Here is a 72089-nt window from a genome sequence, read left to right on the forward strand (position 1 = left end):
TGCTCCAGAGTGCTTTGACTATGTGGTGAGTTATCCATAAATCTGTCTTACTGTTCCACGCTGACCCTCTACACCCACAACTCCTTTTGGCACAGGTACACAGTTTCTCTAGGAAGAGATGGATCAAAGTAGAAGTAAAACCAGTTAGAACTCAAATTAATATACGTAATGTAAAATGGAGAACTGAAAATGTTCTACTGATCTTTTTTATTTATTTAATATATTTACACCTAATATTAAAATTATAATTACACCTACTTTATGCTGAATTTATTCAAGTTAGTTTTTATCTAATATTTGGGCTCCTTAGGTTAATTAAATACTGTTATTTTATTTTCTCTGATGCTTTTTGGTCCTCAAATGAAAGTAAGGAAGACTGTATTCTCAACCTAAATAATGATGTTGGTATTGATGTAATGGACTTGTATTAAGTTTCTGAAACAGATTACTGTAATTTAATAATCTATTTTATCATTATTCTACAGTGATAGGAGAACAGCAATTATTATTTGACTTTCATGCAATCAGATTAATATTCATATACTGGGTATCATCGAGATTTTTATCTCTCCAAATAAACTATTGAATTTATTAGCTTTAAAAAAAAAACTATTCTTTAGATATTATCTCCTATGGTTAAATCATAATTTATTATGGCATAATAAAATAAATAGGACAGTAATACATCTTAAAATACTTTGAAAATGCCCTGCTTATAGGTTGAGTTTTTTTGCAAGAAGTGGAGATGTTCACCTAATGAAATTGTCAGTTTGTGAATATTAATAGCAACCTTCACCTTCTTAAAATCACATGCTGGATAAGCATTTGATTAATAATGCAGTGATACAAATCACAGTGCAAATTAAATTCAGGAAATAAGATAACAGATGGTAAACTATTCTTCTCCTTGGCAGACTGGAATTCTATACTTGCAGGATGTCATAGTTCACATCTCTATCAATATATTTAACTCTCTATATTTACAGTGAGTTTTAATAACATAAATATAGTTGCCTGGTATAGAAAACAGCAGATGCATGAATTTTCTATGGTTTTACTGGCTTACTTTTATATGATGAATAAATGAATATTCAAAAGATTAAAAATATTTTTTCTTTAGAGTTACTGACGTGGCATGAACAGCGTTTGTTGGAATGATTAGAGATGTTACATACATCATTGTGAACAGACTCAGAATATATCCAGAACTGTCAATCTCCCACTTTCATGTAATTCATCAATTAAAGAACATTAAAAAAAATACTTGAATTTTTCATCTCTTCCCAAATTTATAAACCTGTGTGTTACAGTTTTGTAAAATCGCATAAAGCTGGAAAGTATCTCTTCCAGAAATGTCAAATACTGTTATTAGTAGGTGTGAATTCAAAGCTTAGCAGCTCTTCAGAATATTGTCCATAATAAAAATCTGCAATATTTTATTTAGGTAGTTATTATTAGGAAAAGAAACAGAATCAGTAGCCTTAATTCAGGGTGAAGAGAAAAGAATAGTTTACTTTTCTTCAAATTGCTATAAGCATTATATGTGAGATGACCATTCTTCTAAATGATAAATACAACACTGACAACAGATTCGGAGAAGTAGCTATTTTGCTCACGTATTGTAGATGCCCTTGGATAATCTGAAACAGTCTTTCCTCACTAGACATTTTCCCTGTCTTCGAAAGGGATGCAACTGTCTTTTACAGCTTGCTGCTTTACCACACGCTCATGTTCTTAAGGGACTTCTGCTGCAAACAAGTAAGTGCTCTTATCCATTAGAAAACACTCAGCTTCAGACGCATGTTTACTTATTTCTTACAAGAGGTTAGGGTTCAAAGTTTAGGAATATGTATTACCTGTATGGACATGCATAGAAACACTTTCTTGTTCTAAAAATCTTGGAGAATTTTGGTGTGTGCTGTCAGAATAAGACCTGCTCGATACTTTTACTTTTTTAAGCTAATAGCAATTGATATGTTTTCTTCCTTTGCCATTTAAGTCCAAAGCTTCAGCTAATTGTAGAATCACAGAATATCCTGAGTCGGATGGGACCCATGAGAGTCATCTAGTCCAGCTTCTGGTTCTCCACAGCACCACCCAACATTCAAACCCTATGTCTGAGAGAGATGTCCAAATGCTTCTTCAGCTCCTGTAGCTCAGGGCCATGCCCACCGCCCTGGGCAGCCTGTTCCATAGCACAGAACCTGACACAGCTCCACCCCTCAGGCCCTGTTGCAGTTGTAGAGATCAGAGCTCAGCACTGCCCTCTGCTCCCTGTGAAGAGCTGCAGCTGCCATGAGGCAGCTCCTCTGCCCTGGGCTAAGCAAACTCAGGGACCTCAGCTGCTCCTCATACATCTTGCCCTCAGATCTTTTACCGTCTTTGTAGTACTCTTTTGGACACTCCATAATGTTCGTTATGTCACTTTTGTATTGTGGTGCCCCAGACTGCACCCAGTGCTCCTGGTAGAGACCATATCACTGTATGTATATTGGGGCATTCACTCCCTCACCCAGCTTGCAACCCTGCACTTGACTCACTCTGGGGTGCAGTTGACCTTACTGGCTTCCTGGGCAAACTACCGACTTGTGTTTAATTTGCTGTTGATCATGACATGCAAATCCCTTTCAGCAGAGCTGTTCTTTAGCATTTCATCCCCTAGTCTTAATGTATAGCTAGGGTTGTCACTTCCCAGGTGTGGAATCTTACACTTACTCTGGTAAAACTTTATGCAGTTGGTAATTGTTCAGTTCCCTAATTTGTCTAGACTTCTCTCCACCCTCAATGAAGTCAATAGCTCCTCTTAATTTAGTATTGTCAGTGATTTGTGGCATGTGTTGATGAGCATTTTAGTTCCACCTTGAAAAATCTCTTCTCCAGCTATTCTACTACTGTCCTTTTTCTTTCCTAAGAATGAGATGTTTTATTAGGAATGTAAATATTCCTGTAACTAACCAGAATCATCATTTCCTAGCTTACACTGTGCTCAGTTCTGTCTCCTTTGGAATTCTGGAACTGTCAAAGAGGATCAGGGTATAGCTAAACATCAACTGTATTAGGAAGAGGAAGAAACTTTTCAGTAGGCATCGGATTTTACGTATTACAAGAGAATTTAGCTGGAAATCTCTGTGGGGGGACTCATATGCTTCATTAAATTCCTAGTATATCTAAACTCTGGAGACCGATATCCAGGCTATTTTTGAGATTTGATCTAGTTAAGATTTTGACCTCATATTTATACATGGTAATGAATTTCAGAGGTTAGCATTGGAGAATGCTTTCCCTGGTTACTAGTCAATTGGCCCCTTGCCTGTGCTGTCATATGGAGTGATGACATCCCAGGTGTGGGACTTTTCATTTGCTACTCTTAAACTTCATGAAATCTCTGTCAGGCTTCAGCCTATTTAGTTACCCTTGAACAAGAACTCTTGCCTCCAGCTTACTGACAGCTCCTTCAAACTTAGTAATGTCTACAAACTTGCTGAGTACAGGTATTTTAACTAAAGTTGTGTTAACGGGAGTGAGATTAGACCAGGCCTGGAATCAGACTGAGGCTGAGCTAATGGTGTAGATGCAACCACTTCCAAATGTATCTTCATTAAGGTGCTGTGGTAAATGTCCTGAGCTCTCATCTATCCCTTTTCCTTGTTCACTCAGCTAAAGGCAAAAGTTTACTTTATGGCTGGCAAATTAATCGCCAGCAACTCTATCATTTTAGATTGGCTTTGATACAGTTCGTTTAAGACGGTTTCTTATGGTTTAACTGTTTCTTATTTATTAAAGTTTTCCTTTCTTTCAGACACATTAAATACAACACTGTTTGAATTCAAGACTCAACACTATTTCCAATGTTTTCTTCAGAAGGATGCTATGGAAAGACTGAGGAGCTGACACCTGTATTTTCAACTGAGAAAAAACGAAGAGGGAAAAAAGAAAACAAGCAGCACTTTGGATTGTCACCTTTCATGCCAGAACAAGTAGCTCATAACAAATTTTATTTTAATAGATATTACTTTAATAATATTCGTGTTATATTAATATACATAACATATTTTATATTAATATATTATTAGCTACATTTGGAAACTCATGCCATTTAGAAATCTTGTAGGTAACTTGTCCTGTATTGCAGTACAGAGGACAAAATGTTTCATGCAGTCCAGAGGTTCAGCAAATTTTTATTGTCTCTTCTGAACCCTCCTTGGAATAAAGACCTTGTGAATGAAATTCTCATTTGGGTTTTAATTCCATTATAGACTTTAAATTCCTTATGAAGGATATTTATTGCTGTTCAATCATTAAAGTGGATTTTTTGTTAACAGTTTTGTCAGGTCACTGGTTTTGCATCAGAAGCTCTTTTTCTGCAACGTCAATGCTACACGTTTCATAAGAATAAAGCATTCAGAACAGGGTGAGTTTTTGAATCCATGATGAAAGCTAGGCACCTGTAGAGTTGAATGACAGCTTTCTATTTTTCGAACTACCAGAAAAACTGCAGCATCCTTTTTATGCTCTGAATTTTCAAAGTATTTCAATATGACTTTATGTATCTACACTGCATAGTTCAGCTGAAGGCAGAGGGGAGAGATATATTAATACATTATTATCCAGCGCCAGTAGGAAAAGGATTCAAAACTCTCTGATTTACAGTAAGCACTGTTTATAATCAGTGGAGAGAAATGTGCTTTAAAACTCTTCATCTGATGTACTTTAGCTGAAATAGAATGAACTGTTCTTTGGAAGAATTTGTTTGTAAAGGAAGTATTAAGCAACTAATGAAGGTGTATGTAGAATACATATTTTATCAAATGAACCCCACGTTTAAGTACTGTTATGTAATAATTAATTGCCTTTTCATTTGTATAGAACTCAGTGGATTTTGGCTATGAAAACCTCAATTTTGTGAAAATTTAGCTGTCTTTTCAAATGTGAATTGTCTTACATAACTGTTACCTGAATATTTCCTTTCTTGGAGTATTTCAGTTTCATAAATTCAGATGCTCCAGAACATGTTGTTACTTAAGACTATATTAGATGGGTAATTGACACTCAGTTTGCTACTTTTTTTTTTTTTTTTTTCCATCAAACTTCTCATTTTCAGGGAGCTAATTAATATCAAGATATAGAAAGTACTTATACTTCCATGTTCTTCTCTTCTTTTTCTTCACCCTTTTCTCAAAGTAGAAAGTATTTTAGAATGATCTGTGCCTGGAAAAATAGAAATGAAATGTTTCAATTACTAGAAAGTCTCAATTTTCAACGCCATGGCCATCTACAGAGAAGCACAAGCTAAGCAGAAACTTCAAGAACAATAGGGCAATAGGAGAAACCAAGTGGAAAAGTTGATAGGTCAGGAAGCTAAGCCTGCCTATTCATCCTGACTTTTACAAAAATTAAGTGTGTTATTTCTGTCCCTCAATTTGCTTGTAAATGCACTAGGAGGAAAATAAAAACAAAATGTTTACAACATCATTAGCAGGTAGGGTTGAACTCCAGTTCAACCAGGTTGAACTCTAGTTCTGCATCAGAGAATAATTAAATTGAGGTTCTGGCATGATGAGTTAGGGCAAGTAATGTTGACTGAACCAAACAGTCAGAGTTTGGTGAAGCGGATACCTCTGTTTGGCCACTCCCAGAAGAACCTGCTCCTTATCTGAGTCAGTTAGACATGCATTTAACTTTCAGTATTCAAACATTATTGTTGGAGCTGATGATTGGTTATTAGCCAGTTAAGACAGTTAAAATATTTCAGAGAAATTGTGCTTCCAAACAAACAGAAGGATGGCTACTGAAGGCTGGATTTATTGGCAGATCTTGGATTCAGTTGCTCTAGGTTTGTAGTGTAGTCAGTAAAGAGAGGGGGATGTCTGAGTCTTAGATTTCCTGAGGTCCAGATATTTTCCTTTCTTATGTTTTCTATTATTTTGAGTATAAAGAGAGATCATGGTGACATGGCTTTTAGCTCAGAGAACTCATTCAAATGCCAAAAGCTAGATGGGACGAACCTTGGGCTATATAATTTATATGGCTTACTACATAAATGTGTATTTTACATTTCATTTAATTTTTGAGGGAAACTGCTCTAAAAATAATTTTTCTTAATAATACAAGGAGCAGTGTAATGAATGAAGCATAATACTGAAGTAATGAATAGAACATATTCATTTTTCTTCTGGCAGCAGCCTGTGGGCCTTGGTGATTGCTTGCAGGACTTCCTTATTACTGTTCAATGGAAAAAAATGCTAGCAGGCAAGACTGCTCATGCCAGTAAGACAGATACCTATAACTGAAAACTGCCTTCAGAAACATCTGACTTGTATGCATACATGTGTGTCGTTAAGTCTATAAATAATCATGACACCAGTAGTATTTCTATATTGAGTTTTTAAAGGATTGTATTTGCTGACTGTAGATGCAGAACTCCCGTTTCCCATGCTGTCACTTGTAGGCATAGCACAATATGCTTTGGATAGTGATTTTGAAAAAAAAAAAATAAAAAAAATAAAAAAAATGGTATATTGTTGGATATAAGATATCAAAATATGAAGATATTATATAATATATATATAATTATAATTATATATACCATATATTTTATATATTATATATTATATATATTATATATACACACACACATATATACACACACACACACACACATATATTTATATATATTACATATATTTACTACGAGAGTGGTGAGGTATTGGAACAGGCTGCCCAGGGAGGTTGTGGATGCCCCATCCTTGGAGGTGTTCAAGGCCAGGTTGGATGGGACCCTGAGCAACCTGATCTAGTAAATCTGGAAGTTTGGTGGTCCTGCCAGGCAGGTGGGTTGGAACTTCATGATCCTTGAGGTCCTTCCAACCTGGGTCATTCTGTGATTCTGTGATAATATCTAAAGCTGTCTTTTTGCTCAGTGTTAGTTTCTAAATGGATATAGCCTGGTTTTCTGGCATAATCTCCCCTGCATCACTACATGGATTTTTTTGTTTTGTTTTGTTGATTTTTCTGGAGTCCTATCCTACTTTAATTATTCTAGTTGGGAAGATACATATCTCATCTGGCATGAATTACTGTGCCATAAGGTTTTCACAGATGTATCATGATATCAGAATAAATCTTTCTGTATGAATAATTGCACCACTTTTTTTTTTTTTTTTTTTTTTTTTTTTTTTTTTTTTTTTTTTACCACTTTTCACCTGCATTGGCCTCTCTGTTAATCTTTGCATCTTTTGTTGCTCTGGTATCATTATGACAGATAGTTCTCTTAAAATGCTTATATATAATCAGGTGCAACTCCTCACAACTGCAACTGTTGGCAAGTTCAAATAAAAGGAGTCCTGTGCATCTTAGAGATGTCCTTCCTTACTGTTTCTGTGACTCTCTTGGTCTATGGGGGGAGGTGTGTGTTTGGAACTGTTGGACAGATGACCATAATTCTATTTGTAAATTTCAGACTGAAAATATTGCAGAATTGCAAATTTAATAACTTAAAGAATACTCAGTTGGAGTTAATCAAAATATTTTGACAAAAACGCTCTGATTTTTGGCAATTAAAACATTTTATAGCAATCCATACAAATAAATTTTGAAATCATTACATATAGAAAATAACAAAATATTTTGACATTGTCTAAACATCTTCCCTTTTACCTTCAAAATGAAGTTTCAGCAGAATATAAAGGATTTCATGACTTAACACAATTACATTTCTTGGTGGGAAATCTTTTCAAATTTTTTTTTCAGCTGCAGAATCAATCTGTGAAAAGCCAAGTTCTATTAGGAAAAGACGTGAAAAACAAACTCATTACATAACTTGTAAGTAATCAAATACATCTGAAGAGGCTTTGTATTCTGGGCTACATCAAGGGAGAAGAAAAGTTGCCTTACAATTTGGGCAGAAATCCAACTTGAAACTGCTGAAGAAGACTTCTGCCCTTGTCCATATTACACACTTTGGTACGTGAATGCTGATGTACTGATCAAGTATTTTCATGGTGATTATGAGGATCTGGGTAGTCTTTCCCTCCCTTCACTATAGAGGGAGCTACAGAATATTCATAGAATCATAGACTTGTTTGAGATGAAAGGGATCCTTAAAGGTTACCTAGTCCAACTACCCTGCAATGAACAGAGACATCCACAGCTAAATCAGCTTCCTCAGAACCCTGTCCAGACTGATATATCCTGCTGAAGAGTCTGTCTTCTTCTTTCTTATAGCCCCTCTTTTGATACTGAAAGGCTCCTATCAGGTCTTCCCAGAACCTTCTCTTCTCCAGGTTGGACAGCCCCAGCTCTCTCAGCCTTTCCTCTTCGGAGAGATGTTCCATCCCTTGGATCATTTTAGTGACCCTCCCGTAGACATGCTCCAAGTCTATGCACAGAGGTCTCCACATTTACACACAGTACTTGAGGTGGGGTCTCACCAGCACAGAGTAGAGGGGAAGGTTCACCTCCCTTGCCCTGCTGGCCATATTTCTTTTGAAGCAGCTCAGGATGTGTTTGTCTTTCTGGCCTGCAAGAGCACATTGCTGGCTCATATCCAGCTTGCTGTCCACCAGTACTCCCAAGTCCTTTTCTGCAACCTTGCACTTGGTTTTGTTGGATCTTGTGATGTTCTCTTCTGCCCACTGTTTGAGCCTGTCTGGGTCTCTCTTGATGGCATCCTGTGGATGGCATTCAGATGTTACTTGGAAACAATGCCTCAGTTTCTTATTCTACATATGTTTACCTGTTTCAGACTTGCAACACCTTCCCTGACCATGAATACAGCCAAATTTCATTGCAAAGTTGTTTCAATTGAAAGGAACTGTACAGAGAGATCTTCTGGGAAGGCAGCCACAGCTACCATTTTCCCTTTTCCAGAGCTATTTTGTCAATAGTGAAACAAGCTGGGAAGATCAAGGGTTACAGTGGAGGAGTCCCAAGAAGATTTCCAAGTGCTCTTTCTTCAGTATTGTACCACAAATAAAAGTCACACCAATGCTGCTTTTAGTGAGATCCCACTTTCAGTTTGTTGTGGCTTTGAAATTACCACACAGACATTGTGTATATTGTTTCATGCCTTCTTGGAATTACATTCTATAAGAATAGAATGCAAAAAGCATGTCTTAACGTGACATTTTTCATTGCCAAGGGTTTAATTTTTCTGCAGGTTCTTGGTGATCAGTTGTGCTCAGAACAGCTAAGAATGGTTTATGTAACTGACCCTTTCTTTGTGGGGTCACGTTTTCAGCTTGTCTGTGCTTGGTTACATCTGTTGTCTAACAAGAACTAACATTCTTTGCAGGTTTCTCGCTCTGAGACTGGAGAAAACCATGAACAAATAATTAATCTTTTACTCGAAGTCATACCTCTGGCTATTCTTACCTGAAGGACAGCTGGAAATGACTGTCCTTCATGCACTCTGATATTCTCTGTGTTTCGTGTACACCCACACCAGTTTATTGTGGAGTCTCAGTGCTTTTATATTATTATGTTTATATTATTCTAAGTCTTCTTGTATGAAAAAGAAATGATAGAACTGTAAGGCCAACACCCTTTTCCGCAATTAGAATGAATTTAAGATGAATAAAAGGGAGATATGAAGACTAAGTTAACTTCTCTATCATCTTCTTTATAGAACTAGTGGATGTGAGATATTCATGTATGTTTATGTGTTCATTTTGTATTTTGAATAATTACATTTTCAAAGGAAGAGTTTAAGAGATGCAGGTTGGTATGTTGAGGGACTCTTCTTTTGCTGCAATCAAAATAGAAACAAATTGTCTCTTAAGTCATGGATAATTCAAGGACATTTCATGATGACAGCACTTCAGAAACTATGGGAATGAATATGCATCTCACTAAGTGTTCATTTATGGTTGCATTACATCTGTGCCTATGCTCCAATTCATTCTAGGAATTCAAGGGCTTTATAAGATACGTGCATCAGTAAACCACTTCTGAGTTTTCACTTCTCCAAGCTAAACAATCCTAGCTACTTCAGCCTCTCCACCTATATCATGTGCTGTATTGTATCTTAATCATCCTCATGACCTTTGTTGTATTTGTTCCAGTATGTCCATGTCTTTCTTTTACTTGAAAGACCAGAACTGGACCCAGCACTACAGGTGTCTCATCAGTTCTTGGTAGAGGAGGATTATGTCCCTAGACATGCTGGCAACACAGCCTGTGATACTATAGACTATTTTGCTGCAAAAGCACGTTGCCTGCTTAACAGTTGATTTACTGTTCATGGGACTCCCAGATCCTTTTCAGTCAATCTGCTTTCCAGCCAGTTGGCCTCGGTATGTACTTCCCTTGCAGAACTTCTTGAGGTTCTTGTTGGCCTACTTTCAGTCTTCTGAGGTCCCTCTGAATGGCAGCATGAGTATCTGGTATATCAACTACTTCTCCCAGTTTTGTTTATTTTGTAAATTCTTCAAGTGTATGCTCTGTCACCCAGATCATTAATGAAGATGTTAAACAGTATTTGTATTGACCTGTACCAGCCCCTGGCTAGAACTAGTAACTTGTTTTCACTTGGAATTTGTGCTGTAGTTCACAGCCTGGTGAACCCAGCAACTGAGACCTTTTTTGTTCATCTCCTTGTCAATATATCTAATCTGTATTTCATAAGTTGGCTGATATTAGGAAGGAAAAAATTTAAGGTCTCTTAAGAAAGAGGCGAGAATTAGCAGAATAATTGCAGATTCAGGTTTTCACAAAGAATGTCAGATGAGCTAATACCTATTACTCTGTAATTGTTCTGTCATTTCAAGAGAAAACTGGGCTCGCATTCAGGGGGAAGTAGGTGACCTTGACAAGTGAAGGAACTGAAACAGTAAAACACTCTGTAGTGCAAAATAGGATTTTATGAAGAAAACCTAAGTTCCTAAAGATGAAGAAACTGATTTGTTTGTAACAGTTATTTGTGATTTTGCCTACAGTAGCTCATAACAATATTGAGTTCTGGTGTAGGACTCCTAAACAAGCCTTGTTCAATTGACACAGGCACATGCATAAACAAGGTAAGTTGCTATTTATGCATGAGAGGCTTACACATGTGCTTTAGGTAGGGATTCACCTCTATATGTCAATGTAACACTCTGTGCATTTGCATGGTAGTGGCAGTGGAGGAACATCAATATTAACTGCCTTTGTATGGTAAATACCAAGTGTTTAGCCCGGTCTGCTATTTGGTTGAGATACGATTGTCCATGGACCAGACTCTAAAGGGAAGCAAGATGGAAAAATTATGCTTTACTGTTACTGTCTCTAGTGATATCCTTTAATACTTGATATCTCTGCTAGGTAGAGTTGTTTACTTCAGTTCTGACTCTGGACACAGCACAAGTGTTTCTGGGCTCAAAGGGCCATATCCATATTTTTGTACCTTTACTTTCCCTAGGAGTGGAAGTAAATAACAGGGAAGGAGGTCGAGATATGTTGTGTCCCACTATAAATGCTTCTCCAGTGTTTCTCCAGGAAGATGCATAGATGGCTTTCCAGTACATGGCATATACACAAGTGTCCCTTAGCAGAGGTCAGAGGCTTTTTATATTTTGACTGTAGAAGCTTATCACTTGATTTGAAGAAGCACTTCTGGGTGTTAAAAATATGTAGTTTTGCATCCAGGTGTGGGGTTTCTACAGCACAAAAAAAGCCAGCATAGCTTGCAGTTCCCCACTGCAGTTCCTCTTTTTGGTCGTGGCCTCACTGGGGTTCTGTAGAGCTAGTCAGAGGACTACCTCTTCACATCATATTCTGACATGCTTCTGTCACCACACTTCATCTAGCTCTGCCTATACTGCCTATGATCTCATATCTACCACTCCAAACATTGACTCTTATGGAATAAATACCATTTTCTTCTTCATTAGACCAAGTATCAATTAAAATCATGGCTATGCCACAGAAAACTGTACATTTCTTTCATTGTTCAGTTCTCAGACCAAAGATTAAAATCTTCCCCCCCCCCTGTAATTTTACATTAGACACGGGCAGAGAACTCTTGTCCAGTCATACTTTAATCACCTTTCTCCCAGAGAAGTATTTGGGAGTGAATGTAAAATTAACATTAGTTTCTATTTTGCTGTCCAGTTCTTTTATCTTCAGTCTTCTTGAGATTACAAACACCAAATGAAAACAACACTAAATTAATGTGCTATTCACCAATACTTTTTCCACAGTCAGTTTCTCACATGGCATAGAAAAGAGAGTGAGTTTTTAAGTTTAGCTGAACAAGAGTTTATACAATATATATGGTCGATATCTTCATACATACACATGGATACTTTTCACATAACTTTAAAAGCTGAAAACTTGAATTCAGTTTTAGCCTTTGTATCATGCCTACTCACTTTATCTATAGATAAACTTCTTCAGCTGCATGCTGCAACAATGCTTGTTGAAAATAGGATCACAGAATCATTAAGGTTGGAGAAGACCTCTAAGATCATCCAGTCCATCTGTCCAGCTACCACCAATATTGCCTACTAAACCATGTCCCTATGTACTACATTCACTCTTTCCTTAAACACCTCCAGAGATGGTGAATCCACTCTGGGCAGCTTGTTCCAAGGCCTAACCTCTCCTTCTGAGAAGAAGTTCTTCCCAATATCCAATCTGAAATGCTGATGCCCTCTTATTCCTTGTCCTCCAGGAGAACAGCTCTGTGCACACTTGGGCTGCCTTCATGAGAGAGTTGTTGGCAAGATCCCTACAGAATCTGTGGATTCTCTGCCGAAAAAATCACTCTCTCCACTGTGTTCTGTGTGCACTTTACAACCTGAAATCAGTTACCCCAGTTACCTATTCTGGCTTCTTCCCACACCCATGTAGGAACAATTAATGCGTCTTTAATAAATAGGAAGAGGTTTATTGCTTTGCATGCATTGTGAAATCCCTCTTATTCATTTCTTTGCTTTTTCTGGAAGCTGAGTATTTTCTCCCTTTTCTGTAGTGTCAAGAATCACCCAGATATTTTCCATTATTCCTAACATGAAATAAAATCATCACAAATACGTAACTGATGAGGAAATCTTTGAGAGCACTGTGCTTTGTGATATAAATGCCACTGACAGAGAGGGAGCTTAGGATGTGCTGGGATAACAGTTCATGTTTTAGATGTTACAAAATCTCCCTTAATTTATAGACAATAGCCCTTCTTCAAAGAACTGAGGAAAGATGTTCCCACTTCACTAAACACTAACCTTTGTACAAAGGTTGTTCCCCTTCACTGAACCCTAACCCTCCAAGCCCTAAAACAAAACAAAAAAACAACAAACATAAAACTGGATTTAAGATAGGGTAGCAGGCACTGGTATATCACACGGGTACTTTTCAGAACTTCATACAGCTTTCTTCCTATATACAGATTCCTGGATGAATCTGATCAACCACCAAAGTCAAATACAGTATACAGTTTCCTCTTACTGTATAGATTAAAAAGTTGCTATAGATTAGCCTCTGAGGTGGATTTTTTATAGAATTTAAGTATGTTATCTGAAAGCATGAATGCTCTTAAATCAAAATTTCCTGGACTCTTGCTTTCTGAAGCATCAAATAATGAAATATTACAGCAGAAAAAGATAGGTAGTAAAACAACTGCTGTCTCAAAATTTATGTCAGGGTCCTACGCTAATTTTGTACTCACCAACCTATTTTTGAAAGGAAAACTTTCACAAGACTGAACAGAGAAGAGTGATTAAATAGCACACCTGGCTCTGAAACATTACTTCATTATGCTATAACTTGAAAAAGGACAACTACAAATAGCAATTATGATATAGTTACTGTGAAATAAATTCTGCTCATGACAGCTCTCAGTGGGAAGAGAAGAGACTGAGTGGAGCCTTCAGTTCATTTATACAGCCTGGTTGTACATGAATGCCAAACCCAGTTCTCATTCTGCTTTATATTTTCCTCTCCATACAGCTTCCAGTGAAGTGTCCCTGTGTTCCTGAGAGAAAAAAAAGGAGAATTTGATTCTGTAGCAGAGTCAAGCATGGGTTCAATTACAAAAGCAATATAAACTCTGCCTTTAGTCTAATTAGTTATTGTTCCCTTCAGCAGCACTAACTATGGCCCATTCATGCCATGTGTAGTAGAGCATGAACAAGCTTCAGGGGAGATCTTCCTGGAGCATAATGTTCTGGCTCAAGTTTTCGAGGAATCCTGTTTCTGGGCTTTCTTAATGGCACTGCTCTCTGCTAGCTCAGGCTCTTCCTCTTGGCCAATTAGTGTAATGTGGAAAAGAAGCCTAAACCCTCCAAACTTGAAATATGTAGTGTCCTCAGTAATTCATTTCCAGCAACATGATTTTCTAGAATGGAGATATGTAAGCTTAACTAGTGATCATTTTACACAAGTTTCTGTATGCTAAACTTGTTACTTCTGACCAGGCTGTTCATACCACAGCAGACACAAGTTTAGATTCATCACTGCTCTGCGAAAGCATTTCACATTTTGTGTGATTTACTGTGTTAATCACAATCAGTAACATCAGATAAGCGGAGAAGAATACACGGGACAGTCTCTCTGGTAAATTTCTTCCTGTATATCTTTTTTGAGTAAGCCTTTGGATAAAGGCAGAGAGCTCTAAAGGAAGCCCCTTCCCCCATGAAGAAGAAAACAAATGTTTGGATCTTTTGTGCACCTCAAAAAACTGCCTTAGGATAACCTTGCTGAGTGATGAGGTGAAATGTACAGCAACAGCAGTTGTGAGGTAGTGAATTCACCAGACTGCATGAGTTAGAGGGCCAATTGGAAATCATCTACAATTTCCATCCTGCCTCAGAGGAGCACTAGGAGTCCTCCAAAAAAGCTTTCTTTCTCAGCCAGAAATGCTGAGAGCAGTAGTGAGTTTGGCAAGAGAGTGCATCAATTGCTTAAGTTACAGCATGTATCTTGGCCACAGTAGAAGTGGACAGTACTGTGAACTTAGCGATGGAGGACTCTTCTTGTGGCTAGTAGTAAACAAAAATAAAAATATCATGACACTATGTAGGAAAGTTGTCAAATAATAGGTATTAATAGTAAAGTACTCAACGTACATGCAGACATTATTTTATGCAATTCCTACAGAAGTTCAATCAGTAACAAGTGGATTATATTTTGTAATTTCAAGTTACAGAATTTAAGTTCTAGCATGGACACCCCTAAAAATGAACTTAAACAATATAGTCATAAGCACAGTTTCATATGGTCGTCAAATCAATTAATAAATATAATGAATAAAATAATAAATGCAGTATAATCATCACTGGAGACAAGTAAGATGTTGCTCAGCCCCAGGGAGGCTTGGGGTATTACCTATGAAAATATACTGCCTTAGAAATTCTTAAAAATCCAGCCTTTACTTGTCCTAATCTAGTCATTACTTATTTAGTAAGGTAATATTAACAGTGGAGAACAAGCAATGTTAGATAGGACCATCCAGTTATTTAATTGAGCGTGTCATGATAATTCTCTTCTGAAATAAGCTGACAATGAGTACTAATATGTCACAACATACCAGAGATTGATTTCTGTTCAGCCAACTGCAGACATAATGATTAGTGCAGATGATAGCTAATGCTACAATTTACATACCATGGATTAATGCTAAACTTGGATAATCACTGCAAGTACGCTGTACATTTTTTTCTTACTATCCTTCAACTGCAGATGTTTGGGCACAACTTTAAACTGGCCCCCAGTGTGCAATACACAGCAGTATGAAATGGAATGTTAAATCCAAAAGCAAAGAATCAGCAATAGCTTTAAGAATTTGTCATTTAATTCAAATAATTTGAGTTACCAAAGTCTAAATTGAAAACACACTCTAATTGTTTATATTTCTATGTGAAAGTTGCTGATCTTATAAAACAGCTAGTTACATTGACTACTAATGAATATAAGCTATTTGAAAACCACAGCCTGACTGTGTGGTTTTATAGTAATTAATCTTAGTAGCAAAAAGATGAGTTGCATCATCCTTGAGTTTATTGTAGACTTATGAAATTTTGGATTTAATTCTTATATTTATCTTGTGAAAGAGCTGTGAAAATATTTATGCCAAGAAAACAAGAGCAGTTTACAAGGTAGCATTAGTGGTACAGAAAATGTAATGAACTTGTTGAAAGGACAGTAGCTAAGGTAAATAATCCATACATTTGACTGAAAAAAGCATTTTGATCATTTTATTTTCTTCTTTCAATGGTAGTTGGTAAATACATGCTCATTTTGTAGTTGTAATCAGTCACTGCAGTCTAAATGCCTTTTGTTTTGTCATATCTATCTTTGTTCCAAGCTACGTGCAGTAATTTATGCAGCATGAAACTTACAAGGCCAGGTGTATGGATGTCAATATTCAAACATTCTAAAGCCCTTTCTGTGCTATTTCTGTGTTTCAAGTCTCTGCATCTTTTACATATGTCCATCCCACTGTTGAAACTAAAAATTAGTGCTTGAAATATTACTTTCAGAATGCAGCAAATGCTGTATTTTTAAAGATATTGTATCTTTGACAAAGTTATTGTTCAGATGACACCATTTCTTCCTGTAATATTTTACTCTGGGGCAAAGTCTCACAAGAAATACTGTTCTTTTGCATTCAGCTAACCTTGGATCACAATATATAAACAATTTCAGTGATAACAGTTCACACCAGTGTTCTTTTAAGTGATGAAAGATGATGTCACTTCTTGTGATTTTTATTGTGATGACAGAGGTGAGAAAGGTGGGCCCATGCTAACCTCATGAAGTTCAACAAGGTCAAGTATAAGATCCTTAAGAGATTGGTGCAATCCCAAGCACATATACAAATTGGGTGGAGAATGGCTTGAGAGCAGCCCTGAGGAAAAGGAATTAGGGGTGTCAGTTGATAAAAGATTCAACATGAGCTGGCAATGTGTGTTTGCAGCTCAGAAGGCCAACCATATCCTGGGTTGCATTAAGAGAAGTGTGACCAGCAGGACGAGGGAGGAGGTTCTGCCCCTCTACTCTGCTCTTGTGAGACCCCTTATGGAGTACTAAAGCCAGTTCTGGAGCCCTCAATTCAAGAGATACGTGGAGTTGTTGGAGAAGGTCTAGCAGAGGACTATGAAGATGATAAGAAGGCTGGAGTACCTCCTCTATGAGGGCAGGCTGAAAGCTTCCCATGATAAAAGTGAGGGGTTTTGTTTGTTTATTTTTAATGCATAATAGCAAACATAACTGTAGATTGTTCCAGTGCAGCAGAAATGCTGATTCACGGCCTGAAACAGTGATTGAGCACCTGGTGGGAAGGCAGGGCCAACCCAGAGGAGCATGAGTACACCTGAGTGACCAGAAGAGGTGGATTCTGGCTCCTCTTCTTCCCAGACCTCATCTACGAGTTGGCAGTGGGTGTGAGGGTATCTTGCTGGAGATCCCTGTCTACCTGAGACCTTTCAAAAGTAAGTTAATTTCTTTGTTTCTTTTTCAATACAGCTGCTGTATTGGGCTTGTCCTCTGTTGCTGTAGCTGGAGACTTTGTCATCCTGCTGTTATTGCTTTACTTTTCATCACATTGTAGTGTTATGTTCCAGAAAAATATAGCCCTTTGCTACAGAACAGGAGAAATATTTAATGAAATGCGACTCTTATAGCTAAGTGACACAGTAAACAGCTAGTAAGATTATCATCTTTGTAACAGTGAAGTAGTGGTTTGAAAAACCAAGGCATTTAAATGTTATTTTACAGTACTGCCAAGAAATCCTTGAAATCCTATGGTTTTATCTCTAAGTAGCTCCTGCCTTTGTTATAGCTTGTGGAATTTCCCAAGCAGTAGAAAAAAATCATATAGAATTGGCTTCAACTGGTAACTGCAGCACAGATCCTTTCTACACTGGCCACGTGGCACTGAAGATTAAGCTGATGTTTCTACTTCTGTTTTAGGGATTGAAGTTGTATGTCAAATTTTAATTATAGCCAAGGTTTCATCTCTTTGGAAAATGTGTATGTAAGACATGGGACATAAAGGCTGCCTTATCTGTTCCTATCTCAGACTCATTAGCATATGGCAGAGAATATTTTATATTCCCCTTTACTAATTTTCCTGTAATAAAACATAGGGAAACAATCCCAGCAATGAAAGTGCTCATCTCTTGCTGGCCACAACTGACACTAAGCTTCTGCTTAACTTGGAATTATGACACTTTCTGTCCCTGGATTAGCAAATCCTGGTTCTGTCCCTAATTTTAACTTTTCTTTGAGTTCTAGCTAAGTGAATCCATCTCCTTTGGAAAAGTGAGCAGTGAAAATAGCCCTTGTCATCTTGACATCACTTAGAGATATTCAGCCCAGAAAGGGAAGGAACTCTTCAGTATTTAGATTTAAATATCCAATTCTTAAATAACTCTTTCATCTTCCCTGAATCACAGGGATTCATTGTGCTGTAGTAAAGAAGAAGAAATACTTTGAACTCTGAAAAGACATTCAATCAAAACCTTCAAATGTTATTCCCTAAATGCTACCTTTAACAAGCTTGATCATAGCTAGAGGACACATTTCTCCCAAGAAAGTAAGTATCATCCAGAAGGGGCCTTAGTATTTTCCAAAATCTCTTAGAGTCTTTCATATAAGAAGAAAAATATTGAAGATATATTTAGATTTGCTTAAATTAATTGTAACTGTCATATTCAGTATAACAAAAACCAACCAACCAAAAAAAAAAAACAAACACCAAAAAACCAACCACAACACCACCAACAAAAACCCAACCAACAGAAAACTGCCTAGCCAAATATCCAAATGAAAAGGAGGTTATTTACTGACCACTCCAACCTTGTCCTCACTGGTGTAGGTTGCAAAACCTTCAGCCTTAAACTGTGATCTCTCTCCAGACACCAAAATCCTGACTGCCACCTTTGCTTTCATTCCAGCCAGTTTATCCACCTTCACAACAAAAGAAAACATTAAGAGTTATCACAAGTCCTCAACAAACTATAGATGTTTTAATTTCTCTTTATTTGAGCTGCAGAGCATCAATTGAACTTTTTCTGACTTCTGATCCTTGATTCCTAAAAGTCCAGAGCAAGAGGAACCAGGTTCTATTTTCTCTTATTGAGGACGTTGATATCATAATTTAAGAATCTTCTGATTTTTTTTTTTTTTCTTTATCTGACTCTATAAGTTTATTTTAAAAATATTTTAAAGCCACCCATGTTTTACAGGCATGAAATACATTACTGGGTCATGGCACTTATTGTCTGGGCATTTTAACATGTGTGTTGCACCTGTCTAGTCAAAATATGTATTTTGCACATATGCACTGGTAAAGTGTTTAGCAAAAGTAGCATCTATTGAAAGCTAGTGATGTTTCGATATGCGATATTGTCATGATTACTTATGGAAAATAAGTCTACTTATACTAAGTTGATATGGTGTTCAGTAATAGCTCAATTAATTACTTTTAGATCTTCATTCTTTATTCTGATTTCTCTAATCACTCTGGGTTTTTTGTGACACATCATGTGACTGAAGATGAAAGAGACAGATTGGAAGTCAGAATGTTGAGGAGAAAGTTAGTGCAGATGTAAAGGACTCCTAAAATAAAGGCCAGCAAACACCAGGAAGAAACCTTATTTCTTCAAATATATGTTCTGCTGGCCATGTTGTAGTGTTGAGGGTAAACTGATTGATGTTTTCAAGCACTTTCTATTCCTCTGATGGAAGTTGCTATGGAAATGGAAAGTGTATTTATTAGTTCTTTGACATCACTTTTTGTTAAATCCAACTCTTCTAGGCTCTCTTTGTCTTGGAATGTTACTACACTCTTCAGCATTAGATGTTATTAGAAGTCCCACAAACAGATCTTCTGTGCAGTTCTATGCATTCTTTTTCCACTCGGTATGTTTTAGTTGGATTTCTGATTTTATAACTAGACAAAGCTATAAAATCAGATCCATTTTTACATTGAGAAATCCCTGGTAATCATCCTAGGAATATTCATAACAATATATTAATAGTTCAGAAGTTGAACAGGTCCTCAATTCTTAAATATTTATAATATCTGTTACTCTGTGAATAATATATGTAAATGTAGTTAAAATATTAACCTCTTGCAACAACTGGAATCAGAGATGCTATGTCAAGGCATTTGAAGCCCTAGGGGCATATATATAACAACTTGTTAGCCCCTAAGTAATTTTTGTTGCTGCTACCACTTCAGGTTTGCCTTTCCTTTTCCTGAACTATAACCAGAGCACTCGGCAGAAGAGAAGAAAGTATCTTATTTTATCTCTGACCTTACTTATACACAGGTAGGCATTCTCCTTGGTACAGCTTTATTTGTAAGTTTTATTTATTTTTTCCTCTTCTCTTCTGTACTTGAAATATGAAAACTGTGATTTAATCATTTAGAATGGTGGAAAAAAATATTTGTCTTTTGAAAAAAAAAATAAATAAATAAATATATATATATATATATATATATATATATATATATATACACAATATTTTTAACATGAGGTCATTTAATGTAGGGTTTAGCTTTGCCCTCAGAAACACAAATGTCATCTTGGCATAACTCCATATGTGCATGAAGAACATCACTGGGAAAACACTATCCCAGGTAGCAAATGCCTATGCTAAACAAGCATCAATTCCTGAACTGAAAGGAAGAAATACTGGCAGTGCTACTGTCTGGTATTAGTCGTACTGGAAAAATGTGCATATGCAGTTGTGGCTTTGTAGGGAGCTGAAGCAAAGGCAGCTGGAGGCCTTTTACCCCAGGGATCGAACCTTTTTTTCTCTGTAAGTGCTCTTGACTCTCAGGTTTCAGTTGCCTTCTCTTGGCATAGATCATTGAGGAGATAATAGTGGGTAAGTGAAAACTGTGCTTCACTATCAGTTCCTACATATGTCCTAGGTATGAATTGAGAGCCCCATGAATTTCTTGCCATTACAATCTTACAGTGCAGTGGAGGGAATGCAAGTGTTTTACTACCTCTGTTGTGGGAACTGTCAGTTTCTTAGAAGTAAAAGCAGGGGGAAAAATAAAAAGGAAAGGAGGAACAATATAATAAAACTTGGCTTTCATCTGTATTTCAATTTCTTTAAAGCTTTGAGAAACAAAGGTGAACCTTGTCTGGATGGTCACACACAATTATAGGACTGTGTAAAGAAACTTTCAGGATTTATTTCTTCTTCCAGGTATTGAAATATTTTAATATTTTAAAAAGTGTTCAGGTCTTTCAAGGAACTTGAACTCCACTGCGTTTCTCCATCAAGGCAAAAATAAATTATGTTGGCTTTCTAGATGTTTCTAAGGACTGAACATTCCAAATAATTTCCAAAGCAGAAAAACTGCTATGCTGTAAATATTTTTTTAATAAATGTTCGTATCATGCTAAGAGTAATATAAGAGAGAACAAAGTCATAGATGGGGGAGGGGGGAAGTTCCTATACATTCAATAATAATTAAATCGTGATATATGTAAGTGAATTGTGGGTGCAAGAGAATATTATTCAAATATTTTCAAAATATTTACTTCTAAATGTGGGTAATCTAAATGTGGGATAACTATTTGTAAATGTTATGCAAAATAGTAAGTTTATAAGCTGGTTCTATAATATCTGCTTCAAAACCAACAGGTCAAAGAATCATAGAAACATAAAATGGTTTGGATTGAAAGTGATCATAAAGACCATTCAGGGGAAACCACTTATCACTGGCCTCCACCTGGACATAGAGCCATTGACCACAACATATTGGCTGTGACCATCCAACCAATTCCTTATCCATGGAATAGTCCACCCTTAAAATCCATGTCTCTCCAACCTAGAGATAAAGATGTGTTGTGAGACCATGTGAATTCCAGGTAGATGACACCAGTTACTCTTCCTTTGTCCATCAAAGCCATTATTCCATAATAAAAAGTTACTGCAATGTTCAGGTATAACCTGCACTCTGTACAGGCAGCCTGGCTGTCTTGGACCATCTCCTTAAATTGCATGTGCCTTAACATACCTTCCTGGAGGACTTGCTCCACCAATAGAATTAGGGCAGGTGGCCCAAACTAGCTGAAGGAACATTCCATGCCATGCCATATCGTGCAGATGGAGTTTTGAAGGGAGCGGGAGTTCATCTCTCTCACTTCTGCTGCTCAGGGGGCTGGCTGCGCATCAGCGAGAAATTCCTTGTGCATTGTTATATTCCATGTGCTAGTTATATACATTAGAATATATCTATATATATATGTAGTCATAACCATTTTCCTTTTCTTAGTAAATAGTTTTGTGTCATTCTAGGAGTTCTACAATTTTTGTGTCACCGGTGAATTTACCAAGAATGTATGCTATCCCACTGTCCTGAATGTTAATGTTATGTTGAACAAGTCTGGACCACACCCATTACCCACCCTATTGGTTTCTCTGGTCATTACTAATGTCTATCGACTAGACTTTGTGCCACTGGCCACTACACTGTAAGCCTGTCCTTTCAGTCATGTAACCACATGACCTTGTCATGTGACCACTGAGACCTTGTCAGAAACCAGTTAGATGCATGCATTAATTCATAAAGATGATCCGTTCATTTTCACTTTCCTCAGTATTTGTTTCTTCATGTGGCCTATAGAATTAGATTGAGGTATATTTCATTCCAAGTAGTTTGGAAACATCAAACTATTAAATAAAAAGTTGTGTGACTGTGCAATTAATTAAAGCTGTAGGGGCTGGTTGGTTTGTTTCTGTTATAGTGCTCATGAAGGTCACAGCTAAAATCGGAGCATTCTTTCATCAAGCACTGTACAGATAGTGAGCCACTTATGTCCTAAGCAGATGAGATTTAAGTAACAGAGACCAGGGGAATACCACCTTTTTGGATAAGAGGGAGAAAAATAAGGCCAGAGACTATAAATTATTTGCTCAAAATTCAGATTGGAAGTTAATTATTAAACTAAGATCTCTTGTGAGCCCATCTTGAGCTTGAATCAATAGTCATTTATTCTCTGCTTGTCTTCCTTGTTGCTGTTAAATCTGTAATAGGAAGTAGATGTGAACCTTTGGTACTTCAACTCTGTCTTTCTGAAGTGGCTTTGCTTTCTTTCTCTCACAAAAATTTAGCACAGTGAAGCTATGTTGAATTAAACTTTTGGGGACACTCAAAATAGTAGACAAAATAATTTCTGAGTTAATGAACCTCTTCAAGTCACTGAGCAGTCGCTGCCCAGAGAGGCTGTGGAGTATTCTTCTTGGAGGTCTTCAGAAGCTGTCTGGACATGGGTCTTGGGCACCCTGCTCCCGGTGTCTGTTCTTGAGTGGGGTTTGGGCTGGGTGGAAGCAGACATCCCTGCCAATCTCAGATTCTGTGATTCTGTGCAGGGACTTTACAAATGCCTCTATACTGTCTTTTGTCCTGTACTACATCTCTAAACCTTAAGTAAATCTTTTTGATTGTGCTTTTGGCAAGAATGTGAAAATGTGAATTCAAAGTACTAAAAAGCCAAAAAAGAAAAGAGAAAAATAAACATATCTAGAAAAGTAAATACACTGTTGTAATCGCCATGTCTTCTAGCTACATGGTAGATAGTGTTTGTGTAAGGTAAACAAGTTTGTTGACTCAGTCTTGTTCTGTGGTTTTTATTCTAGCTTCTCTCTTTTATATTCCAAGGAGATTTATCAATTATATAACATATGAGAAAGTCGTTTAAAGTACTTTTTGTTTTTTTTTTTCTATATACTGAATGAATTTGATAGATTTCATTCTGAGTACATCTTGAGGGCTGATGCTTAATAGTTTCTATGTAGCTATCGTGTATTCTGAGACAGTCAGTTATAAGACTGATTGACCTTCTTAATTACAGTGTTGATATTTCTTAGTGTTAATATTATAACAAAATTCTTCACTCACATCTAGCTGAGGAATGAAATGTAAAAAATTGTTAAATATTTATAAAGCGCTACATCATGTATGCATAAGTACCTCTCTAAAACTCTTTGCCTTACATGGAGTTCGTCTATGTCCTTGATACAGGTAAAATAAAATAAAGATCAGTGAAATTTCATAGTACAGAGAGGTACAGATGTTTCTTCTTTCTGTGTTTCTACCTTTTTCCTTTTTAATTTTTTTTTTTTTGGCAGAAAATGGCATAGAAAAATCAATTCTGAGAAAATGGTAATGTAAATGTCCTCAGGGTATATAAAAAAATAAAAGTTATTTTGCATGCATGAGGTTTGCAAAATATAATGTTCTATACTGTGCATGCATATGCATACATTCAGCTGACAGATGTCCAGAGGCTACGTGTATGTTTGTGTTCTGTCTTTGGCTGTTTGTTTTATGGCTTATACTTTGTGTTTTGAATGCTTTGTGATAAGATTCAGAATCAACACGTGAATAATGGGAAAAATGGAAAAATAATAGCTGTCGGGTTGCTTGAAAATGCATTTACTTTTTTTGTTACAAAATTATATGAAAAAAAAATGGACAATACTCAATGTACTTTTGGTTAGAATCAAGAAGGATATTTTTATTGTGGAATAAAATCCCAAATTTTGAACCAAGCACAGATGTTGGGTTGTCATAACAGGCACTGCACTTCAGAGTAGATAAGAAAAAAAAAAAAAAAAAAAGCAAATTGTGAGCATTCATTTTAACAGACATATTAACTTTTAAGTCATTTAGCAATTTTGACTTTGGTACATGTGTTACAAATGCTTGTATGAAATACTATATCCTTCACTGTGTTTATATGTGAATGTGATATTGAAGATTGATCACAGAATTGCAGAATGATGGGGGATGGAAGGTCCCTCCAGATATCATCAAGTCCAACCCCCTATTAAAGAAGGCTCCCTGCAGTAGGTTGCACAGGAAAGCATTCATGATCTGGTTAGCAAAAATCTCCCTTTACTTGACCTGTATCGTTTGCTATGTTGTACTTCAATTTTTAAAAGTGTACTCAAAATGCTACTTTCATGTCCTTGGTACAGTTCAAGTGAAGTAAACATGACTTTTATGAAATATACATGTTTTACTATGTTATATATACTTTAATTGAAAAACAAAACAAACAAAACAACAACAAAAAAAAAAACTTGTTGCTGCTAAAATCAGAAATCATTATCTAAAAATTGATGCTGAGTATTTTAGTATGTAAACAGTTGAGTATAGATGCTGAATGTACTTCTGAAGCAGAACATCACAGAATCGTAGGGCTTGGAAGGGACCTTTAGAGATCACCCAGTCCAACCCCCCTGTCAAAGCAGGTTCCCTACACCAGATCACACAGGTAGATGTCCAGGTGGGTCTTGAATATCTCCAGAGAAGGAGACTCCACAACCTCCCTAAGCAGCCTGTTCCAGTGCTCTGTCACACTCACCATAAAGAAGTTATTGCACACATTCATGCAGAATTTCCTATGCTCCAGTTTCTGGCTGTTTCCCCTGTCCTGTCTCCACATGCTGCTGAAAAGAGTCTGGCCTCACCATTTTGTCCCCCACACCTCAGATGTTTATAGACCTGGATCAGGTCCCCTCTCAGTCTTTTTTTCTCAAGGCTAAACAGACCCAGCTCACCTAGCCTTTCTTCATAGGGGAGATGCTCCAGGACCTTCACCATCTTTGTGGCCCTCTGCTGGACTCTTTCCGAGAGATTCCTGTCTTTTTTGCACTGGGGAGTCCAGAACTGCATGCAGTACTCCAGATGAGGCCTTACTGGTGCAGAGTAGAGGGGGAGATCACCTTTTTAATGCACCCCAGAAAGCCATTGGCTTTTCTGGCCACAAGGACACACTGCTAGCTCATGGCCAGTCTTTCATCCACCAGGACACCCAGGTCCCTCTCTGCAGAGCTCCTCTCCAGCAGGTCATCTCCCAACCTCTACTGGTGCATGTAGTTATTCTTCCTAGGTGCAAGACTCTACACTTGCTTTTGTTAAACCACGCAGCTCTCCATCCTGACCAGGTCTCACTGGATGGCAGCATAGACTTCAGGTGTGTCAGCCAATCCTCCCAACTTCATATCACCAGCAAACTTGATGAGGGTGGCCACTATGCCCTCGTCAAGGTCACTGATGAAGATGCTGAACAAGACCAGACCCAGCACCAACCCCTGAGGGACACTGCTAGTTACAGATCTCCAACTGGACTCTGCACCGCCAATGATGACCATCTGCGCCCTGCCAGTCAGCCAGTTCTCAGCCAACCTCACTGTCTACTTATCAATCCCACGCTTACTCAGTTTTGTTATAAGGATGTCATGGGAGACAGTATCAAATGCCTTGCTGAAATCAAGGTAGACTACATCCAATGCATCACAGAAGGCTACCAGGTTGGTTGAGCATGATCTCCCCTTGGTGAACTCATGCTGACTACTGCTAATAACCTTCTTCTCTTCCAATTGCCCGGAGATGACATCCAGCACAAACTGTTCCTTCACCTTTCCAGAGACAGAGGTGAGGCTGGCTGGTCTGTAATTACCTGGATCAACATCTGTGTTAGCTCTGGAGAAAATCTACTAGGGGACTGAAATATTCAATAACTCAAGCTGAATACAGAGTGAGCAGCTGTAGGAATTTAAATAAAAATTACCAGGAGTGATCTATCTATAGTAAGTTTTTGTTGTTTTTGTTTGCTTTTTTTTTTTTTTTTTTGCTTTGGGGAGTCTGGCTAAGAAACACCTGAATAAGCATTTGTCAACCTTTTTATAGAAAAGCTGTAAGAATGTTAGGAACAAAAGTTATTTATCTGTTCTTTTATTTATTCATTTATTAATTTATTTTTCTCCTTCCTCTCTTCTTAATTCCTACTTGGCAATATCCTGACATACATGACACAAATACCAGCAAAGTTACAGTCGGTTTCCTGGCTGAATACTGCTGCCGGGTACACAGGGTAGTGGATGTTAAAATGACAAATGAGAATTCTATTAAAGTCTGTTGTCAGTTGAGCTGATATTGCTGAGTTAGTGTTTCTTTTAACTCTTCCAATCTGCAACACCTTCTTGTCCAGTTTATCAGGTATTTAATACACAGAAGATAAGCACTGTAGAACATTTTGTGCAAGCATCAGAAATTCTGATATATGTACACTTCCCTATGTTTCTGGCCTTTGTCTTCCCTGAGAGTAGTTACTGTGCTACGAATACCTATTGGAAACCGTGTTCAATGTGTTAATGTGTACAACATCCCTAAGGCTTTTCCAGCTGTCTTGTCATATTTAGAAACATGGACATGTACTTTCATAGACAGAAGTTCCACATACACCATGTAGCTTAATTTTTTGTTTGTTTTTTGTTTGTTTGTTTTTTTTAAACCATTTACCCTTGTTCTGCTGTTATCCACCCTTTGAAAGAGTTGACTCCCTGTTTACAGGCTCACTTCACATACTAAAAGGCTGCAGTTAGGTCACCCTGCAGCCTTCTTTAGTCCAGGCTGAACAAGTCCAGCTCCCTCAGACTGTCTTTGTAGTGGAGGTGCTCCAGTCCCCTGATCATCTTCGTGGCTCCCCTCTGGACCCTCTCCAACAGCTCTCTGTCTTTCTTGTACCTGGACACAGTACTACAGATGGGGCCTTACAAGAGCAGAGTAGAGGGAGACAGTTACCTCCCTGTCCCTGCTGGTCACCCCTCTTCTGATGGAGCCCAGGATACCATTTGCATTCCAAGCTGCAAGAGCACACTGCTGTCTCACGTTAAGAAATACAAACCCTGACTTTTTCAATGAGCTCCATTGGACAGCTTGCGTACCACTTAAACTCCTGAAAAGACAATTTGGCATACACAAATGTTCATCAACGTTTTTGATGGCTACTGACCTAAACTTCAAAAACAATGTTTACCATTTTTTTCTATTGCTATAAATACCAGGTTTCTGTGCATTCACTTGTGAAGAGCCACTGACCAGGATTATCCAGCTTGAAAGAGTTGGGTGAAAGACGTATACACAGTTGAATGCTCTTTGCTGTGTAACTCCAATTAAAAAAAAAAAAAAAGGGATTAAAACATGTCAGTTTTATTAAGTAACATTAAATGACTGTGTACTGTGTGGCTTATACTCTGCTAAACCTTCACATTACTGAACAGATGTTCCTGGCTTTATAGCATCTCCAATACTAGTCTGTAGTAACAGGTCTTTAAACTGCCTTAATCAAGTTGCATTTAATTTCTTACTCAAGATCTAAGATTAAATGCTAAAATGTCCTTGGAGAAGAAACTAATGAGACACATAAAAAATCTACTACAGATTATGTGAAAACTTTTGTTTATTCATTTTATCCAAATTAGGCTTTTTTAAACTGAGAATTAAACAAACAAACAAACAAATAAATAAATAAATAATGTTCCTGTCATTTCACATTCTTTCTCGCATTATACCGTGGCTTGTTTTCCTGTCACCAATTGAATTCAGAAGCTACACAGTAATGTATGGCTTGTTTGCTTTTTCCTGGGAGGAGAAGAAATAGAAAATGAGCAAGTAAATGCTGCAATCTTGACAGCTGCTGCTGGTTTTATTTATTTTGTGTGTATGTTTGTGTGTATTTATTAACACTTGGCTGTTTAAGAGAGCAAATGTAATTATACTTTGATAATTTCACTGTTGGAGCTTCTAATCCATATATTCAGGTCAAATTCATTCTTATGGCTCTTAACAATGACCAAATTTTATCTCTGTATTTTGCATATAATTTTCATTTAAATAAACCCTATATCTACTCCTCCTCCTTCTCAGCATAAATTGGCCTGTGGATATTATTGTGAATAGATTTTACATTGGAAAATGAGCAAAGGAAAATTTGTACTATCATAGAATCATAGAATTCTCAGGTTGGAAATGACCTTAAAGATCATCAAGTCCAAACACAAAATAAGCATATTACCCTAACTAACAGCCCTTCAATAAATCATGACCCTTAGCACCACATCCAAACAGTTTTTAAACATATCCGGGGTGGTGACCCATTCACCTCCTTGGGGAGCCTATTCCATTGTTTAACAACACTTTCTGTAAAAAAGTGTTTTTTAATATCCAACCTAAACTTACCTTGGCACAACTTAAGGCCATTTCCCCTCATCCTGTCACCAGTCACTAGTGAGAAGAGACCTGCCCCACTCTCCTGTAAGCACCTTTCAGATACTGGAAGATAACATAGATAACAGATATTGTAGGTAACATAAAGTCCCCCCTCAGACTCCTCCCCAGACTAAACAGCCCCAGTTCCCTCAGTCGTTCCTCCTAGGGCATATTCCCAAGCCCTTCACAAGCCTTCTTGCCCTTCTTTGGACCTGTCCCAGCACCTCAGTTTCCTTTCTGTAACAAGGTGCCCAACACTCAACACAGTACAAGGTGAGGTCTCACCAATACTGAGTACAGGGCCATGATAACTTCCTTAGTTCTGCTCACCACACCATTCCTGATACAAGCCAGGATGCCATTGGCCTTCTTGGCTACCTGGGCACACTGTTGGCTCATATTCAGCCAACTGTCCATCAGTGCACCAAGGTCCAGCCACTCCTACCCAAGCCTGCAGGGACGTCTGGGGTTGTTATGACCAAAATGCAGGACCTGATACTTGGCCCTATTGAAACTTGTACAGTTAACCTTGGCCCATTGATCTAGTCTATCCAGGTCACTCTGTAGTGCACTTCTCCCCTCAGGCAGATCGACATTCCCTCCCAACTTGGTGTCATCTGCAAACTTACTGAAGTTGCACTCAATCCCCTCATCAAGATTGTCAATAAAGATGTTAAATAGAAACAGCCGCAGTACCAAGCCCTGGCAGATACTTCTGAAGTATTTCTTTCATGTTTTCACCTCCCCTTGTGAAGTTCAAATTCTGATATTGAATTTCTACTATCTTATTACTAAGCATTTTTTTTTTGCTGAACAAATTAATGTATTTAGTAGCATATAGTTTTACAGGTTATGGAGTTATTGAGGATGGTTTTTGTTAGAAAAAACTGTGACATTATTCAAATAAATTATCGGGAGTGTTTTTGATACTGAATGCAGGGAAAACTCTCTGATATTTTTCAGTCAAAAAATTCACTGAGAACTAAGGTAAAAGATGACTTGGGTGAACGCTGTGCTAAAATGATTGAGATCATGATCATCTCCCTGGTGAGGAAAGGTGGGATGATCTGGGTCTGCTCAGCCTTGAGAAAAGAACACTGAGATGTGATCTCATTAATGTTTATAGATATCTAAAATATGGGAGTCAAAGGGACGTAGCCAACCTCTTTTCAGTGGTATGTGGGGACAGGTCAAGAGGAAATAACCATAAATGTGAGCATAGGAAATTCTGCACCAATATACAAAGGAACTTCTTCATAGTGAAGGTGATAGAGCACTGAAACAGGCTGCCCAGGGAAGCTGTGGATTCTCCTTCTCTGGAGTTATTCAAGATTCTCCTGAACATCTACCTGTGCAATCTGCTGTAGGGAGCCTGCTTTGCAGGGAGGTTGGACTCAGTGATCTTTATAAGTCCCTTCCAACCCCTACAATTCTGTGATTCTGTGATCAATAGTAGCAGCTTAAAAGTAGTCAATATGCACCAAAAATGCAGAGCAAAAAATTTAGATTTAGGAAAAGCCGATTCAATTATCAACTAGTAAATAAAGCTCCCTGGCAAACTAATTTAAGGCAAATTAATTGAGGGAGCTAGCAGTTTCTCAATGGAACAGTAGTTAATTGCAGAAATGAAAACTAGCCATTGCAGAAGAAAGACACTGTAGCAAGAGAACAGATTGAAGGCAAGCCATGTTTAGAGAAGAATATAGCTTACAGTGCATCATTGTGGCAGAGGTAAACCATCCTCTGTTTCAAAGTTCTATCAAAAGGATTGCATTTCAAGACGGATAAGGGAGATGCTTTCTAGCACTGTCTTTCTGCAGTCTGATTGCCCCAGGGAACCACCACCAGTCCCTGAATGCATCAGCTCTTCAGGGAGTGTCTACTGGTCTGTATTCATGCTCAATACCAAGAACATACTTTACCACATTTACTATCATGACAGCTCATATGCCACAAAATAACCTATATGAAGAGAAGATCTATTATTTCAAATAGACTTTCAAAAGCAATATATTTCAGTAAAGAAAGTAGCAACATAGAATTGGAAATGGGTGGTGTTATTTGAAGCAAGAATTTGAGGTGGCTGCTGGAAGCAACACATAAAGATAACATAAAGGGTAAAGACTGAATATTGTGTTAAAAGGAGTTAGAATGTGACTTGATTACACATGTTTTTCCTGTTATTACACGCACCCCTGTGAATCACAAGAAGTGCTAACCAAATTTTCAGAATTTCTAAAACTTACAGCCCATGCTATTTATTCTGAAAAATAAATAAATAAATAAATAAAAATTATTTTATGTATTATTTTACTTTTTATTTCCTTGGAAGCAGAATATTATCATCTTTCTTCCACATTGTGGTGCAGAGTTTTTTTCACTGTTATATGTTGCTCCTTCCTCATTAGATGTTGCAAAATAAAAACTATCCCCATGTGTATAGGCATTAGCTTTGATTAAGCACCTGCCCATCAACTAGATTTAAAAAGGAGAAAAAAGCCCAAATCTTTAGAATATTATTTTTCTTGAAGTTACCTTGCTTATATAACCTAACATTTGAGTTCTATTGCACATCTCTTGTTGTAGCAGTGAATCAACTATAATTACTGTTTGTCTTGGGGTGACCATTTCCAGATCAGTGCCTCACAAGGAGTAAAAGCTTACTAAGGGTAAAAAGTGCAGGGACTCAGAATTCTGTCTTCAAGCAACATTGACCATCTCACAAACATCTGAAACTCCTTTTCCTTTCTCACGTGAAAAGACTATGTGAATGCATTGTAAGTATTTTTGCAAAGTGTGTGCTGCAGGAGAGCCTTGTGTAGGCATATGACTAGTTGTGCAGCTGCACTTTCTTTACTGTCAGGTAAATGAAAACTTGACTGTCATATTGTAGGAGCAAGTCAAAGGGAGTAGCTGGCAGAAAATCAGTCTTTCCTTTTGCAAGGAAATAATTCATTCTACTGCACTAGCCTTTGAAACAGCTCCCAAGTCCTTTCAAATAACTCTCAGGTTCCACGCCACCTAGCTAAGTAGGGGAAGGGTAATATTTATTTAAAGTCAATAATAGGCACAAGAAATTAGCCCACCATTTTATTGTTGCCCGTGGGCACAGTTGTATATATTTGTGTGAAGAAAAGAGTAGAAATTAAACCAATGATAAAACTTTGTTCTTGCTTCTATCTAAAGCACTTACACTGAGAAATCTTTGTATTGTAGCTATGTCACAAAAGCAATAGACTACAAAAGGAGGCTTAATACAGGGATATTTTTTCCCTCTGTGCAAACAAAGAATGTAAAGGCTGCCTCTGCCCTTCCAGCCATTGTGAGGCTTTTGCTTCCAGCGAGCTGGAAGAAGGGTTGTTGAGAAAGGAACTTGTAGGAACTTTGAGCTGTTGGTTTTTGAGGCAGCATTCAGCATAAAGAGGATAAAGATATTCAAAAGTTGGTACACAAAAATTAAGAAGCCAGCTGCAAAATAAAATATATTAAGAACAAACAAACAAACAAACAAAAAAAAAAAAACAAACACCTTATTTATTGATTATCCTAGCACTGGGAATATTTTTGTATTTTAATCATTTGCCTAATCCTGCTCTGTTGTCTTGGTGTGGTACAGGTTTCAACTGCTTGTGTTAGAGCAGTGTCTCCCTTTTTCCTTCTTGAGGTGACCAGTTGCAAGATGGAGAAGGGACAAGTAGAGACTTGGTCTTTTAGACTATGTGAGAGAGTTTTGAGTATTGAACAAAAGCATAGAAATGGCAAGTTCTAGTTTCAGTGAGTTTATTTCATGGATTTGGAAGAACTGTATGAGCATAAGCACATATACAGAGTAAAGAGTTTCGGGGACTAGCCATACTCTTCTTTGGAGAAGTTTAGAGTTGCACCACCTGATAACAGAGGTCAATACCCTAAGGGGAGTACTTCCTTTGGGTAAGTTTAGTATCTTCTCTGTAGTGCAGAGAGATGAAGTAATATCCACTTACACAAGTGCTTTCCTTCAAGGCACCAAGAAGTTGAACTCATGTTTTTGGTTATGTTTCTGGAGCAATGCCAAAAAGAGACACCAAAGGATAGTTTCAACTGGGGCTTAGCTGCTGGTCAAATACCTCAGGGTCTCATGGACAGTAATGTTTTTAGAAGCTTGCCTTGTCTGTATTTCACACATGGTCCAGAGATTAATGGATGACAAGATTCAAGTCAAGCAGAAATCTTCTGTTAGTAAAACCAGCATATTCTTGGGGAGGATGTTTGTTTTGCTGTAGTATTTTTTCTGCAAACGAACAGAGTACAGTTTATCTGAAATTGGTTTATGACTAATTCCCAATATTACAAACTAAACAGTTGCTGATTATGTACTTCCTTCACGTTGTTCTCCTGGATGTTGTTGCTGTGCTTTCATATCCACTTTACATTGCTTTACTGGGACAGACAGTGGATATTCTCTCATGATTCAGAGCTATCCGATCCTTATTTTCCACTATTCTGTGAAGTACTATGTACATTCTAAGGAGCATATTTAACAAATAAATGTTGGACATTTTGTGATGGTTTGTATTTCATTTCTGTCTTGCATATCTCCAGAGAGACTATTTAAATATGCAAATATTTTAATTTCTGCACCTTTCTGTCACTTACATAATGTTTTCCACTTTCTTCAGAATTTTTTAATGCACAGTGTCTTCATCAGTGAGATCTCTATGGCATTAGTAGGAACAGAAGAACTGTAGGGAAAATGTTTTAAATATGTGGAATGTGAGTTAAAACTGAAAAGTCTTTTTGTAAATATACTAAATTAGGCAGTTTGATGCAGCTCACAGGAAATTTCCACTGCAACAAAGAGCTCTATTTTTTTTTTTTTTTTCCCCTCTGAATTTTCCTTATTTGGAGTGTATGGAGCAGGACAATAAATCATTGGTATAAAAAGGAGGCCTTTATTTGAAATTCAGCCTACATCAACAAGTGTTCTGCTAGTTTCACTGATACTGTATTCAAAAACCATATGGGTGCATGTACTGCCTTTGAAATATATGACACCTGTGCCATCCTCTAAATACTCCTGTGGGCTCAAAGTCACTATTATACCTGAGATGGAAAAGGAATTTGATACACAGAGGCCTCACACTTGTACACTGTTCTGTAAACTAGTTATTCATACAATCCTCAATATTTTTTTCTTGCACTGAACTCCATAACTGTTCTGTTATGATTAAAAGAGTAAGTCAGTTTAGGGTTATTTGAAAAAACTTATGTAAAATGATAGGTATATCTTCTGTATTGAAGTTTGAGTTTTAGGATTACTGGTTATTGACTGTAGTTTTGCTTTTTAAGAAAATAAATACCCTCAGAAGAAAAAAGAAGTAGCTCAGAGCCCAAATAATAACAAATCAGTGTTGGATGGACAATCCACCACATAGATATTGGCCTGTGCAAACAAGAAGCTGACCTGAAGCAGATGCAGAGGACACAGAGAGGTGATATTTCCCTGATGCAGCTCTCAACCTCATTATCATTCTCCCAGTCACTCCTGTGTGAACACTCCTACCATTCATTTCTTGGCGCAGCACATTTTTCCTCAAACCAGACAGTCTATCAAAAAACCACAACCCATTTTCTTAATGGACATGTAGTAATTACTGTTAAACCTGAAAATGTTTGGGTTGTGGCATTGTAAGCAAATATTTTTATTGCCCATTTTGAGTACAAGAATAAATTCTACATTGGCATTTTTACATTCTTGTGATTATGATAATGCATTTAATGTATCAGAAGCCTTACCACTTCTGTCTCTTGGAATCTAAGTCCTATTTCTACACAAGGCTGTTAGGTTCTCTAGTGGGTCTCTCACTATTTTTGGAGAGGGCATGGATTGCAACTAACTATGAATAGGATTTTGTATTGGTAAAATTCAAAGGTAGTTGAGATGAGCTGGGAGGCAAGTAAGGATTTATTTGCTCTACTCCTTATCTGGTGAAAGATACTCCATGTTGCATCAGAATTTCAGTGTTCACTGGTGAACACTGGTGAATACACCATTTTTTGTCCAACCACTACTTTATCTTCCAAGAAATTTCAAAATGTTGTTAAAATTTTGTCAAAAGAAGACATGTAAAGTTAAAACTGGAAGGGGGGAGTGCAAAGAGCAAAAAGAAAAGAACATTTGCAAATAGTAACTGCAAAGTTTTCCCCCAGATTTTGGAGTTATTATGTGTTTATTTCATTAACAAGTTGAGATTTCAGACATGAGCAAATCAATGAGGGAGGCTGTCAGGAAAATATGTGGGGGAAGCCACAAAGGTTCCTTATGTTGGAAATCAGGGCTTCTGCTGAAGCCCAAAGAAGTGTCTCATGGGTAGGCACCCACTGCAGCTTCCCCCAGTTGCCCCTGCCTCCCAACTGCACCTCTGCTGCAGTGTGGGGAGGAGAAATGCATGCAGTGGCTTCATATGGTGTGTTCCTCAAGGAGTTTGCTTTCTTTTGTTTCAGTAAACTGAGAGTTGTGTCCTGAAGGCATATAAATAAAAATTTAATTCTTCTGTTTCTCATAAAAAAATCTGTTTGCAAATAGATGAACTTCAGAGTGAAAGCCTTTTTTTTTTTTTTTTTTTTTTTAGCTTAAAGAGGAAATTTCTTCAAAGGCTTAACCAGAGTGTTATTCCTTTCACAAAAATACAACAGCTATCCTTTTCCTGACATACTGGCTCATTAAATAGTTTTGGTGGTTTGTTTGCATGTTGGTTTGTTTTTTTTCGTTATTATTTTTATTTTTGAAAGAAGACCTCCTCTGAAGAAAATGTCAACAGTGCAACTTTACTGGTATTGAGTTTGCAGATGACAAAATTGGAAGGAAGTGTTGATCTTTTTAAGGGTAGGAAGCACCTACAAAGGGATCAGAACAGACTGGATCAATCAACTGAGGCCAATGAGAAGTTCAACGAGATCCTGTACTTTGGTCCCAACAGCGCCATGCATTGCTTATAGGCTTGGGGAAGAGTGGCTGGAAAGCCACAATGAAGAAAAGGGTCTGGGAGTGTTAGTTGACAATTGGCTGAACATGTACCAGGAATGTGCCCAGATGGCCAAAAAGGCCAATGGCATCCTGGATTGTATCAGAAATAACACTGCCAGCAGGAGCAGAGAGGTGATCATCCCTCTATACTCAGTGCTGGTATAACCACATCTTGAGTACTTTGTTCAGTTTTGGGCCCCTCACTACAAGAAAGGCATCAAGGTGCTGGAATGTGTCCAGAGAAGGGCAACAAATCTGTGAAGGTCTGGAGCACAATTCTTGTGAGGATTGGCTGACAGAACTTGGATCATTGAGTCTGAAGAAGGGGAGGCTCAGGGAAGACCTGTCCATGCTCAGTTGAGTTAGAGACCTCTCTTAGTTTCTTGTCGAATCAGAATTGTGTGTCTTTATTGTGTTCAGCATACATCTTATGTACCTCACTCACAAGCAAGACATTCCTGTTCCTCAAACAGTTCCTGTTCCTCTAATCAGTTAATTGGTCCCAGCTTCTCACAAACAGAAGTGATAAAGGATGAAAGGTTTCTTAAGAATAACAGGATTAACAATGCATATCAATGGAACCTCCTGTCCACCCTTAGAAGCAAACAGACACTGTTTGCTCTTGTCTCACACACTGGTCTTCCAGGGTTTCACAGTGATAAGGTCTACCAAAGAGTCTGATAAGCTCTTTGGTGACTTGCTCACAGTTACATCTACCCCCACAAAGACCTTGTCTCTCCCTACAACTACCTGAAAGTACATTGTAGTGAGCTGGGGGTCAGCCTCTTCTTCCAGGTATCTGACAACAGGACAAGAGGGAATGAGTTCAAGTTGTGGCAGGGAGGTTCATATTGGATATTAAAAACAAAATTCTCAAAAAGAATGAAAATACAAGGGAACAGACTGCCCAGGGAGATCACCATCCCTGAAGGTGTTCAAGAAACATTTTAGGGACTTTTTGGGGATATGGTTAATTGGCATGGTTAATTGGCAGTGAACATTTTCCAACCTTAATGATTCTATGATCCTGTGATTCACTATCACATATATCCTTTAGTAATATAGCCCATTATCACTTGTCCTGACCTCATTTAACAAGCGGGACAGGTAGTGTTTAGCCCTCAGCTTATTTCCTTCTACTCTGTTGGAAGCCTATACAGATTTGATTTGAGAGGAGAAACTTATATGAAGTTTTCCTTCTGTTATGATATTCCTGTAGCACATTCTTGGGTTTTGTTATGGTTTGTTTTCATAATCCTGTACTATGGAAAAAATCATTTTTTCTTAGTTCCTTACATTATGAGAGAGACTGCTCATAAAACCTCGAAAAAAATCTTGTGAAAATAGTTGCTAAATAATTTCCATACTAGCTTTTAGGAATGATTCTTTTTTCCTACCCTGATGAAAGTGGCAAGCAGTATTGAGAACATGAGAAGAAACAGGGAGGGAAGAATAAACATTTAATTAAAACAGGAAACAGATCTCATTTTTTGCCATTGGATTTTCAATAGTCATCATATACTCTAAAATCAGTCTCATAAGCAATTTAAACATTTCACTAATACAACTTAATTCATAGTATGGAGGAAATGAAACCATAGGAAGATGGATAACTGAATTTATTGAGATTTGCATATTGTCAAATATAACCAGAAGGTATTCACTCCACTAATACTACAATTAACAGGTTTTGCTTAAACAAAACTGAAAATTTATTCAAAGTCAATATTATTCAAGCACACTAAGCTATTCTCTTTATGCTTTGTGTAACAGGAGACATTTTCCCATAAGGATATTTATGTCAATACTTTCTATTGTCTGTTTCAATATTTAGTATGAGAATTAATTGATAAAGGATGAAAATTCCATTCATACGGAATTTGAGCACTCTTACACTGCTGTTATATCTATTGCTCTCAAATATTTATGGAAGCAGTACTGCCTTACAACAGAGATTATTGCATTTGTCTACCACATTGATTATTTTGATGTGTGTTTCTATAATAGGAATGTGATGGCACACATTTTGTTACCAGAAACAGAAATGGATTTTATTTTTTTTTCCCCTCAGATTTCCTGCATAATTATTTTTAAAAATCCATGGAATTTAGGTGATTGGTATTTTGTTCTAAGGTGCCAGTCAGAGACCAGGAAATTTTTTCTTGTATCTGTGATGGAGTTATAAACATTTATATGAAAAATAGTAACATAAAATTAATTTCATCATGCTTGAAATTTATTTAGACTAAACTTGTGCTGCATTTAAACTTGAGGGATAACTTTTTTATATCTTATTGGCAACAGTAGATTCTTGTCTGCAAGGAGTGTTTGCATTAGAGCTGCAGGACATCAGGACTGTAAAGGATAAAATGTTTTATAAGGGAATAAGGGAAGTGGAAGAGAGAAAAAAGTCTCTAAAGGTTAAGGAAGATAAATATAAGCTTGGAAAAATGTTTTGTTTTGTTTTGGTTTGTTTTGTTTTGTTTTTTTTTTTTTGTTTTTTTTTGTTTTGTTTTGTTTTGTTTTGTTTTTAACATTGCCTATGCCACAATGTTCGTGCATGGGGAAGGGCAAATTACTTAAGTAAAAATCTTCAGAACTGGACATTGAAAGTGCATTATCTAGGGATTCAAGTTGTGATAGCTGAAACATCTTTTTAATAATTGCTGAGTAATCACAGCTGCTGGCAGAGTTATTTGGAGGTGTGCTTTGAATATATAAATTGTTATAAAGAGTTTATCTTAAAGTACTTCAGATGTACTACTTTAAAATCAATAGTAACTAGAATCTAATTGTTTGTTCATTAGATGTAAAAGTGAGAACAATAAAACTCAACCTCTAACCACTTACCCTTTGTATTAAAATCTGTACATAGTGATTGGAAGAGACCTCTGGCGATCATCAATTCTGACCACTCTGCTCAAGCAGATTTCCTACCATAGATTGCACAGGTGGGCATCCAGGCAGGTCTTGAAAATCTCCAGATAATCTCTTCAACACCTCTGGGCATCTTGTTCCAGTGTTCTGTCACATAAAATAAGTTTCTCCTCATATTTGTTGGGAACATCCTGTGTTGCAGTTGTTGACCACTGTTTCTTTTCCTGTCACTGCACACTGAAAATAACCTGACCCCATCTAATTGACTCCACCTTTTAGGTATTTATAAACACTGATGAGACCACCTCTCAGTCCTCTCTTCTCCAGGTTGAACATCCTCAAGTCTCTCACCCTTTCCTCATATGGGAGATGCTCCAGGCTCCTCATCATTGTGGCTCTACATGGACTCAATAAATCAGTGGAATCAATGAATAAGAGCATGAGAAATGACCTCTAGAGATGGTCTCAGCCATCCCCTCTTGTTGAAACAGATTCAATCAGGTCAGGTTTAGAGATCCGTGTCAGATGAATTTTCAAAAACTTCAAATGATAGAGATACCACAGCTACTATATAAATCCTGCTCCAATGTTTGACTACACTCAAAATAAAAATATTTTTTATTGTTTACATGTAAATTCCTGAAATTTAATTTGTGGCCACTGTCTTATGACAGAAACCAACATTAGTTACACTAGTTGATGTTTTACACTGAGCAGTGGGAGAGTGGAGGTGAGGTGAGAGTTGAAACATCCTGGATGGATTTTCACAGAGCATGCTATGCCTACACTTTCCATCCAGTGCCACACAAACATGATGTTCCTACCATCTGAAGGGGCTTAAGATATTACTACAAATTAAAAATATTATTAAGATATCTCCTTTTTTTATTCCATCTTATTGAAACAACAATTTTTTTTTTATTATTATTATTATTATTTTTCCTGCCTTTATTACTGAGATCTAGAAAGAGCCCTGCAGGGTTTCTGTCTCTCTCATCCTAGCCCAAGCCCCTCATGCAGAACAGCCTCTCCCTATCTCTCACCTACATGCTCTCAGCTGGATCATTACCAAACAGCAATTCCATTCATAACCATTTCTTTCTCATATAAACTGCCTTTACCACCCTCAATAACTAATGTCAGAAAAATAACCATAATACTCTTTCAAGGGACTCTTCCAATATCTGAAGGGTGCTTACAGTGAGAGCGGGGCAAGTCACTTCTCACTGGTGACATGTGACAGGAGGAGGCGAAATGGCCTCAAGTTGTGCCGAGGTAAGATTAGGTTGGACGTTAGGAAACACTTCTTTACGGAAAGTGTTGTTAAGCACTGGAATAGGTTCCCAAGGGAGGTGGATGAGTCACCATCCCTGGTTGTGTTTAAGAGCCGTTTGGATTTGGTGCTCAGAGACATGATTTAGCAGAGGGTTGTTAGGGTACTATGGTTAGGCTGAGGTTGGACTTGATGATCTTCAAGGTCTTTTCCAACCTGGGTAGTTCTATGATTCTATGATTCATCATCATGTTTGTCAGAGGGTGAGTTTTCTGTTAAACTGTGTTTTACATACATGTTTTCTATTAAAATAATTTCCTTTGCTGTGGTTTCAATTGATGCCTCATTCTTGCAAGAAAAGTGGAAGTCCTTCAGAATGGAATTAAGAAAACTCATGTCAGAGTTTTCCCTGGTCTCAAGACAAAAAGTCAGATGTTGATACAATTAGTCAAGCAAAGAGCCAAGTGTATATATCAATTCCTGATGCCAAATTTAACTGCACAGTTGTGGCACCATGCAGGGTATTTCTACAGGTGATGCATGCTACAATAAAAACATATGGGATTTAGTTCATAGAACATTGCTAAAAGCTTTGATTTGTATGTGTTTTCTCAATTGGAAGACATCCTCTCTACAGCACATCTCAGATAGATAAAGCAGTTTAATCAGACAAACAGAAATACAGGTAAAGGATTTGTGTATTTATTTATGCCACAATCCACAGTTTATTTCTCTGGCTCTCTTAGCAGAAGAATAATGAGCTTGAAATCAATCTGGCAGCCTTTCTTCTTCAGGTCTCTGCCATCTAATGAGAAAATTAGGAGCTGTTCCATACAACTCAGATAATGATTTGCACAACTTTAAATGCCAATGATAGTTTGAAGCAACTAGTGAAAACTATGTATGTATATTTGTTTAGACAATAAATCCACAGCAAAATTTGCCTTGGGTTTATTCTACACAACCTCATCTAAATGAAACAAAACACTCAACCAATTAGAAATACAGATAAAGGTCTGATCTATGTTAGCAGACATTTTCCAGAAGATAGAATTACACTTACTTACAGTCAGATGAGTTCAGCATCAGAAAAAAGATTTTATCCTCTACTTAAAACCTTTCTAAAAGCACTATCAAAGCTTGCTGCAAAAGTTAGATAAAGAAGGCAACCTTACACAAGATCATAGGAAAAGTCAGATTGGAAGAAACCTCAGGAGTTCTCAATTCCAGCCTCCCACTCAGAGACACCTCTGATATCAAACCACAGTTCCTTGGTGATTAATCTGGATAGGTCTTGACAACCCTTAGGATGGAAACTGCATATCCTTTCTGGATGATTTGTTACAATGTGGAAACTTACAAGGAAACAAAATCTAACATGTTCCTGAATTGTTAGTAGCAAATACAAAAATTCTATATTGCTAACTTAGTGATAAACACAGCCCAGGATATTAGAACTACATGCTGTACTATTCAGAAATAATCATTGTACACTGTTAATTATTTGAGTTGTTAAGAGGTTAAGCACTTCAGGTAAGACCAGCAGTCAGACTTAACCAAAATTCATACCTAGCATAGAAGAAGCTCTGCTTTCCTTAGAAAACTTATGAAGATCACCAATCCAACCATCCACTTATCAATATTTCTGCACAAAGCTATGTCCCTTAGTACAACATCTAAACATTTCTTGAATACCTCCAGCGAGGATGACTCCACTCTGCCCTTGTGAGGCCCCATCTGGAGTATCACATCCATGTCCCCAGCGCAAGAAAGCAGTAGAGCTGTTGGAGCAAGGGAGAGCCAAGAAGATGGTCAAAGGGCTGGAGCACTTCTCCTTATGAAGAGAGGTTGAGGGAGCTGGGCTTGCTCAGCCTGGAGAAGAAAAGGTTCTGGGGAGAATCATAGAATCATAAAATCATAGAATCATAGAATAGCCTGGGTTGAATTATCTAGTTTCAACCACCCCACCATATGCAGGGCCACCAACCACTAGACCAGATTGCCCAGCCACATCCAGCCTGGCCTTGAATGCTTCCAGGGATGGGGAATCCACAACCTCCCTGGGCAACCTGTTCTAATGTGCCACTACCCTCCCCTAATCTCTAACCTAAACCTCCCCTGTCTTAGTTTAAAACCATTCCCCCTTGTCCTGTCACTATCCACCCTTGTAAACAGGTGTTCCCCCTCCTTTTAAACACTCCTTTCAAGTAATGGAAGACCGTCATGAGGTCTCCCTGAAGCCTTCTCTTCTCCAAGCTAAACAAACCCAGTTCTCTCAACCTTTTCTCATAGGAGAGCTGCTCCAGCCCTCTGATCACCTTAGTGGCCCTCCTCTGGACCTGCTCCAAGAGCTCCATGTCCTATCTGTATTGGCGGCCCTAGGCCTGGATACAGTACTCCAGATGGGGCCTTACAAGTGCTGAGTAGAGGGGGACGATCACCTCCCTCTCCCTGCTGGCCACACCTTTTTTAATGCAGCCCAAAACACAGTTGGCCTTCCAGGCTGCAAGCATGCACTGCCGACTTATATCATTCTTCTCATCCATCAGGACCCCCAAGTCTCTCTCTGTAGGGCTGCTCTCAAGGAGATCTTCCCCCAGTTTGTATAAATACCTGGGGTCACCTCTACCAAGGGCAGCACCCTGCACTTGGCCTTATTGAACCTCATTAGGCTTACATGGGCCCACTTCTCCAGCCTGTCCAGGTCCCTCTGGACCTGTATAAATCAATGTATCGATGGCGCCATTCAGCTTGGTATCATTCACAAACTTGCTGAGGGTGCACTCTATACCATTGTCTATGTCACTGATGAAGATGCTGAAGAGCAATGGTCCCAAGACTGACCCCTGAGGGACACTGCTTGTGAATGGCTGTCATGGAGTTATCTAGATCAATCTATGACCCCAAAAATGGGAGGGGAAAAGGGGAAGGGGTAGGGAGATGAGAGCTGGACTCAAGGAAAAAAACAGAGCAGCAGCAATGATCTAAGAAGGAAAACTTACTTTACTAACTATTATATCGGAATGCAAGATAACACAATATAATGCAATCTAATTGAAATCGAATCATTAATTGATTTCGGGGGGAGAGCGGTAGATGTAGTCTACCTTGATTTCAGTAAGGCTTTTGATACGGTCCCCCATGACATCCTTATAACAAAGCTGAGGAAGTATGGGATAGATGAGTGGACGGTGAAGTGGATCGAGAATTGGCTGACTGGCAGAGTGCAGAGGGTTGTCGTTGGCGGTGCGGTGTCTGGCTGGAGGCCTGTGACTAGTGGTGTCCCCCAGGGGTCTGTGCTGGGTCCAGTCTTGTTCAACATCTTCATCAACGACCTTGATGAGGGGATAGTGGCCACCCTCAGCAAGTTTGCTGATGACACGAAGCTGGGAGGATTGGCTGACACGCCTGAAGGCTGTGCGGCCATTCAGAGAGACCTGGACAGGCTGGAGAGCTGGGCAGTAAGAAACCGGATGAGGTTTAACATAAGCAAGTGTAGAGTCTTGCATCTAGGTAGAAATAATTGCATACACCTGTACAGGTTGGGGGGAGACCTGCTGGAGAGGAGCTCTGCTGAGAGGGACCTGGGCGTCCTGGTGGACGACAGGTTGGCCATGAGCCAGCAGTGTGCCCTTGTAGCCAAAAAGGCCAATGGCATACTGGGGTGCATTAAAAAGAGCGTAGCCAGCAGGTCAAGGGAGGTGATCCTCCCCCTCTACTCTGCCCTGGTGAGGCCTCATCTGGAATACTGTGTCCAGTTCTGGGCTCCCCAGTACAAAAAAGACAGGGATCTCTTGGAAAGAGTCCAGCGGAGGGCCACAAAGATGGTGAAGGGCCTGGACCATCTCCCCTATGAGGAGAGACTTAGGGAACTGGGTCTGTTTAGCCTTGAGAAAAGAAGGCTGAGAGGGGACTTGATCCAGGTTTATAAATACCTGAGGTGTGGGAGCTATAGTGGCGAGGCTGGTCTCTTTTCAGTAGTGCGTGGGGACAGGACTAGGGGCAATGGGCTGAAACTCCAGCATAGGAAGTTCCGCACGAATGTGCGCAAGAACTTCTTTACGGTGAGGGTGACGGAGCACTGGAACAGGCTGCCCAGGGAGGTGGTGGAGTCTCCTTCTCTGGAGATATTCAAGACCCGCCTGGACGCCTACCTGTGCGACGTGGTGTAGGGAGCCTGCTTTGGCAGGGGGGTTGGACTCGATGATCTCTAGAGGTCCCTTCCAACCCCTATAATTCTGTGATTCTGTGATTCTGTGAAATTGAGACTAATAAATTAAGTAAAATAAGAGAGAGAGAGTTTTCTGAAGACCGAGAAGCCTGCTTTGAAATTGAAAGTGCACAGCTTGGAAGCACACCCACACCCACTGTCAGGCAGTGAGAGAGAGAGAGAGCGTCACTTCCATAACGTATTTCCCTCTCTGACCCTGAGGTCCTCTGGGACATGTAGTTTTTCTTTCTATTATATAGAACTTTTCAATGAGAGAGTATGATTTTAGCATTTTGTGAGATCTATGGGAGTTTCCAAGGGTTTGAATATGTATGCACTACAAAACCTTTAAAATTTGGATCTGGTTCTATTGATCAGGTAAGTAACTAATAGCAGAAAAAAAAAAAAAAAAGAAAAAAAAAAAAAAGTTGTTTCTTGGTACAGAAACTGTAAATACATCCTTCTCTTCCACACAGAGGTAAATCATAGTATGTATGCAAATGGTCTGTTCTATTTCTACAGATACGTTTCTTTTCTAAATCAAACTGGAATAATATTTCCCCTTCCATCGGGGCTTTTCTATGTGAAGAAACAAAGGGCATACAATCTCAACTCATAGTAGTTTTTTTTTTGCCCCATACCAGCAAATAGTGTGGCAAGATGTGTTGTCTTTGTTCATTAATGCCTTATGTACCTTGTGATGTAGAACTTCCTTTACCTTATAATCAGGTTGTAACTTACAGAGTTCAGAATTCTAAAACCAAGTTAAATGCAGGGCACTTGCATCCATCACCAGTTAGGTGACATTTTAGAACTACTTAGGTTTTCAAATGACCTTTAGGGTGGTAGAAATATCTGTGCAGCCACTGCTGAGCCTTCAGCTCTGCTGAAGTCCAAAAATCTCATTGTCTTAAAAATATGTCCCAAAAGACATTACCCTTTCCAGGAAATAAATTCTTTGATTTTTTTTTAATTCATTTTCTTTCCCCCCTCCTTGCAGCTTTGTTCTTTGAAAACAGCGGGGTAAGTAAAACTTTCAATGGAAACAAGTTTGACCCTGATTTAGAGTCTGCCCGGGTGAAATAACTTAAGAACTGAAATTCAAGTAAAAGTAATAATCTTTTCTATGTAATCTTTTCTATATATCTTTTCTATACAGGTCAAGTGTTTGAGACATTTGTATATGTTTCCGTGGTTTAAATGTCCTAGATTTTTCTCAGAAAGCCCTCCCCACTTCTACACACCCCTTCCTACCCTTTCCCTGCACAAGATGCAGATACTACTAGTGCCAGAAGGCTGTTGAGTGCAACGACTCCCGACCTGTACTGCAAAATGTTTAGGCATTGCTTCTTCATGGCCTTGTTAGCCAGGGTTCTTTCCTTTCCTCAGGCTGTCTTTTCATATAGCAGGTTTCATCCCCCACCCAGTATTCTGCTTTTATTTCTGTTCTTCTCCATGTTTCTTTCTCTAGATGTTCACAGATTCACATTTGCTTAATGTATTTTATTTTTCTGTGATACTTCCTCCCCAGTCCTGATTTCTGTCTCAGTCGCATTCTTACCAAAAGATCTTACTCTTTAATTCATTTCAGCAGCTCAGCTTCCACTGCTTCCTTCCCACATTCTATAAAAACATCTTTTATTTCACAGTTCAACATCATCTCTCTTCTCATGCTTTCTCCTTCTTTCTAAGCTTGCTGTAATTGTTGCCTTTGCTCATCCTTTCAGTTTTTTGTCTCTCCTGCCTTTTCCATTTTATGGCATCATCTTAAATACTAATTTAAAAGAGTTTATGCAGTAAGTTGGGGCTAGACTGGATATGTGAATAAACTAACAAATACTATTCAAAGAAATATTCAGATACCCAAAGTTCTGATCCAGCAAAGTTTTCAGTAGACCAGAGCTGCACAGACAGAGAAGGTCTTGAGGAGCCCTAGTTTTCAGAATTTATGTAGCACTTTCACTGACAGCTGGCACTTCTGAGTAAAAAAAACAAAGATGCAAAGAGTGAGTTTATAACCTGGGCAACCTACTAAGGCATTAAATAAACAACTTAAACTACCTAGAAATGGCAAGTGAAATTTTGCCTCAGTGAAAGCTTGTATTATTTTAAAGCACAAATAAAGTTTTGGAAACAGGGATCAAAATGAGTATTGCCGCTATAAAATCTTGATACCTCATAGTCTATCAGAAGAAAAAACAAAACAGTTTCTTAAGCATGTATACTGTATTGAGAGAGATGGGGCTCTGATTTAAGAGCTTGCTAACTATAGAAAATACAGATAATTAGAAAGAGAACAGGAATAAGAATTGAGACTTATGAACTGATTGCAATCCTTTGTAAAATAAGTATATTCGACCCGCAAAAAAATAGTGAAACAATTAACCTACATGGAGAAGACAAACAGTTGTTTCTAATTGGCAGAGCTATGAATCTATGACATTTTCTCCAGTCTTTCTTAAGATTTGTATCATCATATCCCATAAATTTAGACAACATGTAAAATGTACAAGGGTAAGATAAAACAAATAAAATTATATAAACACATGCAAATTGGGCTGTAGGAGCACACACTGAAAGCCAAATTGGGAAAAAAGTTGGCTGTTAAACTCAGAACATAGAAATGAGTGTGTGGGAGGGTATTATTATAATACATAACATTTCCTCTCTATTGAAAAAATAATCTATATTCAAATATCTATAATTTCCTCAAAGGAAATAAAAAAAAAAATAAAAAAAAATTAAGTGCACGCATTTCCTGCTGAATTTGTGTACCTAAAGAATGAAGAAAGTGCTTTTACTGATTTTTCAAGGCTAGATGCATTATACATTCTTCTTTTTCCATATATGCATATATATGTCCCTGTAGACAGGCCCAAGCTACACAGCCATTTAATGATGTACTTTCTTGTAGGAAGACCGTCCTTGAAAGTTATTTTATTTTGTATTCATTGAGGCCATCCTCTGTCTCTCATCTTTGCAAGCAACTCTCACTTGTGTCATAGGCAGTTTAGCAAACTTAAGCTCTATAGCATCTTTTGGTCCCAAATGTCTTCTGACTGAGCACAGTAATCACAATGCTGCCAAACTCTGCTGCATATGAAATTAGTAATGTACAACACAGTAGATAACTCCGTAGAAGGAGATAGTAAATACAGATGTACAGTCACAGAAGAACTATGAGAAAGATTTCATGTTGTAAAATCTCCTTCATGCTCTGCTCCCCTTATGGCCAGTCCTGCTTTTCTCAAAGCAGCTGTCACAGTTTCATGGTTTTTCATTGGTATTCCACACCATAATATTTTGCAGAGGGCTGGCATTAAAAGAGTTAATGCTGCAGTTCCTTGGACTGTCAATATTGCTTTTTTTTTTTTTTTTTTTTTTTTTTTTTTAGCTTTCTGGCCTCTTTGTCTACAGCATTAGAGTAAGGATTTAGGTTTCAAACACTCTCTTTCTCATTTTAATTGATTTATTAGCTTCAATTCCAAACATGTTGTATTATATTGTATTATCATCTAACATTCCACTATAATATTGAGTAAACTAAGGTGTTTTTGTTTTGTTTTGTTTTGTTTTCCTGTGGTTTCACACAGAGCTCTTTCTCCCTCCAAACAGGTAAATAAATAACAATTAAAAATAGTCAAAGAAATTCAAATCACTGTACTAATACTGTTTGGCTTCCCTTTCACGCCTTGGGACTATATCCAGTGGTATCCCGTTCTTCTTCCTCCCACACTTAACCACAGCCATTCCTGCGATGAGAGTCATGGAAGCAGACAGGAATTTATTTTGTTTCTGGGACCCTACAATTCTGTGATTCTGTGATTTTCCAAAGCAAAGCAAATTCAATTCAGGCAGAATGAAGAGGAAAAAATAAATAAATAAAAAAAAAATAAAAAAAAGAAACACCACAGCTCTTTCACGGTTGGTAACTAACTGAGTTAGTTTTATATCTCTGTGTGCTCAGCATGAGGTATCCAACAGCAGATCTATGGAAACCTTGAGCATATACCTGCAGCTGAAATCACTTAAAATTTTGCTTTGAAAATACAAGGTCCTGTGAAATGCTAAGTGTTCAGGAGGATCATGGCATCATGTTCTTAAATTAGTTGCTCTGCATTAGTAGTTACTTTTTGACAGGTTTGACTTTCACTTCTTTCAACTTTATTTCCTAGTGGGTAAAGCAAAGATAAGACCCAGTAATCTGAGATGCTGTCAAACTCAAATAATTAATTTCCCTCAAACACTAAGCTTATGTTGGAGAAGACTAAGAAAGACTGTGCTGAAAGCAGTATTTTAGTATTTAAACTAACTGCCTTTTTTTTTTCTTCTCCCAAAAGCAACATTTATTTCTTAATTCAGAAGTCCACCCTTTTTATGAAATACTTGATGTTTGCCTTCCCAAGCTCTGTGAAATATTATTAAGCCTTCTTTATTGAAAGTAACTCAGAGGAGACACCTGATATAGGAAATCTAAGATTGATGATTCGGGCCTGGAAAAGCGATATGGAATGAGAACGAGGGATGGACAGGCAATTGTCAGAGAATCTCAGCTGTACATGTGCCAGATGCTGCTAATCTACCTACAGTATCTAGGTATGTCACCTACATACTAGTGTCAACATTAAAGATTTAAAATTGTGAGTGTAACATACTAATAAATATACCATCCCTATTCCTTCCTTATACTTCGCTGGGATCTTGGCAAGGGTAGAATCTGGACACTCACAAACTGCTTTGACTCTGATGCATGGAATTTGAATCTTGGTCCCTGACAAATTGCTCAGCTGGTTTCAGTGACCTCATGCTAGGGAAAGTCCCAGGTTACATGCAATACAATGTCTCAACAGATGGAGAGATGAACTCTTGATCCTCTCATTAGCATAATACATTTATTTGTTGTGGGCTAGTAACATCCCCAGCCTTGACATTCTTATATTAATACAAAAAGTGAATATCAATCATTTCATAGTAATCAGTATATATGAATGTAACTATGAAATTTTTACTTAGCTAATATTAAAACTCACTTAATTGTAAGATTTGTTTCTCATTTGATGATCACTGTAAAGTAAACAAGCATGATAGTCCAGAGACATAACAAGGTAGGATCTGCACAGCTATGTTCTATTTCTGGAAAAGATCTTAAATTCATCTTCATGAATTAGAGTTGCTAGAGTTATATTAGGACGACTAAAATTGTATGGCCTTCAAATTAAGTGTTACTCAGCAGTTTTTCTTAGCTTAACAACCAGATAATGAAACACAATATATATTCAGAAGAATTATGAAGAAATCATCCCAACTCAAGGAAGGAATTTTGGGTAAATCTTAGCAACTGATATTTTCACATTGAATATATTGCTTATTTTTAGAAGATATAAGAAACCTTGCAGAACTAATCCCACTATTGAGAAATTATTTCTGTCAGCACTTAATTCTCAGTAAATCCATTGACACTAACAAAAGAGATGACATGTATGACTTCCCTAGAAAATAAAAATTGCAACCTATGGAGGGAAAACATCACAGCTGCTTACCACTTTGAAGCCATAAATGTATCTACAGTTAAGTAGCTGGATGGTCAGTTACAGTCATATCACACAGATCTTTCACTTGAAGCAGAAACACCTTCAATTTTATTTATCATGTGCTTAAATTAAAATAAAATAAAATAAAATAAAATAAAATAAAATAAAATAAAATAAAATAAAATAAAATAAAATAAAAAATCAAATTTGGTGTTGAATATTTGTTGTGGTTTAACCCAAAAGGCATCGCAACGCCTCAGTGTCATTTGTCCACTCCCCTGTCATTCACTGCAGGTATTAAAACAATTAATCTATTCTCTTATTTTCAGTCACAATGCAACATAAGTTAACACTTATTTGGAAATTTTTTGCAGTTCTGCAGCATCATATTCAAGGAAAATGACACAGATTAGGACAAATTCATGAACAAGCTCCTAAACTGACCATACTATGAACTGAACATCCTACTATAAAAATATGACATGTTATATACTTGCTTGCAAACATTCTAGTCACTGCAGCTTATTAAATTAAAATTCATCAGCTGAGTGATTTGGAGGATTGTGTGCACATCTTAAGAAAAGCTGAATGCTCAGCGCAGCAGAACAGAGCTTTTATTGGGTCTTATAACCAAGATGAATTTGGATGCACCCATCCAAAGGATCAATTTGGATTTTGGTTTCCACTGTATTATAAAAAATTATTAAGATCCAAGCTGAAACAGCAGGGTAGTCTTTTGCTTCACCAGAATAGGTTTTTATTAATTTTAATCAGATCTGATAATGAAACAGCACTTGAGAGCGAAACATATACCTAATGCTTCAAGATTAAGAATATATATATATGCACTACATAATAAAGATAAGAACAACAAAGTTGGTAAAGGGACTAGAAAACAAGATTTATGAGGAGCAGCCAGAGGAACTGATGCTATTTAATCTGGAGAAAAGGAGACAGAATGGAGATCTCATCACTTTGCATAACAACCTGAAAGGAGGTTGTAGTGAGGAGGGTACTGGTCTTTTCTTGCTCCAAGTGACAGAACACGAGGCAACAGACTCAAGCTGCATTAGGGGAGATTTAACTTGGATATCAGCAAGAACTTCTTCACAGAAGGGGTGGCTAGGCATTGGAATGGGCTGCTCAGAGTAATGGTGAAGTCATCATCCCTGGAGGTAATTAAGAGACATGTAGATGACACGGTTCAGGAATGGATTTGTAGTTACGTGGATGGCTGGACTTGATGATTGTATGAATCTTTTCCATTCCAAATACATCTAGGATTCTATGTACATAATTTTATGTGCATATCTATATCTATATCTGTATATGTTTATACATATATCTATAAAGTATATATCTATATAAGATTTATATATTTATGCATACATACACTACATCTACATAATATACATAGACATGTATATAATGATAATATAAATCCTGAAGCAATAGACATTTTATACATTCTGATATTGTGTACGGGCTAAATTAATTCTAGTTAGCACTTGCTTTTTCCATCTGAAAAAAAAAAAATAAAAAAAATGGCACAACTTTTCAGACAGTTTAGAGAAGTGTCTCCTCTTCAGCAGAATGACAGTTTTTGCAGTACAGCACTGGTATGTCAGCACCAGGTTAGCAGCAGTTTTTTACTTTTGTAAAAGTGAATTTTGAGGCTCACTGTCTTTCAACAGCTGCGGGAACACCAGTTAATGATGCAGTTCCTGGAAAGCACCATTCATTTCATTGCCATCTTTGAAGAACTCTGAAGCAGCAGGAATACAGGATGAGGCAACATTGGCTGTACTGTAAATCACGTTACAGTCAGACATAGTTTCCTCTGGTGGACTCATGGCTTCTAACAGCCCCTGTGGGATTTTGAGTAAAACAAACAACTTTTTTTTTTTTTTTTTTTTCCACATGTAAAGAAGATTGTGTGGAAGTGGAAAGAACTGGAAAAAAGACTGGAAATGTTTTAAGGATTTCAGAAATATACATATATATATATATGTGGGAACTGATATTTGTCATGCTTCTTTTAAGATAATTGTTATCCAATTACATTAATCACAAATGAAGTAAAAATTCCCTGATTCCTAGTGATTTATGTTAGTCCCACAACCTGACCATGACATGACCAGTTACGTTGGTTAGCAGAAATATATTTTCACTTTGAGAAGAAATAGCTAAGATATTGGTTGTGGATGCCCCATCCATGGAGGTGCTCAAGGCCAGGTTAGATGGGACCCTGTGCAGTCTGGTCTAGTATTAAATGTGGAGGTTGGTAGCCCTGCCTAGGGCAGTGGGTTGGAGCTTCATGATCCTTGAGGTCCCCTCCAACCCAAGTACAATACGTTTGCCTGTTAAAACCTGTATGAAAATCTGTAGTAAAAATCTTTATTCTGATATAAGGATTGCCATAGATTTACTGATGGTTGCAGCATTTGCTCAGTTGTAAGTCAATATTTAAGGTCTTAAACAAATTGACCTACTGATCTTCAGTATTGACAAAAAAAATGAACTTGATACTGGTTTCTACTGAGAGTCACAAGGGACCTGGTTAACTGAAGCTGGAAAGTGCATTTTGAGAACTTGGGATAGTGCTTTTACAAGTTGCAGTTTGATCCAAAATCAGTGTTATTTATTTGAACAATCCTGAGAGCTGCAGACTTAAGGCAGACTTAAGGTTTTGTTTTTTTTCTGAACCTTGATGTTTGAGTACGTGACATTTAGATGCAGGGCTGACAGTAAAGTGCTGTTGTGGTTTAACCCAGCATAAACTCAGCACCACACATCAGTTCGTTCACTTCCTTGAAGTGGGATGAGGGAGAGAATTGGAAATAAAGTAGAACTTGCAGGTTGAGAGAAAAGTTATTTACTAAGACAGAAAAGAAAAACAAACAACAAAAAAAAGAGGTGAAGATAACATTGTCTATATCTGCAATGCAATTACTCACCACCTGCTGACTGATGCCCCACAAGCAAGGAAAAGTAAGGAAACACCTCACCACCTATTGGTTGACACCCAGACAATCCCGAAACAGCATCCCACCTCCTACTCATTCAACTGCCTGCAGCCTTATGGCCTTCTGCATGGCATCAGTAGCATAGAATCACCCCTGGCCTTATTCAGGAACCCCACCTGGCTCCACCCCACCTCCCGCTTCCACCCCATTAAGAGTGATGGCTCTTCCTGACTGACTGGCTTGGCTCTTAGTGTACTTCTGTCATTCAGAAGCAACAAAAGCATCTGTGTGCAATTAGTGAGTGTCAGCTGAGGCCAGGACAAATGGGTGAGAACTAATGCCAATTTTATTCCTTAATCATCTTCTCTATCTATCTTGTCTCAGTTCTCTAACTGTAGAAGTATCAATAGCACACTCTTTTTAATTTTTGGCTCTTAGATTTTGGCATCTTCAAATTTTCAGATATGCATTTTACTCATTTTTGTGAAATCACCAACTACAATCTGATACATATATAATTGAAGAATGCAACTCTTCTTGTTTGAAGATAGGGAGATGGGTAACTTGGTGGAGCTGGGAAGTCATCCACCAAAGGAAGTCACATAAATGGAATTATTGTGGTAGCCAAGTTACAGCCCTAAGTAAAAATTCAGTTTGAGAGAAAGTTTACTCCACTTCTGAGGAGTTTACACACAGAATTTGCATTCAGATAATCCAGCAGCCTGCAGCATGCAAACTTTTCCATTTAAGTTATGAATTTGTTTAAAGTCCAAATCCTTGAGGATTTTTGTTTAAAATAAGAGAAATAAACAAATGGGATGAAGAACAGTGCTTGGTGATTGACTAGTAAACTATTTTTTCTTGTTCTCTGGCTCTGTATTTAATCAGTCTTGAAAAGAAATAAGGCTATGGGCAGGTACTGCAAAGGTAATTTTTGTGGGATGGTGGTCATCAAAGGAAAGCGGGAATGGGGAGTTTCCATTCATTCTGTTATTTTCTTCCTACTTATGCTCAAATAGAGTAATAGATTTTGGAGACAGGGTCAGTGGGCTGCTGTTGTGTCATAACGGGGAAGAGAGGCTGATGTAGAAGGCAGGTTGGACAGTAAAGGAAAGAAGAGAGCACACAGATAGCCTCAAGAGAGGCTGCTGGTATTGAGACCAGACAGGAGGTTCAAGAGACAGCTGCAGGATGACTCCACTCCACAGATTCAGGAATGAGGCAAGACAGGCTATAAACACATGGGCTGGAGATGATGTCTCTGTAGACTAAATGTAGATTGGTGCTGGCTCAGCACCAATCTTTGGCATCCTGGCATCCTTATGGAGATCCTCAGTTAATAAGATGCCTGTGCTTTGTCTGGGAGAAGCAGTTCAGGTAGAGGTCACAGAGGAGTTGGCCAGTGTTTATGGCAAGGACAAGCATCTGAGAACAGTGCAAACATCCTTTCTGGGCGATCAGTGTGAACCATTAACACGGTTCCTTCACGGTAACTCCACTTTTCAGCATAGCATCTTCAGAAGCAAAGATTCTAGTCAATAACTCCATAGGAAATATCCATTAATTTTCCTCTGTGCATGTGTGTGCATGTGTGTTCATCCTCAGTGTATTTTCAAAGCTTTCTACCTCTGGAAATTATCAGTGAGTGCAATTAAGCATCACAGCCCTCCCAGTGGAATCCACAGGCTCCCTGGTACCATTCTTTCACGACTCTTCTTCCCCCCACACTTTTGTCCATTTAGACCACGCTGACAAGATAGGGGAGGAAATAACAGCTGTGTCTCTTGACTATCTCAGGAATTAGTATTACATTCCAAGAGCAGCTCTTTGTGTCAAGTGCTTGACTTTTGAATATTGTGCAGCCTAGTGCTGCATGTACTATTAAGCAGGCAAAGACTGTGCTGTGACATTGAGCCTTCCCAGGAAATGCCAGCAGTGAGGCTTAGCATTCTAAGTGCACCAGGTGTATAACGAGTCCATTCCAGAGAAATGTGACTATAAGAATAATGTTGATTCACTCATATTTTCTGTAGAAAATTTTGGCTTGCTTTCTGAATAAGCCTGACCATCATTAACCTCTTTCAGAAAGTGGGAACTGAAACCAGAGACTGCATTTCTTAGAAACATGAAGTGGATTGTTTGTATGCTTTTGATTTATGTGTTTGTTTTTATTATTTTTTTTTTTATAAGTGATTTCAAGCTTCAGCTATTAACCTTTATTGATGAATAGCACTTTGTAATAGTCACAGGAAAAAAATCAAGGACGTCACTCAGATATTACAGGGCATATTACTAAGCTTAAATATCTCAGAGAGTGGCGTTGACAGGTATTGTTTCTCTTGCCTTGTCTGAGAAGGGGCATTTCTGATTCAGGGAGAGCAGTTCACTGAAGATCTGAACACTTCCCTGCAAACTCCAGCTGCAAAATGTGACATCCAGCTTTCTTTGGAGCATAGCCAACTCTGCTAGTGATGGATGAGAAAGGTGTCCCCGGAGGTAACTTGAACTATTATGGTAGTCCACCTCAGAGTCCATTATAGCAGATGTTTTATAGAATGATGCTAACTGTACTCAGAAACAGTAGTGAGAGAGGAAAGCCTGAATGTGACCTGGACCTACCATGGCAGTTCCCATTAGCTGGTCACCATTCAGCACTGTAAGTAAAGGGACTGCATAGCATGAGGTGAAGCAAGCATTATTATTTCCAGGATGTTGTGTTTGGCAGATGACATGGATGTAAAACAGAGCTGATGGATAGCCTGAGTACAGGCACAGATATAAAGCTCAGTGTGATTCATTGTGGTTATTTCTGGGGTTTATGAAACATGCTATGCCTGTATACAGCATTCTGAATACTATGCTGAGGTTAAGCAGGTCATCTGTTACTCTGGGGGAACATTTTTCTCTCTTCAAACCCCCGTATTTGAATTGTGGCATTTCTTGTGCACTATTTTTGTTATATTCCTCCTTTATTGTCCCCGCTTTCCATGCTCCTTAGGGACATGTGTGTAGAACTAGTTGTGACTGCTGTAATCTCTAAAGTCTTTGAGTTTTGAAATAGACTCTGGTATCATTAAAGACATCCTTTCACTGGCCTCCTGCCATGCTTTGCAAGGAAGCACAAAGGTGAGAAAGGTTAGTGCTTCAGTACGGATAACAGCTAAATACGTTTGAAAGGAATTGAAGGTTTTGTGCCTTAGCACAATGGTTATGTCCTTCTGTGCTGAAGTGACAGTGTTTGTGCATTCTGATATTCCAGGAGCCTGCAGCAGGTAAGATTCTCTATTTTATTTATACATTCTTTCTAAATCTAAGATAGCTGAAATCACAGGATATGCTTCCTGGAGTTTAAATAATTTGGGTTTGCACAACAGACATATTTGTCAGTGTTCTCTTTTGCTTTCTGCTTTACCTTTACAGCACAATCCATTTCTTTATCTGCTGGAAGAGTGAGATATTATTCCTGACATTACCTAACTTTATTCAGTGTTCTAATTATATTAGTTTCTTCAGCCAAGTCAACCAAAAAATCTTAGACCATGGCAGAATGTATGTGGGCAAATCGCCTTTTCACACTGTGCATTTCCTGAGGATTCCTTGGTTTCCTTGAGTCAAAATAATTACTGCTTTTTATCAGCTGACTCTCAATTCTATTTTGTGGTTCAGAAAACAAACTAAAAATATTCTATTTGTTTTACTGTTTACAGAGCTGATATTTGATTCTATTTCTGTTTGGATTAATTTTATTGTCACATCTGTGACATAGAGTTAGCTGTGTCTATAATAGAGCTTTGAGTAGTGGAATGGTGTTGAAGTGTTCATTAAAATACTTGTTTCTAGGTACAGATGCTGCCAACTCTATGACTGTGAATCTCTGCACTTCTGTTGTCCTTGGCAAGCTTGATCCTACATTTCAAAATAAGCAGAGATGATATCTCAGAGTGAGGCCAAAGAACAGTAAAAATCATCAAAAATACTTTCTTGATCTTTCCTTTCAGCTTCAGGGAGCATGTCTACTATCCAAAGTCATGAAAACTTGATTTTTTATTGACTCCAGTTTCCATTCTTTAGCACTTTTCCTTACTTTTCCGTACTGAACTTCCCCCTCCCCCGCCCTTCGCTAGGAAGAAGCTGCATAAAAGAATGAGTTTCGAATTAATAAAATGCCTCAGTTAATCTTTCATCCATTGAGAGCTAATTCCACTACAACAGAGATAAAAGGTTAAGTCTTCATGCAGCACAGGTTGAGTGAAACTGTATCCCCTACCCACATCACGTAGCAGACATTAATATTTTCTTGTTAATCCTTGCACTCTGTAGATCGCAGCTTACAGTGGTCAGTTGACTCAACTTGAAGACTAATTTCAAACCTTTTGTCAGATTTCTTAAAACACTGAAATTGGAGGAGGGAGCCTCTCCAACCTGAATCCAAAGGATGTTTTTTTTTTTTTTTTTTTTTCTTTTTCTTTTTTTTCCAGTTTTCCATTTTGGATGAAGAAAACCTCAGAAATATACGTTGCGAAGGATCCTCATTGCAGTGATTTGTGATCTGAGAGTAAAAAGGTAGAATCACAGAAACTGTGATATCTCAAGGCTGAGAAGAGTGACAAGTACCGCACAGTGTGACTCACTGTCCTGTTTATACTGGGATCTATAGTTTTTCTCTAAGACAGTTCTGCTCTCTTCAAGGAACTCTACTTGATTAGTACAAGATCTTGTGATCCTTAAAGGGAAGAACTTCTATGTTTCCTTTCTATGCTGGGCGTTTCCGAGGAAGTGTTTTCTTTTTCTGACTATGTTGTCATCTCTCCAACCTTATTCCAAGCTCTTTCCATGTTAGTATAAAATGTTTGCATCAGAATCTGACTGTGGTAGCAGATTTGTATTTCCGAACAGAGTTCATTATAATCATGACACCACCCTACAGCGTCATCAGTTTTCACAGTGGTACTTACTATCTGTGCTTTCTAGCAGGCAGCCCAGCTTCAAAAGCTAAAGACATTACATAAGAAAAAAAAAAAAAATCCTTTAAAGTTTGGAGAAAAAGAATTTGAGCTTCTGTTGAGCTTCCATCTTTCTCCATGCTAAATCTGGTATTTCCCCTGCACATAATGAAATCACAGGAGTATTTGCACCTCTTTGATTTTTAATGCATTAAAATGGTATTTTATTTGTCTCTACAAGTTAGAATATGGGGAGAGGCAATAATTCTTAATCTGTTTCAGAAACAAATTACACAGCCTTATTTTTTTCAAGGGAGTTGTCAGAATCCTCTGTTTAGGAAGGCAGGATGGGGGCCTTGATTGACTTTATGATTAAGCATTAAAACAGCTTTTTTTTTTTTTTTTTTTTCCATTCTGCTAAGGTATTCTATCCTACTACCTACATATAATGCATCTTATTAAGTAATTTTTGTTAATACACAGTATTTGAAAAATGTGGAATCAGAAGTGTGATTCAGTGAAGCTTTTAGCACAAATATGTGCTTCCACAGTAGGCCTTTCCTAGATGGGGCTAATGTGTCATGTCCATACTGTCATCCATTTTCTCTCTTTCTGTCAGCAATTCTATCTTCATCAACTCCTAGTGTGTTCTGTGGCCCAACATTCTGTGTCCTGTGCATTTCCCATGGCAATAATGATGGGTTAGCTATTGCAGATAGGAAGTCCACTAAGTTTCAGGGCTGGGCATATATCATCAGTCATCTGTTTGAATTACTACAGCTCTCTGTGTGTTCTGAGCCTTTATCCTCTCCTCCCAACACACGCATGCCAGACTGACATCTAAGGGTGGTGCTGAGAAGAAAAATATGTGTCCACTTATTAAGTGCATGTCATTTACCCTACTCTACCATAGATCTCACTAAGGACCTGTAGTACAAGAATGTGGTCTTCCAACTCAGAAGGAACAAGCATTTTCAACAAAAGGTTGAAAATATCCCTGCCAGTCCTAATTTCTGTTCAGTTCACAGGATAACTGGAAGATTGTTCCAAGCTGGTGTGTATTGTCTTGGAAAAGCTTTCTTCCCCAGCTGCATTCTGTCTTGAAAGGGTGTTGGCTAAGCCATATAATTGATAATTCACTGCTACTGTGCTCATAGGAACAATACTCGTGCATATTTATTTTCCCTTTGGGGGATTCTTTCCTTATTCTATCAGTTTACTCTCAGACTATTGGCAACTAGGCAAGTTATGCGTGTCTGGTTGACACTTTGTTACTACTAAAACTGCCTAAACTAATAAGTGGCTGGATTGTTATCTAAAAATAGTCAAAGAAGGTACAGATTTTATGTTGGCCAAGTTAACCTTACTGTGTTTCTACCTTAAAGAGATCCTACAAAATTAAATAGGTTGGACCAAAAGTAATGCTTCCTATTTATTTCCATGGAAACAGCAGCAGATACAAAGAATACAATATCACCATTTGATGTAAATTCTCACACTTTTTCAACATTGTCACCACCATTAGCCATATAATTTCTCCAGCAATGACCAAGAGCCTTCATGCCACACTAGTAAAAACCTGCACCAGCAGAGGTGACCCACTGTTTCAGTGTTTCTCCACCCACTGCTTCACTGTGCTCATATCCACTGTTTGGTCTCCATAAGCATTCAGCAAGCATTGATGAATGTCACCGGATGCCATTTTGCCATTTTTTATTTATTTTTTTTTTCTGCCCAGAAGAATTCAGTTCACCCCTTTGCTTAATATACATTTCCATGTCAGACATCATTCTGTCAGACTGTCTTTCTGCTGTCATCTGTTGCACAGATTCAAAATACAACAGCATACTGGCAGAAAGATTCAGGCTCTACTTTCATACCATCAGCATCCACTTTGGAAGTTGTGGTCCAACATAATAAAATTGGATGCATTACTTTTGGAGCAGCCCTCACAGAAACGTGTCTTTCAATCGCAGAAACGTCTTTCTATATAAACATGAATTATGCCAATGGAGAACTAATTAAAACAGAGAGTTCTGGGCAGTGAGTAAGGCAAAGGTTTATACGTCAGTTTATGGTCAGTTGTGTTATTCCTCTTTAAGGTCACTTTAAAAATCTCCCAAGGGCTTCCCATGGGCCATAAACTGCACAATTGCCTGTGCATCATTAGTATGACTCTTTCTGTGGGCAGTGGGTTTTCTCCTGGCCAGCGGCTTCTGGCTCTCTGTTTTCTTGGCATCTCTTTCCTGGCTGCCTGCCTCCATCCCTGGGAAGACATTTGCTCTTGGCATTCTCTTTTTCAGAATAGGCAAACTCTTGCATCTTGTCCAAGAAGACTAACTTGTTTCAAAGTACAGCCTCCTTCATGAGGCTTCCTGCCTGCTGTCCAGCTGCAGCCTTTCAGAAGACAGAATACAGGACATAGTAAATGATGAACAAATTAACCAAATGTCATCCATTGCAAATCCTGAAAACCCAATCTAGAAGACTTTCATAGTTTAGGGAAAAAAAAAAAAAAAAAAAAAAAAAAAAAAAGAGGTTATGAGTTACATTATGTGGCAGTCTGAGATATCACTACTTTTGAAGTACTATCAATCTGAAGAAATATAACATGCATACCTACCTGCACTGAATGATTGTGCAGAAAGGAGAACAAAACCCAAGCAGGCAGTAAAATAACAAGTAATTTTTCAGTGCGTCGTTACAGTAACTTAAAAGAACATGAGTGCTAAAATATATAATATACTTGTTATATATTAAGCAGATAAATTTGCTTTTTGAGCTATCAAATGTGAGTTCAATCTTAAATATTTTAAGGCTGAAGTCCTCAAAGAGTTTGAGTTGTACTTCACTGTTCTCAGGCTAGCCATGTTTGAAACAGAAATAAACAAAAAATCCTTCTACTACTCATCCACTCAGTGTAATTGGCAACTAAGTGGTTGCTGATAGATCTGAAAGCAGGTATTTGCTGTAAGATCTTCCAAGCTGACACCATCCAACATACATTGTGTTTCTATTCTAAAAGGAAATGTAGTGTAGACTGTGTAAAGTTTTTTCCCTCCTTTCTTCTGTCTGTTATTGGTTTGTATGTGAAAATAAACTGTGAATATTTTGAAAGCAGTAAATCCTTGTCAAAATAGCTTTTGACAGAATGCTTCAGAAAATGAACATCCAAAATTCAGAAGATGTGTGGTCTCAAAGGTTTAGAACAGTAGCTAACATTTATTTTCCAAACCATCAATTTTTTAAAAATTATTTTATGTATTTTTGCTAAGTAATATTGTATTAAAGAAGTACTAAAGCATCAGAGCTTTGGACAACTAATCATACTGACTGATGAGGCAAAGTATATGTTTGACAGCTACCATTCAGTAAATACAGCTTCTAGTTAAATTATATGTTTTTCAAAACAGTGTTTCCTTTCAGGATTTTTTGATCCATGAAACCATCTGTCAGAAAATATCACCAGTGTCAAGATTTTACTAGATAGCAAAAATAATGAAGCATTTATGTGGACTGGGAGAACATCCATACTCCCATTAGGCTGAGCTAAGATTATTATCATTTTTTTATTAGGGGTGTGATATTTGATCTTTCAGTTAAATCACTGAGAATGGCTCAGGACTATAAATTCATATTAAGAGAATAAAGTAGCCATGAAATTTATGAAGCAGAGGAAAGAAAATTAAAAAGCTGTTCCGCATCTGTTTGTTATAGGATTTCTTGTCAATTCCTGGTAAACATCTAACCCTTGCCATGTTTGGGAGGTAGGTGATGAATTACTTAGGTGAGAAACGCTAATGTCCAATAATTATTCAGGCTGAGGCTGGAGTCTCAATGAAGCACTCTTTGTTCAGACATTCTTGCAAAGGTTGGTGTTCTAATGGGTAGGCAAGCCATAACAAACAAACACCAAATACTTATATCCACATCATTGACAACACTTCCCTCTCCCAGCTCCCCAAACTGGGTTATAGCCTATCTGGGGTTGAGTTTTCAATTTATTTCCTTTTAAGGCATCCCCTTGAGAAGGTTCTGCTTGAAAACACCCTGGCCTTAATCTCCAAGGTTGCAGAGTGTCAACATCACAAGGACTGTGACCCACAACTCTCCCAAAGTTACTGGTTTCCCAATTGTTGCTCAACCCTCCTCACATAGGCCTAGCTATGTTCTGTTATCCAGTCCCTCATAGCAACAGGCTGCCTAGCAATTTCTGGAAGGACAACATAACACTCCATATATCACACTTGCATGCTTTTCCCGTAAGCATAAAGCTGTACGTATTGTACCTTAACTTTCATCTCTCTCTCAACTTAGTCTATTACTAAGATTTGTAATTTTCATTTCCTATCCTGTTCCCACCACCTACTTTTCCTTCATCTGTCTATGGAGATATTTTGAAATATGTTCAGTTTTTTCTTACCTGTAGAACATGAATTTCTTGCTGCTTTTTTATTTTTTTTATGACTTCCCCAAATACTGTTGTTTTTTTCCCTATGTATTTCCACTGATATTACTTTTTCAAAATATCTGAAATATTTGCTAATTACATCTCTTCTGATCATAGATTAATTCTTCCTTTTTCTCAGACAACTCACAGGATGTTTTTTTTCTGTCACTACCCTAGGAGAAAGCGTTATTCAGTCATTAGTTCTGAAAGGATTTAAATCATCTAGCAGAGGAGGAGAAATGAAACTGAACATCCTTAATTTTTTCCCCCCAAAAAATGATATATCATCCTATTTCCACCTTGTTGTTCTCATGAAGCATTCTTGCACTGACAATGGTAATAGCACTTGTTAGTTCACAGTGTTCCTGTGGGCTTATTATGGTTGATAAGCTGCAGTTTTATGGTTAACACAGACAGTGTTCGTATATCTCATGTGGATTATTTAAGCCTCTTTTCATGGGTACATCTGGCACAGCTGGTAAGAGAGCCTAGCAGGAGAGGTACCCCACTAGATCTGCCGTTCACAAGCAGAGAAGGATCGATGGGAGATGTGGTGGGTGGAAACTGTCTCAGACATGACGACCACGACATATCAGAGTTCTTGATTCTTGTTCAAGTGAGGAAGAGAATCAGTGAAAACACTACCCTGGATTTCCAGAGGGCACACTTTTGATTGTCTATGGCAATGGCTGGGAAAATTCCTTGTGAGACAGTCCTGCAGGGCAAAGGGGTCTAAGAAGGCTGAACATTTCTCAAGAAGAAAAGTTTATAAGACACAAGAGAAGGTTGTCCCCATTTGCTGTAAGACAAGCTGGTGGGGAAGAAGAATGGCCTGGCTGAACAGTGAAATTTTGCAGAGACTCAGGGGGAAGAAGAAAGTTTAACACCTTTGGGAAAAGTGGCAGACATCTCAGGAAGGGTATTAGAATGCTGCTAGGATATGCAGAGAGAAAATCAGAAAGGTGAAAGCCTAGCAAGAACTTAATCAGATCACTGTTACAAAAGATAAGAGAAAATATTTTTACAAATACATTAGCAACAAAAGGAGGGTCAAAGTGAATCTCCATCCTTTATAGGATACAGTGGGGAACATTGCCACCAAAGATGAGGAAAAGATTGAGGTACTTAATGCCTGCACTTTCATCACTGTAACTACATGTAGCAGTAAAGACTTGGGGCAGGGTAGCTGGAAAGCTGCACAGCGGAAAAGGATCAGGGTGTTTTGATAGCTGTATTTGATAGCTGGCTGAACATGAGCCAGTGATATGCCCAGGTGGCCAAGAAGGCCAATGGCATACTGGCTTGTATCAGAAAGGGGGTTGCCCGCAGGGGCAGAGAAGTAATCGACCCTGTATACTTGGCCCTGGTGAGGTTGTACCTCAAATACTGTGTTCAGTATACAGAAAGACACTGAGGTGTTGAGGCATTGCCAGAAAAGGGCAATGAAGCTGGTGAAGGTGGTAAAGAGCACACATTTTTAAGAGGAGCAGCTGAGGTAACTGTGATTGTTTAGACTGGAGAAGAAGAGGCTCAGGAGAGAGACCTTATCACTCTCTACAACTACCTGAAGGGAGGTTGTAGCGAGGTGGGAGTAGGCTCCTTCTCCCAGGTAACAGCAATAGGATGAGAGGGAGTGGGATTACGTTGTGACAGGGGGGTGCAGTTTGGATATTCGGAAAATCTTCAGAAAGAGAGCTCAGGCATTGGAACAGGCTGCTCAGGGATGTGCTGGAGTCACCATCCCTGGAGGTGTAAAATTTAAAGAAATATTTGGATGTGGTATTTTATGGAGGTGATTATTTGGTGCGGTGGGTGAGGGTTTGATGATTGGACTATATGATCTTAGTGGTCTTTTTCAATCTTAATAATTCCATTATTCTATTATTCCATTTGCTTCTGAATTTATCTCTCCCAATATCTCTTCAAAACCACCATTTATGGATCTAGTTTTGTCTAGCTGAATACTGGACTCAGAGAAACTGCACTATTGCTACTCCAAGCACTGATAAACAATAGCTTTGATGCTGAAAATGCGGAGAAAAAAAAGTCCAGACCAGTCCAGATATCTTGTATTGGCATTTCAGTTTATCTTTCCAGACTGTGTAATTTTGCCTTGGCTTCTGTGTTTAAAGGTTCAATTTAGAGAATATGACTAAGACCTTTCTTCCGTGAGTGCCATAGAGGACAGAAAACTAATGCTTTTCTCCCTCTATAAGAATGAAGAGGTGCCTAACAGCATTCTGGAAGAGGGCTTATAAATGTTGGGGTGTTTTGTTTTTGTTTTTTTTTTGTTTTTGTTTTTTTTTTTTGTTTTTTTTTTTTTTTTAAAGGAAGCATTTAGATCATTTAGATACCCAAGTAATTGCAGTCTCACAAGATGCTGCAGATGACCAAAATGCGAAGGGATTCTTATTTATTATTTGCCAGATAAACATCATATATGATAACATATATGATAACATGATATGATATCATATCAGATAAATAGATAATACAGTCATTGATTAACATTAAAAGGTAAGCCTGAATAGACGACCTTGTATGAAGTCCCTAAGCTACTGGAAGCATTTAACATGAGGAGGGCAGCTGTATACTTGTCTGCTTTTTAATTCTCCATTTGCTACCAACCAAACTCAAAAGCAGGAAACTAGACTCATGGTCTTTTGGAGTAATAGTTGTTAGAGCATGTTTTGAAGCTTTCATGTTGCCCTTTATCTGGCCACGTTCTTTTACCAATATTTGTCCTGTCTTCCTGGTTATTCTTTCTCTGAATGCAGATAAAATGACTGTCATTTTAAGTGGAGAACAGCACTTTCAAAGAGATGAGTTTTCACAGAAATTTGTTTGGTGTCAGTAATCATGTGCTTCTAAATTGGAAAACTCCAGGTATTTAGGTGGGAGTACATCATCACTATTTGCCTTCATTAAAGTCCATTTTGTTACTTTTATATATCTACAGTTTCTACATTTCTGCATTGCATCTGGCTGTTCAAGTAGCTCCTGAATCTGCTAGTGAAAAAATTGTATCCAGCAGGAATGAATGTATTCTTCCTTTCACAAAAGCTGTGCTGCTTCCACTCTTAGGTGCTTATAGTATTACTACTGATGACCTTCCAGATTTATTTTTAGGTATGTGAATTTAATCCATTCTATTTATTACAATGCATTAAGTAATTGTACAGAGTGTTTCCAGAAGGCTAAGGAATCACAGTTTTGTGGAAAAAAAAAAAGAAAAAAAAAAAAAAAAAGTAATAATAATAATAAAATGATCCACAATTATCTTGAAACTATCCCCAACACCGAGTGCAGGCTACTGTGTTATTAAAATAGTAAAACACTGATAATGACACATAAAAGGGCTGGGGCTCAGCAAGGGTGAGACTAGCAGCCCATAAGAAGAATGAGAATAGTATCTTCAAGAACAGAAGGCAACCACTGAATTTGTATTCAATACTTACAGTACATAATATAATCTTTTAATCTCAAAATTATATTTGTGTAATCTGAAAAAAAGAAAAAAAAAGAAAAAAAGAAAAAAAAAAAAAAAAAGGAGAGAGAGAGAGAGAAATTTCAAAATAACACAGGTAAAGTACAAGAATTATATTGTTAACTGCAAGTTCCATGAAGAAACAGATGGAATGACTGATTGTTGAAAACAGCTTAAAACCATACTTTAGACAACTAATCAGATATCAGTACTATAAGATTCCCAGTGTAATGCTTGCGTTACCAAGCCTAATGGAGTTCTTTTTTAAAAAGTTCTTAAACATCTGGTTTCGTTTTCAGGTAATTCTATGTGGAGACAAGAGTTGGACTTGATGGTCCTTTGAGTCCCTTCCAACTCAAGATATTCTCTTCTATTCTGCTCTGCTCTTTGGTGTCATGCTGTGTTTCATAATACGCTGATGTACAATTCTGACCCACATTTCAAGCAGCATGTAATCATTTTGATTTTATGAGAGAGATAGTTGAATCTGTAGTGAAACATTTGTTCTATTTGTTCTTCTTGGGAAGTTTCCTACCACATGCCCTTTTTATCTTGATCTCAGTGGGTGCATACATTTGCTGAAATATGTAGAGAACCCTGCCAAGCATGTGTGTCCCAGAATGTTATCACACAAGAAACTATGTGGAAACACACAGTTTGATTCAAGCTTAAACTATGATGGTGCACTGTAGACCCACCCTTCATACTTGGTATTGAAATGACTGAGGTGCTGACCTGAAGAAAAGCCCTAATGGTTTTTCTGAAGGGACTTCACTCAGAGGGAATAGCCAACAAGATGGGGGGGATTAGAGGAGACCTATTCCTTCCCATCTGCCACCCACTTTTCAGAGACCACTGGTGCTACTGGGTTGACTTGCACAAAACAAAGCTGCTGAATAGGAAACATTCAACATGTATCCTTGGTCTGCCTTCTCTATGCGTATGAGGGAGCATTCTTCAAAGTGAGGAGCCACCAAAGGGTCTGGTGCACCTCTCAAGTACGGACTGGAGGGTGACTCCGGTCCTTCTGGCATAGGGAGAAACCTCTGCTTCAACATAACTTGATAGTTTTGTTCAGCAAAGACTGGAAAGAACAAAAATATGGGTACTTCCTCATTAGTCCACAACAGGGTATGACTAGCTCCGGTGCTCACTGGGAGCTAATTTCATGCCATGTGGAGAAACGAAAGTGTTGGTTTTAGTTTTGAAGAAAAGCTGGTTCACATCATTATCTCAGCTGCTTAGCAAAGCATCCTATGAGATGTGATATGTGGATTTTAGCTTCAGTCTTTGGACACTTTTGAGCCATATGGCAACACCTGTGCTGTAAGAGAAATATCACCACAGGAGAATAAGTCACAGTCTGATTTTAAGAATATCTCCAACTTCTCATTGAAACATAGGTCAAAGGGAGTAAGAAATATCAGCTGAATGAGCAGAAAGCAATTAGTGGTACATGCAAATATCTAATTGTCTTCAGCAGGAGCTTCATGAAATTGAAGTTGTATTATATTAGAACATAAAGAATCTGCATGGGGTTACGGAGCAACAATGAATTTGCACATAGAGTAGCACTACAACTTTTTATTTATTTATTTATTTATTTATTGCTGTTGTTGGGTAATTTTCAGAATGTTCTTGGGTTGGACTGAGACAAGAGCAGAGTCTCTCCTCTGTCCTGTATCCATCTGGCATTCAGCAAACTGGGTAACAAGAAACTTTTCCTTCCTCATTTTTCTTATGCTCTTAGGTCCTGAGATTGGGGTATACATTGGAGGATGTCTAGAAAAAAACATGCTTGCAGAATCTCCTGCGGTAAGTGGCTTAAAGTGAGTCATTGCTGCCACTGCTGCAGAAGATGCAAATTTAAAAGACCTGAGTATACACTCATGCTCTGTGTTAAAGAAAGAAGAAGTGCTACCTTCCCCTTAGTGATAATCTGCTTTGTTGATTTGTTGGTAGCTTTCTTAAGATAAGGGTTATTTTTAAGCGTTAAATTTGTCCTTTAGTTATATTCAGAGTTTAATTGGAGATGTAGTTCAATACAGGCATTTTTCTGACTCTGCAGTAGCAAATCCTGCAGGACATTTGCATGCGTATCAAATCTTTATTTACTAGGTTCAATTCCTCTATAGAATAATATGATTAATTTCTACAACATATCTGACTAAACTCTGGCAGGAACTATCTGAAGGTTTTCCGACTGCTGTCTTTTTCTCAGTGCTCTCACTGAAGTTGTTTTTATTTCCCAAAAACCCCAGGTCTGTAGCTTCTGAAATAGCTCCCCTTTTGAGACATTCTTAAAAATGACTTAATAGATCTCAGTAATGAAAATAATAGGGCCAGCTGTTAACTACAATAACAAATGAAATCCTTCTCTGAGCGTTTCCATGTGAACTTTCAATCAAGGTTACATTCAGTGCAAGGTCACTGTTGCCTGAATTTTTTTTTTTTCTGAGGACTAGGAGAAATGAAATATATGTTTTACTTTAAAACTGTTTTGAAGTTGACCTGAAGAGTGAAAGGGCAGTCTTAAGGGATCTGTGACAGCAGCTTCTTGATGTACTCAGAAGGAAGTCAATATCAGTGCTGAACTTAGAACCAGAAAGGTAAAGATTGAAGATGAAATGCTGTAGAAGAGGAAGCCAAATTTAAACTCATGTGAAGTTGTCAGGAATGTTCTGAGCTCTAGTAAGTGTGTGAATGATGTTTGTTAAGATTGGAGGGTAAGCACAGAATATAGTAGACAATAGTAGACAATGATGTCAGGGGTTTTTAATCCAGATATCTGAATTTTAGCTTTTTTTTTTTTTTTTTTTTTTTCCTTCTTCTTTTTTTCTTTTTTTCTTTTGTGTGTGTGAGAGATTTTTCTTTTAATGATAGAAACTTAAAAAAATAACACGTATTACTCTTTGTAAATAGAAAACTTAGGGAATATCCATTTTAAAGGAAAAATAATCCTACTTTTCATTTTGTTTCTCTCTCTCTCTGTGCATGTATAACTCCCATTAGAAAAAAAAAAATGAGAAAAGATTAATGCAGTATTAAGTGCAAATTCACAGTCAAAGCCTTAGGTATAATTTTAATAACATCATCACTTCCTTGATATTTAGAGAATGAAAAGGTCAGAGACTGAAAACACAAAGCAGGCAAACATTCTACATTACTAACAACATCTTTTGTTGTGGTCTTCTCATCTTCTGTTTTACTTTTGTATACCTGATCACAGTGTGCTGTAATGTTTTTTCTATTTGCTATTCTTAACGTGTTTTAAAGTACAGTTGTTTTCACTGAGGATTTAAAAGTTGTTGGGAATTTAAGTGCTGGATGCTCTGTGTGTATAACATCGAGACCACCATAATGAAAAAAACAAATCAGACTGACATGATCATGGTGGTCCTACCATAATAACATTTAAATCTGCCTATTGCTGTGTTTTTTTATTTTATTTTATTTTATTTTATTTTATTTTATTTTTTGTCTAGAACTGTATGAAAACAGAAGACCATTTCTTATTAGTATCATGTGAAAGTAAACGTGCTTTGGAATTCAAGTTACCAGGACTGGTTCCACTAGTGTTAGAAGTTCAGAGCAGCTGTGAATGAGCTGTCAAGTCTACATATTTTGTCACTTGGGATATTATAAATAGAGCAAGTAAACTGGAAATCTAGGCCCCTTCTTCATAGCTCTTAATACTCTTTGTTCAATCTTAAGAAAAAGAAAAATAACAAACTGGTTTTCCTTGAAAAAACTTGAAAGAATGCACCTGTCCATCTAGAAAGGCAAATAGTAGGAGGAAGACCATTGTCACACAGGAGCCTTTAAAAGAAAGTTGAAAAAGCCTCTTGCTACTATGACCTTTTTTGCTGTTAAGGAAATCCATTTTTTCTTTTCCCATTTCCTTTCAGGACCATCCAAAATTTTGCATGAAACCTGTTTCATTTTGCAACAAGTCACTCTTTTCTCTGCTTTTCAGCCACTGAAGGTCCTATGTTCCCTCAGTTTTGCTGTTTGCAAACTCCAACTTTTAACGTCAGATTCACTTCATCAGTTCATACATTTGAAGGCCAACAGGGATCATTAGATAACTTAAAATGAACTAAATATAACACCAGCAGTTCAGTTTCACTTAAGCTCTGTGGTAAGCCAAATAAGTTATAATGTGGCTCAGCACAGCGATCAGCCTTGATTTGATGATATCAGTAACTGGGAAAATACCTAAACTTTCCTTGACGATTCTGATAGTTCATCACCCCTGTAGTTAAACAATTCAAACTAATGAGACAAATATGTTTACCTATAAGCTCCAGCCATTGATTCTTGTTAGATATATTTCTCCACTAGCTAAAAAAGCCCATTGTCTCCAACAGTTCTCTCAGTTCAGTATTAATGTGCACCTTCAGGGCAATCTATGCTGCAATAACTCAGTAAGCCTCAGAAAATACCACATTTGAGAGCAGTTAGACACTGACATTTGGATGCTCTCTTTACAATCCATATTCTGCAAAGTTTGCTGATAGCAGACTACTTGGATGTGCTATGTGTCATTTATGTTAGAGGCATCATTGTTGGGGACATTAGTATTGATTTATTTAACCTTGATTTGTAAGGTAATTAGGCTTTTTAAATCATACGGTTTGTCCATCCTTCTCAATTTTCATTTCCCAGAGAACTTGGGAAGATGCTGAATTCTACTGACCAGTAGAAATCATAAAGCTTTTATGTTCCTTTAACTTTCTCTACAAGACAGGGGGATCAGAGAGAATTCCATGCAGCTTGTTCCCCTCTACCCATTTCTATCCAACTGAAGGAATAGCTGTTGCCTATTTAATTTGTGTCAGTGTCAAACTGATCATTATCTAGGTGGTTCAGAACCAGACACATGACATACCTCCTCACCATCCATCAATGAGAAGCAGTGTGAAAAATTTAAAGGAGGATGAAGAGAAGGTGGTTACAGCATGATGGGAAGAAGAAGCAGGGATCACGTAAATGCTGGAATTACAGAAATGAGACAGATTAGAGGGACATCAAAATTCCCTGGAGGAAACTGCTTCTTTGGTTTAGTTTCTGAGTCAAACTGTGACAACTTATTTCTACAATCAGTCAGAATTCTAAGTTTGAATCTAACAATGACCCCATCATGCAGTTTCTTTTTCTAGAAGGAGTGTTAGAAGTTTTATGACCGTAGATGTATATGGCCAGAAGACCTGCAACATGGTTGGAATATACTGTTTAAAAACAACTTTCTCAGTTTTTATCCTGCTTTAGGGGCAAAAAAACAAACAAACAAACAAACAAACAAACACAAAAAAACAGAGTTTTTGTTTTGTTTTGTTTTGCTATGTTTTTTTGCTTTCCTGCTTTCTACCTTTTCTTTTAGATGTCTCTATCTGCTGTCAGGCTTATTCTACAGCCTATATTTTCCCTTCATATTTCCAATATCTGAAAAGAAAATAACCTCTCTGAACTAATTAAGAAAGATTATAACTCAGTGGATTAAATATGCTTAAAATAATTAACGATGCCATTTGCTGGATGAAATTCTCAGAATATCTTATGAAGGATTTTCAATAAAGGGTTATCCCAAAAGTTACAGTGGAATATAAATAGGTATCTGCTGTGTTACTGACAGAAACTTCTAATGACCTTATTTTACTTCCAATTCAAAGCAGTTATATTTTCAAACAGCAAGTTTTATACAAAAAAAAATTTAAAAAATCTTTACTGAGGGAGTCCTCTTTTGCAGAAGGAGGACATTTCACAGCATTACCTGGTGTGTGTAAGGAAAAAAAAGGTAAGGGAACTGAAACCTGGACTTGTGCCCGAATTGATGCATGGACTTCGAGAGCAAATCTCATAAATTTGGGGTAGTGTTCTGGGGAATCTGAAGAGAGATATTTTCTCAAGTAATTTTTTTTTAATTGTTTTTTGCTTCTTTAGCAATCTAATTATTCATTTGAAATATTTTTCTTCAGTTTGATCCCTCAAAAAATAGCAGTGAAAACTTTTAAAATGTTTTTCCAGAGATTTCAAAATGAACTTGAAAGAAAATGATATTTATAACTCTACTGCTGAAATTCTATGTTTCTTAGTGGCCCAAATCTGTAGAGACTGGCTAACTTTTAAGGAAACTAATGGGAAAAACAACCTTCTATCCTTACTGTTGTGCATAACTCTACTGAGATATATGTGTATTTTTGAGACTGCAGAACACTACGCTGTACAGATCAGATGAGAGGTGTTTTGAGCTGACTTCTATTCCCCACATACAGTAATAACAGCAGTATTAACTTCACTGACAGCTGTATAAGACCCTAGACTCTGGTACTACAGGCAAA

This window comes from Excalfactoria chinensis, chromosome 3, assembly GCF_039878825.1.
Source record: "Excalfactoria chinensis isolate bCotChi1 chromosome 3, bCotChi1.hap2, whole genome shotgun sequence".
NCBI classification, from domain to species: Eukaryota; Metazoa; Chordata; class Aves; order Galliformes; family Phasianidae; genus Excalfactoria; species Excalfactoria chinensis.